Source organism: Ipomoea nil, unplaced genomic scaffold (assembly GCF_001879475.1).
Source record: "Ipomoea nil cultivar Tokyo-kokei standard unplaced genomic scaffold, Asagao_1.1 scaffold0317, whole genome shotgun sequence".
Lineage (NCBI taxonomy): Eukaryota > Viridiplantae > Streptophyta > Magnoliopsida > Solanales > Convolvulaceae > Ipomoea > Ipomoea nil.
In genome coordinates, this window is record NW_017616745.1 from 5,998,063 (window position 1) to 6,068,544 (window position 70,482).

Sequence of the window (70,482 nt, forward strand, 5' to 3'; positions counted from 1 at the left end):
TGTGGACTATACTATCAAATAAATATTTTTAGTATATTAAAAATGTACATTGTATTCAAAAAAAGTACATTATTTTGTATAATGTACATCCAATACACGAATAATGTATTTTTAATATATTAAAAATGTAGTTTTTGTTATGGTCCATACGAGACTGTGGACCAAATAATTTGCCTGCAAACAACTCCCAGCCCCTACATGGCTACATAACAAAACGTATAATAAATAAGGTAGCTAGGTTAACTAGGTTGGACCATTATATTGATTGAGTTTTAGTATCCTTATCCTCCTCAGCTCTAACAAATTAAAACCTACCAAGACCAGCTAAGGAACTGCATGCACCTGTCAAACAGCAACTACTTGCCCTACAACATTTATTATTTTTAGCTCCAAATGGGCTATAGTACAAGGGGCAGTTATATTCTTGCATGCTCCACTGTTTTTTTTTTTTTTTTTTTTAAAAAAAAAAAAAAAATTAAGATGTGAGGTTAATTTTGTTGATACTGTAGATAGTGATCTCTCGATATACAATATTCGCATGCACCAAACTCCAACTAATCTAAAGTTAAGATACTATTGGACAATTAGACCACCCCACAAGAAGTGATTGAGTGGATGAAACATTACTCTTGTATCTAAAAGTTAAGAGTTTGATTTTTGCCAATATCTCCTAAATAGCTGTTAGGTGATTGGGTGCATTAGCTGATTGTAGAAAGATGTTTCTTTTTGAATTTTAGCGTTTTGGAGCAATAAACTATTACAAAAATCTAATTAATCAAACAATTATATTGGCTCTTTACCCAAATCAAACAGTTAATAGTGATCAAATAAGCCAAAATTGATTGATAAGCTAACTAGGTTACTAAACAAGGCCATAATTATTTACGTGAGTATTATTGATCATCAAATTTTTCATAAGGTGGATATTGTTGGACGGTTGGACCTATTTAGTCACTCAATTATTTACACGAGTATTATTGATAATCAAGTTAAATTCTTAGGAAATTTCTTTTAAGGAAAAATAATCACTCGATTATTTAGGTCAATATTATTGATCATCAATTTTTTTTTAAGGCGATGGTTTTGGTGTCTCATCAACAAAGACTCTTAAGCATGTCACATTAGTAATTCTAAACCGTTAAAGTCTTGTTAATAGGTTAAATAATCGATCAAAACCGTCAAACTGTTATTTCGTGATAAAATTAATAACCAAAACCTCATCCGATCCTCATAAACTTTTGAACGGTCCATAAAATATGCTCACGTCAATAATCGAGAAATTAAAATCGTTATTTTTTTCAAAGACATATCAATTAACTTTCTTGATCCTATCGCCTAGATATGCCATTTCTTCTAAGAGTGGTTAACCTACTCTTTTTGTAATGTACACCAATCAAACCATCCACCCCAACCCCCACACCTGAGCTTCCATAAATAAATATAGTGACAATATAATGTGCCATCCACACCTCTGCTACATTATATGGACAGTTAGTGTGTCAACCTCTAAGCCCTATATTAAGTATACCAATTAAGTTTTGTTTTAAATGATTTACTTTTTTTTTCAATGAATATCACATCAATTACCCATAACTTTTGACTTCATTTATAACTACCTACTATATATTTGAAAAAGGACTTCATCTCCTTAATGAATCATAAATGTTACAACTATTTATATTAATTATTCATAGTACTTATGTTCTCCAATTATTGACGTGAACATTTAGTAACCCTATGATTTTCCATAGATGGCACGTTTGGCCCCTTATTAACGGAGATGGTTAACCTCTGTCGTGTGTAGAGACTGTTAGTTAATATCAGAATAAAATTGTAACTTGCAATCATTAAAGTAACTATTAACAAGTTGAAGAATTCAAAATCGTCAAAATTACCACCTCAGGCCATCCACATCTTTGGATAATGCACAATTTTTAAGAAAAAAAGAGTCATGTTGGCGGAGAGAGAGGCAAGAGAGAAGATTGAGGTTTATCTGCAAGAGAAGGGATTATTGCAGAAAAGTGGGTCCCACTGAGAAAATATGCCAATGCGCCCAGCGGGCGCTCTAGCTAGGCGCGTCAGACACGCTGACAATGACCTTATTTTTTTTTTTAATCAGTTTTGTTTTTTTTTTCTCCCTCTCCCATATTCTCTTTGCTAATCACACTTACAAAAACTCTTCAAAAACCACAAAACATATCCACTATTATGGATGATCTCATAAAAAGAGGGACCAAAACTGTCACCTTGTAAAAATCAAATGGTCAATAATTGTGATACTTAAATTGTTATTTTGAATAAATACAAGGATCAAAAATACTATTTTTTAAAAATATGGATTCAAAATATTTAGTATTATAAATTGCAATATCCAATAAATTAGATATATGTGGATGGAGGACATTGTGGCAAAATTAACCAGTCTTCCATTCCCTCCAAAAAAAAAAAAAAAAAAAAAAGACAGAAAGATGAAAAAGAAAAAGAAACAAGTTTTGAACACTTTATTTTACAAAAGAAAATTGTAAAGCAAAGAAGAATATGGGGGTTGGGGGGCCACAAAGAATTTGATAATTGTCTTTCTCAATGTCCCCCTTTGGTGTCAATATTTTGGTAGAGTTGGGTCCCAAGAAAACAACACACTTGTCAATCTGTGAGCCAACAAGAACATTGTAGTAAATGCACATATATACATGCCCCAAAAATGTGTGTTCGAGTGAGTAAAGCATATATGATTCTTATTTTAGAAGGTTACGAGTTTGATTTTTGACAATATCCTTTCGCTCAAATCTATTGTATAAGATCTGAGTCTTTTAATATAGTTTATTATGTGGTTTCGATCTATTATATAAACAAGAACGATGTTTACCTAGTGTCCACTCTTAGAGTAAAAAAAATGTTATTGGATAATAAAAACAAATAGAGTAAAGAGTGAAAAATAAGTATAATGGCAATCCTAAGTTTTTATACTACTATATACACAAAATCAATATTTCACTTTTTGGTAGGTGTCTTTAAATTTATTTGATAAAGTAATAAAGCATCATAATTAGACACACTACTTTAGCAAGCACAATCTTTAATTTGGTAGATTAAAGTAAGGAATTCAAAAATATGCAAACTTAAAATAAAGAGAACATTTAGAATTACCCAAGCAAGCAATGAAAGAATTGTAAATTGAAAAATTCTTAAGGTATGTACTAATAATTAACACTGTGTTGATATATATATCCAATGAACAATTTGTCGGCCGAGGTCGAATCCCCAACCCTAAGGGTCCCTATACCTCGATCCGACAGAACATTTGGAAGGAGGTTGAATTTCCAACCCTAAGGGCCGGCCCTCTACACTTCGACCTGACAGAGCATTTGGAATTATGTAAATCACGGTGACTTGTCGGTGCACACGGGTGATTTGTCTATTTTGAGCATAATCCTCAATCCTCATACTGCCACCCCCGATATTCAAACATTGGTCTCTTCTCCCAAATACGGCCTACTGAACGATTGAGCTAAATTCATGTCATAATTATAATTATTCTCACTGTACAAGTGGATTTAATAATTATGGATATATTAGTACTAAACATGTTTTGTAACATCATCTGTCGAGTTTAATATATAGATTTGGTCTAGACCAGTTGACACAAAACCATAGTTTCATGGTCTCATTCACACACAATATAACTATAGAGACAGGAGATAATTAATAACCTATGAACAAATCTATAGCTTAATCATCATCAACATATTCACCCCTAAACAACCATAATTTAACACACAATCAAACACCCAGTCGTGTGTTTAATTTGCAGATTTTGGGACTCCGTCACATGATCATCTTTTAACTTTGTAGAAAAAAAAAAAATTGTTAAGGAATCTCAGGGAAGGTCTTCTTGGTCCTGGAACTCCTCCATATTCTGGTAGTTGTTCTCCATGAATCCATTGTTGTTGTTGTTGTTGTTGTCGAATCCTCCATTGTTGTTGAACTGGTTTCTTGAATTCTCGTATGGATGTCTGGCGTACTTCTCTGTGTTGACATCATAGTAATACCTCCCATTTTCCATGAATCTTGTGTCGCTCATCCCTTGCTGCTCAAACCTGTTTGCAGCGCCGCCGTTGTTGTAGTTGTAGCGGTTGCCGCCGCCGCCGCCGGTGGTGGTGGTGGGGAAGGTTTCTTCTCGGTTGTTGGTGTAGTAGTAGTTGTTGTTGTTGTCAGTGTTGAAGCCACTCTGCGTGAATTTATCTTCGGGAAAGTTTGATTCTTGGTGGTTGTTGTTGTAGTAGTTGTTGCCGGCGCCGCCGTTGTAACGGCGGTTGTCGGTGGTGAACTCGTTTTCCGTGAATCTTGTGTCGTCGGGGATGGTTGATTCTCTTGATCTGCCGCCGCCGTTGTGATAGTAGTACTGGCGGGTATCGGCGGCCATGAATCTTGTGTCGTCGGGCATTCTTGATTCTCCGGCGCCGTTGTAAAAACCCCGGCGGTTATCGGCGGCGGAGGTGGTGAACTCCTTGTCGTCCATGAACCTGGTGTCCTCGGGCATTCTCGATTCCCCGCCGCCGTTGTAGTACTCACCTCCGCCTCCGCCGGCGCCGGCGAACTCCTTGCCGCCGTTGTAGAACCGGCGGTTGTCGTTGTCGGCGGCGGCGGCCATGAACTTAGCGTCATCATTATTGTTGTCCTCCGGGACAGTTACATAGGCAACGGGGTTATAGTTCTTGGGAAGGTATTTCTTGTAAGGAACTTCCTCCGCCTCTGCATGGTTGTTGACGGCGGTGGCGGACGGAGGAAGCTGGCCGGATTCATGGCCGTAGAGGCCATAGCCGCTGGTTTCATTCTCCGGGATGAAATTTGGTTCTTTCTGCAGAGGAACCACAGTTGCAGATTGCTCTTTGCTGCTGCTATTGTTGTTGTTGTTGCTAGGGATTTTGTTGAAGAATTGGCTGTCTCTTGCTTGAAGAATTTGCAGGGAGGATAAGAGAGTGAGGAGGAAGAAGATGAAGATTTGGTTGGGGGAAGCCATGGAAGGAGGAGGAGAGAGAGAGAGGTTGTTGTATAGTGAAGTGTTGTGAAGTAATAAATCTTTCCACCTTTATATAGAGCTATACATATACTACTATAGTCTCTCTCTCTCTATATATATTTTTTTGTATTTGTGTTGCTTTAGGTGTGGGTGAAATTAAGAGACTATATTTAGTGGTCTATTACTTATAAAGTAATTGTACATTACTATATGGTTATTTCTTTAAAAAAGAATTAATTATTATTGTAGTGTGTAACATCAAATTGTACCTTACCAAATTTTTTGTTAATAATTTTGGGAAGACTACATGAAAAAGGAGAGTATTAAGAACGGTATATTGTAAACTAAGTTATCATATTTCTATCTTTATGTTCTTTGTTTATGTTTATGTTGCGCAAATTATGTTGTGGACTCGTGTCCACAATGCATTATGCACACAAGTCCAAAACGACGTCGTTTTTAGGAAAAATGCGGCATTTTAGTTTTTAAAAAAATTGACTTTTTCTCGTCGTTAACGGCGTTATTTGTTTGTGGAGTTATGAATGTATAGTTATGAAATTATGAATGTACCGTTATGGAATTATGAATGTAAGTTATGAAATTATGAACACAGAGCTCTGACATTATGAACTTACAATTATGAACATACTGTGATAAAAATATGAACATAGAGCTCTAAAATTGTGAACATAGAGCTTCGAAAATTATGAATGTACAGTTATAGAATTATGAATGTACAGTTATGGAATTATGAGCACAGGGCTCTGACATTATAAACTTACAATATAAACATATAGTGATAAAATTATGAACATAGAGCTCTAAAAATGTGAACATAGAGCTTCGAAAATTATGAATTTATAGTTATTGAATTATGAATGTATAGTTACGGAATTATGAATGTACAATTATGGAAGTATGAATGTACAGTTATGGAATTATGAGCACAGAGCTTTGACATTATGAACTTACAATTATGAACATATAGTGATAAAATTATGAACATATACTCCTATAACGAAGCGGTCTGAAATTATTTTTTAAAAAAAAAAAAAAGGGGGGGGGGGGGGGGGGGGGGAGGGGGGGAAGATAACGGTGCCACTAACGGCACCGTTACCGTGTCCACAATACATGCTGGACACGGGTCCATAGCATAACGATTGTTTATGTTGGGCGTCGGCCGGGTTGGTTGAGTTCATGCCTCTGCTCGATTTAAGATGATTCGAGACGTAGCGTTGTAATTTACCAGAGAGGGATGTGGTTAAATGGTTAATGTTCACATACTTATCACCAATTGATTTTAAGTAGGATATGACAGCCAGATAGCCCAAAAACTACGTGGTTAAGTGTACTTGACTTACAATAGTCACAGGATGAGGCGAAGGCTAAGGACCGAGTCAACTGAGCTTGGTTTTTAAAAGTTGTGACAGCAGGTGCTGAAGGATTGTTGGGCGTCGACCGAGTTTGCTAAATTTAGGCTCTACTCGATTCGAGACGTAGCGGTGTTGTGACTTACTATGGGGGAATATACTAATTAAATAGTTAATGTTCATCTATTTATCACTTATTGATTTTAATTTAATTAGGATATGACAACCAAATAGTTAAAGAACTCTGTACTTAAGCGTGGATGGCTAATATCCATCAATTTATGTGTTATTATATGACTGAAAACTAAAATGATGTCTTACAATTAAGAATGCGCATTTGAAAGGATGGCGAAGTGTGTTTAGAGTGATATGTCTGCTCTAATTATAGTTTTAATTTTCCCCCATCTAGCAAAATAGTGTTGGAGCAATCCAATGCCCTACCGAAGTTTTGGGGTCTAATGAGAGCTATTTCAACTTCATTCGTTACTATTCAAACCACTCTAATTTTTTTTTACCATTCTCCAAACAATAGTTTAAAATGAATATAGAATAAGAAATTTCTATAGTGTCAATTGATTGAAGTAGTGGACCCTTAAAGAAAAAAGGCTTAATGAATTTCAAACGGCTACGCTAGCTAGGTCGCTAGCTATACCTCATTAAGATCATATTGACATACGGGAAAAAATGAGAGCAGATCCCATTGAAAACAAGAGTGAGGTACAATAAGGCTATGCCATTTACGTTTTTTGCACTTCTCATGGAGCCATACGTGAAGATTACCGTTCATATAAGCAAGTATCATCAACACGGAATAACTCCAGTATAATTGGTTTGACAATCAAATTTTCTTGTAAAAAGTAACATGATATCACGGGACTATCTAATTCACGTTAGGAAATGATCAAAGAAGTTTCCCAAGGGATCGGATATGATATCAATTCCAAGCAAAGGGAATGAAAGGCTCTTGTGTTGGAAGGATGTTTCCTAGGCACTTGAACATCACTTGTCTTTTCCTCAATCTCTTCATAATTTCTTAATGCCTAGGGCTAGGAGAAGGCCATCCCCAACATTTGAGGTCCATCATAGAAAAAGAACAACATTATACGGCTTTAATTATACTTTGTCCTTAAGTTTGGTCATCCACTTTCCTGCCATATACCAATAATCTCTCTATTTTTCTATTAGTGCAGCAGTAGATTGTGGAGATGCCTATGAGATCAAGTGGGGTGTGGGGTACTCCAAATTATGACATTTGTTGAGTGCTCTCATTGCATGCCTCCAAAAAAAAAAAAAAAAAAAAAAAAAAAAAAAAAAAACTCTAATTTTAGAGCTACAAGCAAAAACCCCCTTTTTTTTCCCCACTTCTTGTATTGTTGTATCACAATCTTGCCATAGACAAAATCAATGCTTCAATTATGATATATACAATTCACATGCATCAAACTTTTTAAAAAAATGGGAATCAAAACTATTTTTGATGTTATAGGAAAGACAATGGGTTAGGTAATATCGAGGACTTGACCTTCCTTTTATTCGGGTGGACAAAATAATTTATGTCACTAATTTGGATAGTAATGATGGGAAGTCTAATAGCTGATATATATAGTTTAAACTTTAAAGTATATTAAGCAAGTTTAGGGTATCTTGCGGTGATATCAAACTGGCTTGGAACATGTCTGAGTAATATTTATTTAGGTTGGGTAATTCTAAATGAATTTGAATTTGGATTCAAGAATGGCTAAACGAGTGTAACCTTATCCATTGTCATCCCTATATATGAGGGTTCATTGTGCAATTCGCTAACAAATTATACCTCTTTATCGGTTGTAGACTTAGATTCGAATCTTATCACTCTCATTCTCAAACATATATATTGAAGAAAAAAAACAATTAAATAACAATAATAATGAATTTTAAATAGGATAGCCCCACATGTATCAATTGTGTATAAACTATGATTTACATTGATATCATTATATATTATTCCTTTGAAATAACAATAGTTGAATGTTGGTGGAATTCTCTTCATCAAAACTCTGCATGCCTATTTTGATGACCCCACAAACCTCATAATTGATTTTATTCCAATCCACCCAAAGTTTAATCTTCTCTTGATTATATTGGCTATAATATGAAATACTTACTTTTTTGTTGATTGGTACGTGGAGAATAACAAATCTTCTATTGTCAATAGTCAATACTTGAACTCTTGCCTGCAAAACTTAAGGCAAAATTCATGACCACACGCGTTAAAAACTTATTAATGGTAAAAAATTATGATGGTGTAAAAGAATGGGATGTGTTTAAAAAAAAAAAAAAACATAGAAAATTGTATTACGCCCACCTAAGAATACTTACAAGATATTTTTTTTTTATCACTTTTTTTACATTTACTCCCCTTTTTACCCCAACTTTCCAAAAACTAAGAGCAAGATTATTGGTTTGAGATTTTTGTCCAAATATGATAGAAGAGAGAAAAATAATAATTAAAAAAAAAATAAGCAAAAAAACAGGCGTTTGCCGTGCACGCACCCGCTGGATAGCGTTGATGCCCGTAACACACAACAAAACCATTATTTTTTTTTTTAAGTTTCCCAAAAAATCCCAATAAAAAACTCAATTAGCAATAAAATTCCCATCTCTCCTCTCCTTTGCCTTAGACCTAAGAAAAAACCCAACAAAAGTTAAACCAATGGTGATGCTCTATGGGCAAATGACAGTTAGTTGAATTGGCTTTAAGAATACATATATACACCACAACCCCATTTAATTAGTTTCCTCTTTTTATATATATACTGTAATATTTTCAGCTTTATCTACCCAACAACTTGTATTATTCAATTCATGGATGTTTACTATATATATATTATAATGTATTGATAGGTGCCACACAAACACTTGATCACACACACTCTGAATTTATGATAAGAGCTATATAGATGTGCTCCAGAGTCCAGGCCACCATTTCTCTGTGCTGCATCATAAATAATCTGTCTGGGCAATATAATGTACTATACACAACTTAGTTGAGAAGTAGGTGAAGCACATTAAATGGCCTGGATAATGGTGTAGTGTATGTGTAATTGTTGAGAGATAGATTTTGGTAGTAAGAAGCTAGTAAATGGTTCAAATGTGGCAAAAAGTGGAATTATACAGTGAATTATTGAAGCCATTATTTCTTCCATGATCTAATTTTGTATGGGAACCCCCACCATGCATGTTGCTATCCATAAGATTATTAAAGATCAAAAAACTAACTTAAAAAGTAAAAATATATGGTTTGACTGATGGTTGGGTTGAAGAAGAGATGGGTGCAGAGGTAGGGGCTCACTTTTGGTGAAACAAGCCATGTCTAGCTTGAAGGCTTAAATTAGTCCACCTACTTTTATTTACTAGTTAAAGCTCAAACTTCATGAATATAATGGCTTTTGAGGTGGGGTGGCCAGGTATGTAGAAATTGGACATAATATAAATTTTTCATCAATAGGAGGGTAGAAATTAAATTCAACAAAACGCGTCTCTTCTCATCATAGAAACCTTAGAAATTAATGACATCCACTAAAATATTCAAAGTTCACTTAGCAATGAATCAACACACATTCAGCCCTAGCTTGGTCATGATCAAATGAGATATGATATTAGCAAGATAATTTCCTTCCTAACTCAATAGTTCCTTGCATGCATCTGAGAGATTTCACAATGACTCCTCTAGGAGGCATGGGATAAATTTTAAGTAATGCTGATGGGATATATTGGAAATGGATTCAGAGCAAACCGACCAGGTGAAGCAGAGCAAGATGGGTCCGTTTGGACCCGAGGCCTCGGGGTGGAGTCTCACGTTTATTTGACCCTAGGCTGCCTAGGCAGAGTCCGTGCTCGACCCAGAAGGCCTCTGCCGTTGGTTCCAGATGGGGGCCTGGCCACGAGGTTGTGCGTGGTCCAAGTAGTTGCAACCAATCCCTCCTTTATAGGGGAGCGGTTAGGAGGCTCGGTAGTATAAATATCCATGTAGTTGTCTTGTTAAGACATCATCATCATTATCATCTAATCCCTTTTCTCTGATCTTGTAATAGCATTACAAAAACACTAATACAACATTTGTCTATGTGACATACATTTCTTGTCTTTATCACTTGCCATTTACCGTATTATCCTTGTTCTTTAATTAATTGGGTTATTTGGTACTGGCCACCCGAATCAATATAATCCATCAAATGCAACTTACATTAAAAAAAAAAAAAAATTATACAATTTGTTGCTATCCATTTCATATATTTGACGAGTAGAAAATGAATATATATTAGTCATACCACACATATCATAAGTCAGACAAAAATTTGGTAACAACACATTGTTCACCTGATTAATAGAAATAGTATATGCCTTCAAAGCACAACTCAATTGACAACCAATCCAAAGTAAAGAGGTTAATAGTCTTCTTTAATTTCTTGAGTGTCAGTTGCAATATACGAGTTTGAATTTTACCAATAAAGTGATATGAATTTGTCATGTTACACACTTGTATACAATTGCTTTGGAGAACCTTAGGCCATAAATATATAATGTTGCAAACCTTTTAATTGAAGTTAGCGGAGAGATTATGGCCAAAATCTCTGGGGACAAAAAGCAGAAAGTAGGATAGTTGCTTCACTAAAGTCGTGGCATAGAGTTCTACTACATAGACTCCCAAAATTCCACTCCTTCATTTATATTCTCTGAGGTGGCAAATCATGATTGGTTATTTTCATCATGTGGGCCCACAGAAAAGTGTCAACATCAAGAGCATGTGAGAGGGAGTACAATTTGGGAGTTTAAAATGGAAGTACACCAAGTATTTTCCGGGTAGCATATGTATGCATTTGTCAACCATAGTGCCATGTCTGTTTGACTAGTCAAAACTTTACAAACTTCTCCCAAAAGGTTGAATACTTCCAACTCGACAGAGCATTTGAGAGAATGTAAATCACGGTGACTCAAATGCTGATGCGCACAAGAGATTTGTCCGCTTTGGGCATAATCCCCACATTGCCAAGGTTCGAACTTTGGTCACTTCTTCCAAATATTGTCTACTGAACCAGTGAGTTAAGCCCGTGTGGACAAAAAAAAATTAATAATAATTGTCACTAGGGTGCGTTTGCTTAAAGATTTCGTGGTAAAAATTAAATTCATGACTTTTATATACAAGAGTTCTCCAACTATTCACTGGGAATATATTTTGTGGCTCAAATAATTTGTTCTAAATTTGTCAATTTATCTAGTATTTTATTTTTGGATAGATTAGACATATGATCGGATTAACTAATCACCAAATCACACTTGATTTCGGTCATTTTGTTGGGAGAATTGTCCCTTAATGGGGACACGGGGTCCGACCAGGGCTAAATTGGACGTATTGTCCCTTGATGATGTATAATCAATACTTAACTCGATGTTTTGCTCCTTGATAGAGTCCAATTGAGACTTGATTGAACACTTGAATTAGTCTCATCATCTTGCACTCAACCAAGACTTGAATGACCATCTAGATTAATTTCACCTAGAGGTGTAAACGAGCCGAGCTTAGTTCAAGCTCGGGTTGGCTCGAACTCAAGCTCGATAAATAATAGGTAGGTTCGAACTCAAAAAAATTAAAGCTAGAGTTCGACTCGCTTATGAAACGAGCCGGCTCGAGCTCAAAATTGACTAAACCTGAGTTGAGCTTTGACCTACAAGCCGCTCGGCTATAATTGTGTGTGTGTGTGTGTGTATATATATATATATATATATATATATATATCTTGCGAGCGGCTCGACGAACCATGAGTCTATAACATTTGAACTCGAACTCGGCTCAATTACAAAACGAGTCGATTCGAACTCGATCCGAGTTTTGACCGAGCGACTCGCAAGCCGCTCAACTCATTTACATCTCTAGTTTCACCTCACATCCAACTAAAACTCAATTGAATGTCTTAATTAGTCTCATCTTGCACCACACCCTCAAAAAAAAACCTTAATTGACCGCTTGAATTAATCTCCCCTTGCAAATATATACTAAACAAAACTATTCCAAATGAGATGAATAAGTATCACAAACCACCCTTCACATTCATTGACTACTCATACTCATAATTAATCAACTAATTATGAATTAATTATTTTTTATTTTTTGAATATTACTGGTTCTATTACAATGCAGTATCTAGCCAATATCGCTTCCACTGAATCTCAATCTCACAACCTCCCATTTAAGAGAGTTAACTTGGTGCTATTGGACTACGGGTTTATAAAACCTAGTTAATCAACTAAATAAATTATAAAAAGGCAAACAATAACAAAAGATAAAGGAATATAGGTAGGGTTGGGACATTGGATGAAGTTAAACAAAAGCAAAAAGACAATTAAAGGTTTCCAAACTCACATATGTATAGAAAATGTATAATTAACTTGATTTTAATCACATTATTAAAAGTATGAAATTCTCACAATTCCAGTTATGAACAGAGTGAAATCAAATTAGTTCAAGGGTCATCTGGATAAGGATTCCACAAGAAAACCGACAAAAGCAGAAGATTAGGAACGAGGATTGGGATGAGAGGATGAACGTTACTCACAAGCGGTTTTCTCCGCAGGCGTCGCCGCACGTAGAGTCTCTTCTCTTCGTCGCCCCACTCGGCTTCCGGCACGCCCTTGGCGAGGACCACCGCCGGCGGCTGATGGTACGGGCATTTGGACCTCCAGGAAGTCTCCGGCAGGCCGAATCTGGACAGGCGTTTCAGGAAGAGAGAGATCGCCCATTTGTGGAGGAGGGGTTTGGGGCAGAGGAGCGGTGGATAGTGCCAGTTGAGGTAGCAGGGGATTTGGGTGGAGATTAAGAACTGTGAGTGGAGTGGGGGTGTGGGTTCAGGGTTTGTTAGGATGTGGGTTAGGGCATGGAGTCTTTGCTGCCATGTTGCCTCTTCCATGTTTGTTGTTTTGTCGCTGAGAGAACAGAAAGAGAGTGGTAAACAAAGCTCCTCAAAGTTATTTGAGAAACTAAATCTAATCGAGACTCAGTTAAATTAGTCTTATCTGGCAATAAACTTGGACTATGTATGAAATTAGGTTCAAATTCATGTATATAACATTCTTGATAGAGTTGTTTCGAAGAGAATCTTGATCTGAGACTCGATTGAATTAGTCTTATCTTGACACTCGATCTACCTAGATTAAGAACAAGGTTGGGTTCGAATTCATGTATAGATAATAGTAACACTCTTAAGAGAGCTACTTCGAACAAAATATTGATCGAGACTTAATTTGATTAATCGTATCTGACACTCTACTAGGATTAAGAACAAAGTTGGGTTCAAATTCATGTATACGTAATAATAACATTATTGAGAGTGTTGTTTCAAACAGAATTTTGATCGAGACTCAATTGAATTAGTCTTATCTAACACTCAATCTATCTAGATTAAGAACAAAGTTGACTTCAAATTCATCTAACACTCTTGAGAGAGCTATCTCGAACAAAATATTGATCGAAACTCAATTTGATTAGTCTTATCTAACACTCTACCTGGATTAAGAACAAAATTGGGTTCGAATTCATGCATACATAGTAACATTATGGGTTCAAAGAAAAAGCCCCCAAATCCTTGAAAGAACCATTTAAGAAAAGATCAAACCCTTTGCAACAATATGTGAAGTTGAGGTTGCAGAACATGTGCATATCCAACTAACTACATATACACCTAAACCTATGAACTAAAATGCTAATCATTCTTCTATGAAACAGATTTGATGAAGTACTGCCACATATAACTACTCTATAGATCCAACAATAGTGCCATTTTGCAGCTTACTAACTTCCCTTATTCTACTGGCTCAGCTTCTTCAAGACTCAACAATGGGGGAATCCCATGAAAAATTCTTCTACTAGCTCAGCACAACTTCTTCAACACTGAACCCGGTAGCATCCCATAAAGGGTAACCCACCTGCTTCCCCGATGAAACGATATGCTGAGGGGTCTGGTGTGCAGCTGAATTGGGGCAAACGAATCCACCCAATCCATGCCAAGAACCAAATCGCACATACACCCGTTCAACTCCAATAGCATCACGTCTTTCTCGAACGTTTCTTCTTGGACAGTCCATTTGAAGTTAGGGCAGATTTGACGACATTTCAACTCAGCTCCACTAGCCACTGCCACTTGAAATGGGGAAGTCGGGGCGCATTGGAGTCCCATATCCAGCGCGAATTTAGGCCTCAGAAAGCTGTGTGTGCTCCCGGTGTCTATTAGAATAAGTAAGGGTTTGTGGTTTACCTTTCCCAGCAATTTCAGGGTATTAATGCCTATACCCTCAAGCTTTTCATCCAAAGATGATTCTTCCCTGGTTTCAGAGTATTTGTCGCCCTCTTCTCCTTCGATTTCAGAGTGTTTGTCGCTCTCTTCTTCCACAGATGTTCTTGGCAGGCTAAATATTCTGCAGATATCATCAGAGAATTCATCCCAAGAAACCCAGTCATCATGATCACACATATACCCTATAAACCAATCTAAAATCTTGTCATCCATATTTAATGTCACGTAATCCATCTTTAAATTTTCCGGGATCTTGTGCATCTGGAAGTACTCGTTGCAGCTCCTAACCCAGTCACTTGGGTTACCTTCATCAAAATCAGGAAATTCCTCTTCAGAATTGCAGATTATAGGATCATTCACAGCAGGAATTACCTCATTTCTTCGGGCGATGGAACTCTGATTATCTTGCTCCAACTCAATTGCAGAACTCTGATTATCTTGTATCAACTGAATTGCAGAATGTTGAGAATTCTGATTATCTTGTTCCAACTGAATTGCAGATTGTTGAGAATTCTGATTATCTTGTTCCAACTGAATTGCAGAATGTTGAGAACTCTGATTATCTTGTTCCAATTCAATTGCAGATTGTTGCTGATTTTCCATGTGGGATCTGGGTGAAGCAGTCATCTCCTCCTTCTTTTTCTTGAGCAGAGAGCCCATCTTGCAGCCCATTGAATGAAGGAGGAAGACCCAGAAGGACTGCAGAGATCAGAGGAGAGAGTTGAATTGGGCGGGAAGATCAGAGAATATTTAATTATTTCTTTATGTCTCTAAACTGCCCAACCGACTTGGGGGCATTCTTGTAATTAGATGGAAATTGTTCCAACTGCCATAACTGCTCTTCAGATTCAACGCCGCGCTTTCGCCGCGTACCGATTGACTTCCTTACGTTATGCTAAATGCAACGTACAAACCCACTCCAGCATATGCTTCTTGCTTGAGTACAACCTTTAGAGCTTGTGGATGTAACAAATACCCAAATACAATCAATTTTTTTAAAAAAAATTTGCATTAAAAATGTTTTAGTGTCACAATTCTTTGACATCCAAGAGCATTGATTAACAGATAACTTTAAGACTGTATTTAAAAATTCGAAAAATAATTTTTGGGGTTTCTAGTGTTTGGCAGAAGTGGGAATGATGATTAACCATTGCTCTTTTTAAATTTTTTTTTTTTATAAATAATATTAATTGTTTTAATATAATTCTGCCCATTTTTTGAAAAATGATCTAAACACACTAAGACAGTTTTTTGAAATGCAACTAAACACCGAAAATAAAAATATTTTATGTAAAGTTACTCATTTTCCGAAAAACATTTTCCATAAGTTATTTTTCAGATTTTCAAACACACCCTAAGAGTGCTTATTAAGATCATAAAACAAGTTTCACTCAAAACGTACCTTCAATGTGAGCTTTCCCATAACTCAAAGATGACTTTATGAGCTATTGAGCGTTGATTGAATTAGCTATTACCCTACTCCTAAGAGGAAGTTTTAGGGTTTGTTGAGCAAAGCAAAGCATTTGGCCACCATGGAAGATGGTGGAAGAGCTCAAGAGCATAGCTCACCACTTTGCGGAGGCCATCTTTTAGAACTCTGCGAGCAATCATCATTTAATTTGTAATTCTAAACAATTAAAGTCTTTCTTTACAAGGTCAATGATCCAAAATCATCAAAATTGTTACATTGTGAGAAGAGAGACCAAACTGCCACCTTATGACAAATAAGAGGGTCAATAATATGTCAACAATGGAAGGACTGAAAGCACAATTTTATATAAATACACAAATGAAAAATGCTATTATCCCTTCTAGTTATTATAGGAATACAGGGATTTAGTACTTGTCATTGGGTCGGGTTCGGTTAACGAGACTTGACTGGGGTTATTTATAATTTAATATTTCATAATATTAAGTTTAGAATTAGTATGTAAACTTTATATATTTAGAAACTACATTAAAAGTACTATTAAACACAAAAAATTATAAGTAAATGCTAATAGAAACAAGCAAAGAAGAAAAAGTTGGTTTGATCAATGAATAGTAAGTAGGACATATAAAATGAGACAGATGGAGTATATTGTAATGATTCCTAGTCGAACAAAATACTATACTGTAACATCATAGTGAGAAGAAAAAGAATATAAGCAATAGGCAAGAAGCTAGAAGAGTTGGGCATTGTTTAATCGAACCAAACCTTTATGTTCAACTTCAGCTTTGCAGGGATCATATAACCAGTGGCACCATCTGCTGATTCAATCCACAATGCACTTGTCTTCAAATGCTTTGCAGTTTGGTATACCCTCGACGACCATCAAAGCTTCGTTCGTTAAGCATTCAAATGGGAATACCAGTACACTGCATCTTCGCCTCGGGAAAATTTGCCAATGTGCAGCTAGTTCAAGTGTGATATGAGAAAGGTCAAAGCGCCTAATACTGGAAACACTACTAGAGCTGAAGCCTGCAGATTGCAGATGAATTGGGTAAGAGGACACTAGTACATCAAAGATCTGAAATGAGTTCATTTCACTTTGTCCCGTGAAGTGACAATATCTATTTCAGTTCTAACTTTAGTTTTTATATGCCGGGAGCAAAATAAATAACTAGTTAGATTATGGCTATTTGTGGATTTTATTTATTTATTTGAAGGCACACTGGGGCAAGGTGAAACTAACCAGCCTGAAATTGATCAAATAACTTACCACCAAGAATACTAATTCATCATTAGCAAGCACTGTCGGGAAATCATACTGTTCCACAGCCTGCTTCAGAAAGCCTTGCAACTGCAATAGAAAATGACGAAACATTAAATGCATCCCTGGGCTGACTTTGCCTCTAAGTTCTAAATGTTCAAATTGGAAACCTCTTCCCAAAAGGTTCAATTGAAAATCTAAAATAAAATTTAAGCTCATAAAAAAGTAAGCCTAATTTCTTGACATAGAGATGAATAGATGATATATTAGTCCAGGATTTTGTCAATTAATATGCTTTGAAGGGACAATTGGTTACCTGATGATGATGAAGTTTTATGGCTGCAAAGGTTTTTTCGAACTGATGCAAAGCTTTTGACATGTAGGAATTCTGGTCAGACGTACTGTTGGACCTCAGAAGACCCTTCAACATCTCAATATGGTGGCTGGAAAGATTTTTGATAGACTATAAAGCATACAAAGTGTTACTACTGCTATGGTTGAAGAACAATGTTTAAGAAATATATGCAGTAACCTTAGGAATTTCTACTCAATCATTCAAAATGGTTTGTACAAGCAATGTCAGAGAGCAGTTGCACAGGCATATTTGGACTACCTTCACAAATGGACATCTGCCATATCTTAGTTGTGATTTCACCTTCAATACTCTAATCTGAAATGCAAAATTCATTCGGGACCTTCTGCAATGTTAGTTTAGTTTCTAATTGGTAAATATGAAGCAAAAGTACTACACAAGAACATACCTCTGCCAATTGAGCAGCCTGCTCAAGTTGCTGTACTTGAATCCACTGTTCATTTACAATTGCAGCTGCCTGTAAACACGAGTGAGTAGTGTCAGAATATTGAAGATGTTATATGCTGATAAGATGAACCAATATTCCATTCCTTCAAATCCATTACTGGCAATGGCACAATTAACATAACAGGGAAAAAAAAAAACACCTTCCACCCAAATCTCAGTACTTTTATTTTTTTTCATGGGCAGATCCAGCCTTCATAACACAAAATTTTTTATATATAATGAAGAGATGAATTCCTTTCTTTGCAGATGAAATTGTCCCTTCACCATGAATGCTTCATCACCCCCTATGTCCAATCTATTACTACGTACTTGTGTCAAGTAGAAGATCTACTATTCAAATTGAAAATCAAACTGACACTAGTTTACATGCAAATTTATAAATATATTAATTTGTGGGACCTATTTTAGTGACAATAAAAAACATAAATTTACAATTGTAACAGTAGATACTCCATTTTTCTAATGAATCCAAGCAAAATTATAATAATTTCCTTAAAAGATGTTTGTTTACTCATGATAGCACAAAATCAACCTTCTCAACTTTGGAAGCAACATCTTTTAACCTTTCCTCAGATTCTTGTGCATCGAGTGTTAGTTTATGAATTTCAAAGTTGTTCTCTCTTGATGTAGCCCAGAGCAATTGAACCTACACAATCCCAAAACTCCCTGAGCAAAAATTGGAATTTTTACTTTTTGAAAAAAGCAAGCACAGTTAAAGCAACCACACCTCCTCTTCTAGAAGAGTAAGCCTTTGATTCTCATTTGATTCTTGGTCCTGTCAAGTCAGAATGGATTTTGCATAATCTAACTTCTAGCATGTTACATTGATATGAAAGACAAATGAAATAAATGAATTAAACACATGATTTCTATGTCAAATCACGGCTATCTACATTCAGTATTGTAAAAGAAATATAATGATAACAAGATCATGACATGGAAACATGAATGTATATTACAGATTGAAAAAATCCAGCTTCTACACAAATGAAGCTCAAAAGTATATACCTCCCAGAAAAATGTGCATCCAAGCCTCAAAGATAGAACACTACCTTAAAGCTTGACAAAGCAGTTTTTAGGCGGTCGATGTCAAAGCTAATTTCTTCAAGTTTCTTCTCGATTCCCTCTATGTATTGGCATTTAGCATTTAAACTGTCGTCGTATTCCTCCAATGTGGATTCTAAATTCACAATGGCACAAAACAATTATCAAACAAAGCAGAAATACAAATTATTCTTTCTCCATAAACACACAACACATCTAATCTATTTCACACATTTTTCCTAAAAATAACAGCTCTTTTTTTTATTTTTTGGTATAGCCCATGTTTCCACTGTCCGACACAGACTAATCCCCTCGCTGAATTGTAGGCACCTCTATTGGGTGGGACAGGTGACATGGACCTGGAGATTTAAGGCTTCTCTATACCCAAAGCCAATGATCGAACCACTGACCTTTGGTTAAGAATGGATGAGTCAGTTCCACTCAATCACAAACTAGGTTTAAAAATAACAGCTCTAGATTGCATTTAAATTATTAAATCCAAGCATAAAATGCGATCTTCTCATTTTTACCAGCTATAGTATAATTAAACTACACCTAATAATAATAATAATTCAGCAGATAGTACTACAAGCAAAAGTTTCCAGTTTAACGAGATAGAAAAAATTATAATTTCATTACGGATTAGCATTTAGAGTTAGATTTTAAAATGATGATTTGGTGAGTGCGAATGGAGGAAGTAAGAAAAATGACCTAAACGGGAGAGTTTGAGCTTGGCATCTTGCAGTTGGGTACGGAGAGAGATGTGGATCGGCGTCTGAGAGTCTCCGAGGACAGCGTTGGAGTGGAGGGCGCAGAAGAGAGCTGTAAAAATGGTGGGAACCAAAATTAACGAGATTGCCATTTCCAAGCCTTTCTTCTCTCAACCCTTCAGCACTGGACTTCCATTTTCACTTTTCAGCTGCCCTTCCACTTTCAAATTGCATTTGCATTTATTTGTTAGATTTGGTCTAAATTTTTGCAATTTTTCTAGTTTGTTAAAACTTAAACCGGACAATTTGGAGAGTTAGGGTGTATTTAGGAAAATGAAATTATTTTTTAGGTTTTTAATGTTTGAATGTATTTAAAAATTCAGTCAACGGAAAACATTCGGAACATTTATAAATTTGGTTTCTGGCGGAAACTGAGTAGAGCACTGCTTTGTTCTGGTTTTCGCCGAAAATCAGGGGGTGAGTTTCTTTTAAAAAAATTAACAAATAATATTATTTTTAATTTTTAATATTATTATAAATATTTTTATATTTTAAATAAAATACTTAAAATGTTTAATTATACAATTTTACTTATTTTTCAAAAAAAAAAAAAAAAAAAAAAAAAAAAAAAAAAAAAAAAAACCAAACATATCAAGACAATTTTTCATAATGCAAACATACACTATAAAGGAAAATGTTTTCTGGAAAATGACTCGAAAACATTTTTTCGAATTCATTTTCATGCTTTCTAAATGGACCCCTTATTAGTAAATTTATGTGTTTTTTTAATAAGGTATTCGATATTTTTAATACTATAAATTTTAATTAGAGTGTGTTTAGTTCGCACAAGGGAAATAGGGAACCATAAATCAAAATGAGAATCAAATACTACCTTTCAAAATTCCCTAAATTCATTAAATCAAGCGCAAGATGTTATAGATTTCATTTGATTCTCTTCGGTAACACTTGGCTATTTTTCATTGTTGTTTGGTTAGATGGAAAAAGCAATTTTTTAAAGTAGAGTAAAACAAATTCTTAACAAGAGGATGATATTTGTTTTTCATATGACATAGAAAATAAAAATAACATGATCGAACAATTATACCCTCATACAAGTTTCTTAAGTACAAGTATTTATGCTTAATTTATTATCATCATTATTATTATTAGGAGCATATTGGTCATTATTATTTAGTATTTCACATTCGCTCCATATGAACAAAAGAGTTTTTGCTACCACTTCTAAGTCTGAGTCTAATTCCATAATGTCGAACTTAGTCGTATCCTATTGTTGCCAAATTAAACAGCACAGAAGGATTTCCTATGAATTAATTAACTTTGCATTTCACAATAATTGTATTCCTGCAATAAAATTATTAAAGAAAATATATTGTATCTAATAATTTTATTACATCAGGAAAGTAGGTGCAACAGGATGATTTACTTATTTACTCAATAAAGTGGCATTCTCTGTACTGTTTTCTCATCTCTCCATAGATGAGAAGACTTTATTGTTGTTGCAGTCTCTACTCTGGTTGTTCCATCTCTCTCCCTGTGCCCTGTTATGTACAGCACTTGAGAGAAGTTTATTCCTTGTTTTCTGCAAAAAAATAAATCATTAAAATGGGCATTTGCAAGGTTTGATTCCCCATGTCTGCTCTGCATATTCTCTTATGTTTATATCACTGCTGAATTTGCCAGATCCAGCAGTGCTCAGAATGCTCATTCTTGTCCACCTCTCCTCGTCGACAAACGCGCTGTCAGCTGCAGCCTGATAGCCATACACTCTGGTTAGTTTACAGCTCCTTTGACTTTTGTGGCATTTCCATAGTCCTCAACTATCATCATATTTTTCACTATTAATCCCTTTATACTTTGAATTTCATAGCACTTTTAATCGTTTCACGAGTTTTCCGGCCAAAGAATTAACTGTTTTCTGGTTAATTTTCAAATGATGTTTGGCTGGAAAACTTGCCAGAAGAACTAAAAGTGGTAAGAAATTCAAAGTCGAATGGCTAATAGTAGAGAACTTATGAAAATGTCACAAAAGTTGAGTGATCAAAAGTGAAAAAAAAAAAAAAAAACTCCTTTACAGCTTCAACTATTTCATCACTGTAGTTGTGCACATAGTTAGCCATATAGGATGTTACCTGTGCTTCTAAATAGCTGGAGAAATCATAACCATGAAGATAATGATCTCTCTCCAATGTGTCACATAATGACTTCAAGTAGTCCTTATAGCCAAAATAACCATCTCGAACCATCCTACACATATTGGAATGAATTTATGAACAGATTGCAGTTGTTACTCGGAGGTTAGAGTGCCAATATAGCAGAATGTATTGACAGGAAGTTAGCATGGGGCAGGTCGTTAACAGACTAGAAGGTGCATTTGGGTTATGCATACCTTACAACCCGTGCAAATTGAAGTGGTGCTTTGAGGGTAGCTCCTTTTTCTCGCAATGCTGCGACCTCGTCTGCTTTTGCACCAAATAGAAACTGACCACCGACAAAGAAGAAAGATAAGTGTGTACTTTATTTCTAGTAAATGGCATGGAGATGAAGGAAGAATTCCACACAGAAACTTTTTTTTGAGTACTACTGACTCTGTTACACTGTAGTAAATGTTCATAACTACTTTCTCAACCTACTGAAGCACATAGAGTCAATACCGCCCCCAGTGGGGATCGAACCCATGACCTCCCATTTGGGAGAGCTACTTCGTGCCACACAGAAAATATAAACATGGAACAAACCTAAAAATTTGTGTTTTGGCACTGCTATGGCAAATGTAAGAATATTGATTTAATAGTGTATATTGTTCTTCCTACACATAAATGGATGCATTCTATGCCACATTTTAGAAGATTTACAAGAATGTGCATTAGTGCCATACTAACCATGCTATTAACGGAAATTGGAGGCATGCATACATCATTAGACTCGAGAAAAACAGATGAAAAATGGTATTTCTATAATAGTTACCATGTTATCTGCTCCTATTTCTTGGGCAATTTCGATTGTTGAGCCATCTGCAGTAGCTAACAATAAACATCCGTTCATTAAAAATTTCATACTGCCAGTTCCAGATGCCTCATGTCCAGCAGTGCTGCACAAGATTCATGTTTTTAGACATGAGCAATTACCAGTGGAAGAAAGAAACTTGTATGGTATAATGAATGTAAGAGTCCATGTAAATTCCAAACATCTAGGTAGCCATTTATATCAATTGCAACTTGCAGTAGTGGAAAAAAGAAATAAAACAAGAAGATAAAAAGCCACTTAGATATTTGACAATTGAACAATAAAAATATACAAAATCTAACTTATTTCTCAGAAGGTCTGAGGCCTTATGGGCTGAAAAATGAAATAAATGAGAAGAAATAGATCCCAGGCTGGTTTTCAACTTGTGTACATGAAACACCAACCTTATGTGCTGTGAAAGGTCACTGCCAGGAATTATCAACTCAGCAACACTAACATTGTAATCAGGGATAAAAACCTATAACAATAGAATATATGTCAAACAACATCTAGGCATAGAGAGATGTTTAGAACACCAAAACAATCCTTACCAGTTTCAGGAGGTCTCCAACATCATAGTCATTGTTAATTATATCTGCCACTGCATGACAAAGTTTGATAATCTTCTTAGCAATTTCATAACCAGGGGCAGCTTTCCCTCCAATTATGCATACACGAGGTACAACTCTTCGTCTCTCACTCTTATCCATATTCTTCAAATAGTAAAGTCAGAAAGAAATAAATCAAGAACCAACCATGAAATGTAATTGAAAGTATACTTATACTTATTTGGGGGATGGAATTAGGATGCCTAGGGAGGAGGGTAAACTAAAATAAGGGTTCACTTTGATAAAATGTGACAAAAAGGGATTTGATACCTTAATACAGTCATATCTGTGTATGATGCCTAGTATATTCATCAGTTGTCTCTTGTATTCATGTATTCGTTTTATCTGAACGTCAAACATTGCCTCTAAACTGACCTGCAACACGTAAACAGATTGAAGAGTTAAAAGGAAGATACCACAAGACTGACGCACAAAATTCATGAGTATTTACAGAGTAAAAGTTAAGAGATAGAGTAAGTTTCCAGACCTTCACTCCACTAATTGTTTCAATGTATTCAGCAAGCCTCATCTTGTTAACCTTCTTCATCTACAAATCAACGACAAGTACTTAACCTAGATTATAAGGATAGCAATAAGTAATAACTGCTCTGGAGACACAAACATAAAGCAGCATTTTCTTGTACCATCTTCCATTCTTTATGCAGAGCAGGATCTGAAACATAATCTCGTAAGCCTGAGATGAGGTCAATATTACGGATCCAAGCTTCTGTTCCAAGCCATTTTGAAATAATTGAAGACAAACTTGGATTGCTCACTACAATCCAGCGGCGCTGACAAATAACAACTTACAAGTGTGATTTTTTTATTTTGGTTTAAATAAGTGTAATAAGATTCCAAACATATTAATTAAATCTTTGACTACATCCAACAAACTTCAAGGAATCAAAGAAACAATTTATGTTAAATAGAGTAAACAAAAGAACTTAGAAACCAGAAAATTGAAATATAAGCAAACATGTGCATTCTACAGCACAACATTAATCAAGATATTGTAAACAGTAAATACTAGCTTGAAAAATACTAAAAGAACTGCCAACTCCAAAACCAGGGACAGCAGAAACTTTATATGTTTTTTGTTTTTTTTTAAATTCACAGCGTAGAAACTGAAATTTTGAAAAGAACATGAGTATTCTACTATTCTCAAAAACTCCTAAGAAAGGTTTGTTTGCTTTCAAAAATCCAATCTCTTAAATATTACTTCAGTAAGCACTCTTGTTCTTAGGTATGTAAATTTTGAAGTCAATAAACTCAGCAATCAAATAACATGAACATTCACCTGAGTAACTCCATTTGTCTTGTATTGAAATTTTTTAGGCCACAACTCATAGAAGTCCTGTTGGAGAAACCATATATTAATAAAAGGTGCCTTGATTAGGATTTAGGAAAATTCACTTTCTAAGCAAACAAAGTGTTATACTCACTATATATATATATATATATATATATATATATATATATATATATATATATATATATAAGAACAGACAAACAGTAAACAGAACACAGAATAATAAATAAATAAATAAATAAATACATAATACCAAGAAGATGGAAATGAAACATCATTAGTGTAGGCTGATGCACACTTTGATGCCTTACTGGGTTTACTGTTAGTATTTCACAAAGCTAGTTGAGGGGAGCTAATATTTAAAAACTTTTAAATTCAATTCTAATTTTAAATAAAATGTTCATATAAATTTATGCTTCTTACTTTGGAGCCTGGTTTAAAATGGCGTGTCTGAGGCTCGCCTCAGAGTGAGGCGCTGCTGTTGGGTTCTGAGGCTTACGCCTCATAGGCTGAATTAGAGGTGTACACCTCATATGCGCCTCAATACGTTTCTGAGGCGTATCAAGCTTAGCCCAAGTTTTTTTAGATAATTTAGGCCCAAATTATATTTCTATAGCCCAATAGGAGATGACCCAACCCTAATTAGACTAGAATTAGGAGAAAATATTTGACTTGAGACTTTGTGGTGTGTTTGCTTGAGACTTTTAGCTTATGAAACTTTTATCTTGGATTGTGGTGTATTTTATGAATAATGTTTATAGTTTATTAATATTTTGTATAAAAATTGAGGCTTACGCCTCCGCCTTTTTAAACTTTGCTTTGGAGCACCACTCTTCCTGGTATCTGAATTCTGGAATCATCATTTTCCATATGCCCAGGAAAAAGCAGGGAAATAGGACAGAAGGATTCCGCCACTTTCAAATATTTATATATATCAAGAGAAACGAAGGCCATTTTGATATGGCAGTCATCTAAAGATGTCTAGTGAAGGCCATTTTTTGCACATAAGAGTACAAGACTTCAAATTATACAAACATAAAAAGTGTTGTCAGATTAGAGAAAAAATGAGGGAAATTTTTCAAAAGTCAAAACTGTCACTAAATTACCTTGAACACTCTTGTTTTTAGAGTCTCCAAATGCTCTCTGGAAACTCCATTCACAGTGTGGCAACAAACAACTGACAAGTTTGCCATCCTTATATTCTGTCAAGTTGAAACAGAATCTCAAGATTAGCTATTGCAGGACTGAAAGAAAAAGCACAACTGAAAACTATATAGGAAATGAGGGACCTTAAATCTGAAGCCAAATTTTAAAGTAATAGAAAAATTGTATAGACCAACTAATAAACCTTGAACCACCAAAGCTACAGAAATTTGTGCAGTGTCACAGTAATCCATTTAAAATACGAAAGTTAACTCTGGAAAAAAAAAATTGAACTAATTTGTTTTCCTTATTTCTCTTCATGCGCTTCTACCTTTTCAATGTCTCTATTTAGTGACAAAATATTCTTTCCATACATCAGAATTCTTTATTTATTTACTTCTGGGGGTAGATGGGGTGATATGACAATTCTTCTGTTTAAGGGGTAATGGAGTAATTCTTAAACACATTAGAGTCTTCCTATTAGGAATATACTTTGTGAAACATATCAAAAAACAAAAAGAAAACAAAATAAATATAATTCATGAAATCAAATTTCACAAATAATGGGGGAGTTAACTCTAGTCTTCTGATCCTAACTATAGGCATTAAAGTTTCTTAAATTCTAGTCTCTGTTTCTTTATGAAGTATTATGGAAGAGCCCTTTTGACCCACAGTAGCAAATTCTGATATACCAGGGCATTTATGGGAGCAAAGAGAAATAAAGGATCATTTATCTTCACTAATAAATGAAAGGAAAAAAAAAAGTGAGTGGGTGTGTATCTTGGAGTTTTCTTCAGTACCTGCACAGCACCATCCTCAACAATGGACATGAGAGAAAGTCGAATGTAATCCTGACCAAACCGGTTTTTCAACTCTTCCATGAATCTGTAGTTTATCTCATATATAATCTGGTAGACAAGGTATTTTATAAAATCAGAAAGTTTGAATTATTTGCTATCAAGTTGTCATTGTTCCAACTTCCAAAATTGAGTGTATGTGGAACAGTTGCAAATAATCAAGCAGGGACTTATGACAAGTAATTCAAATGAATGCTTAGTAAATAAGATAAGAAACCTTTAACCTTCCTTTTTTTCTTTTTGGTGGTGGGTGGGTGGGTGGGTGTATGTATGTGTGTGGGGTGGGGGTTTCAGTGCAGCCTCGTGAGTAACATTAAAGTATACCAAATGAAGTATTGCAAATGAACTAAAAGCTACATCCAAAATCTTCTCATATTAGTCATGCCTAAAATACTGCAATTCAAAGATACACCTGTAGATGACGTGGAAGAACACTGCCTAGCAGATCAACAGGAATTCTCTCAAGTCCTTCAGGCTGTACTGCATGAATAGTGATGGAGAATGTTTTGCAAACAATATCCCATGCTTTACTCCAAGGCAAGTGCTCTTTATCAACAAGCACTCTCATTACCTCAACAATGCTAAGAGATGGATGAGTATCATTTATCTGAAGAGCGACCTGAAAACAGAATTTGGAAAAATAGATCAAGCACAGTGCATCTCCAACTTCAATCTTTAGCTTTTACTTTTTATTATGGGGTGCACAGCGAGGGAGTTAAGAGCAGCATTTGGGAAATCATATTGCAGATAAACATTTTGAGACTCAAATGTTTTGAACAAATAGCAAGAATCTATGCCTCTATGGCATCAAAAGTGTAACAACCTTTTCTGGAAACTCTTCAAAGTTAGAATTAAGATCTTTAAACCTCCTAATGATGTCTTGGCATGATGCTGAAACAAAGAAATATTGTTGCTTCAGACGCAGTTCCTTGCCCTGCAAATTAGATAGACAAGAAACAGAATAAAGGATGTTTAGAAGGAAGAAATATTAAATGCAATTACACAAGAAGCATTTAGAGAATCTGAGTTACATGGCCCATGCATGAATTCCCTAACAAACCCCGGCACCCTTTATCAATGATCTCTATTACCCTTGTATACAGTCATACCACATTATCCTGAAATCCACGTCACCAGAATTTTGCTATTTCCAGCCACTAGTGCACAGAATCAAATGCCAAAAGAAATCTTAGAATCTAAGTCATCAAGAAGCTACCTCAAACCCCAAATGTTTTTACCTCAATAACTGTTCTTCTGGTGCATGCCATCAGGACATCCACCAAAGTAAGGCGGCAAAATAAACTATGTACTTCTCTAAAAATTACTCAAAAAATTATAATGAGAGATACCTGGTAAGAACGGTCATCAGGGTACAAAACATTGCTAATAGTCTCAGCTTTCTGTCTGTTAACAACTGCATTGATATAGTCTCCAGTGTTAAAAGACTCCTGCAAACCACAAAGTGAGAACATGTAAGTGTTGGTATTTTCTTTTGAAAGAACTTAAAAACAACTCTAAGTCAATAGACTTTTAAGATTCATACAACTTGTCATGCGAGCAACAGCATTAAGCATCTATTAGGTGAACATTCAGGTTTGCTTAAATAAGAAAGTCAATTAACAGCCTATGTATCAGCATACTAATTTGACAGGCAATAATATTATAAGTTCTTCAACAACGCAACATGCAATAAAATAAATAAATAAAACCAATTGAAGAATACAAAGAACCCCTGGTCAATGCGATACTTTACTTTTGGTGCAATATGCAAATGGTTTTCTTCAAATGGAATGCCATGTCACAATTGCATATTAGAAAATTTAAATAATTATGCAAATTTTGTTACCATGTCATATTGGTTGCTTGGTTTCGCTGCCCATAGTCGAAGGTTAATGGCATTCCGTGTTCCATAACCAGGTAAAGGGTTGTCATAAGCAACTGCCTCAACCTAACAGCCAATAAATTTAAGAGGTGAGGAGGGGGAGGGATAATCAGAAACCTTGGGGTTTATTTCCAATGAAATTACACTATCTAAACTTTTTTTTAAATGATATTGCTGCTAAAAATGTGAAATTACAATACTCACTGTTTCTCCAGGTATCCAAACTTCAAATTTTTCTCCATTTGAAACTTTCTCTTCAATGGTCCCATAAAACTTTCAGGAAAGAGGAAAAGAGAAGCTAGTGTCAGAGGGGTGGAAGGTAAGTTCAAGGGAAAATTCTATTTTAGAAATAATGGAGATGGATTGGATCAATACTTTCAAACCTTCACAGGGTATGATACATGAACACGCTCTATTTCCCAGGGGTTCCCAAAGTTTAACCAATAATCAGGTTGTTCATGTTGAAATCCATCCATTATGATTTGACGGAATAGCCCATATTGATAGCGTAGCCCATAACTGAAAAGAAGGGAATTTTTTTTATCCAAATTCAGTGGAGTTTCATTTTGCTTATTGTATTAACACCTTGCTATATGGACATTTGACTGTTTATATGTTTTAGCCTTTTAGGTGAGTATGACATGTTTTTACAAAAAATATTGACACGTAATGATCTTAACATTACATCAAGCCAATTGAATGTGGCAATTGCAATAGGGTGGATCACCATTTACCATACACATGAAACCTTCACACATCATAATTACATGTATTCAAGAATTAATCATGCTTCCTGACTGAAGGGTAAAGAGCTTCAAACAATCAAACCTTCAATGCAACAACTCTTTGACATCTAGAAAGTCAATAATGTTTCAATTTCTTGGTCTGGGATGGAAGAGGCAACAGTGTTGCTTAAAAAATCAAAAAGATAATACAGCCAAATAGGTTGCCATAAAACTTACTGAATCATGAAGAGGTAACTGTAAAATTTTGAGCAACATGTAAATAGAAAGTGAAAAGTTGATAGAACTAGAAAACAAAGAGATGTCCGAGACATTCATCAATTATATGGGCATATGGCATCAAATACTGTAGCCAAGTCAAGGTGATAAATTGATGATTGTTTTCCCTCCTTTTGTTTAGAAGAGAATTGCAAAGACAATGCTGAGGAGGAAGATAAGATTCAAATCATAGATGTTTAAGAGTGAAGACAAAAGCAAACTTAAAACATACCCCCAAGCAGGGTAGTCCAGTGTTGCCAGAGAATCCATCTGGCAAGCTGCTAGCCGAGCTAGACCACCATTACCAAGTGCAGCATCTCCTTCCTTGAAAAGTAATGAAGAAGAAATTAACATTTTATAATAATTATATAGATGAAAAGCAAATTTTTTACAACAACAAAAAAAAAAAAAGGACAGTGGGAAATATTTAATTCTAAATGCAATAATAAAGCTTGGTAAACAAGTATTCTAGTGGTTGTATGCTCTTTTCGGGTAAGTCCTTGCTATGTTGGCATTTATTTAATAAACTATATTTAAGATAAGATTACAGAATGTTATATACTGACACACCAATGATGAAAGTCAATGATTACTAATTGAATTCAAAAGGGTAGGTTCAGTAATAAAGTTTGATACAGATGCTGTACCTTAAAAAGTTGGACAATAATACCAAAAAGTTTCAAATGCGGAATGATCAAGTTGTAAATAAATTCAAAATAATCATTTTATGCAGTGATATATTAACACAACTGGATACCATAAAATCAGTCAAGCAATGTATTAACCTGTTCTGCTAAGACTTCAAACTCAAATCCAAGCTGAGTTAAAGCATCAGCATACTGATCCTGGATGCCAAGGTTTATGACACTATTTGACAGAGAACGACCTATGGATCCAGAAAAGTCATAAGAAATATAAATGACACTACAAAGAAGGAACTAAATTTAAAACAAAAGTAATAATAAATAAATAAACAAACAAATCCAAATAGTATTTTAAAAAATTTAATTAAAAAAAAAAATTAAAAGGGTGATTCTGGCTAAATATTACTATCCAGATCATATTCCAAAACAGACATGAAGACTGTATCCTTGCCAAAATAACTTGGGAATAGTAAATACCCATGAGAAACTCAAGCGAAAGGAAGTATACACGCTTGGGATCTTTCTTCTTAAAATATTGGTGTGTATCATGCCACCGCTCAATTAGCCGATCTCTTACACTGTGCGACAATGCCTGCTTACACAATCAAAAAGCCAATCAATGAATTTTCAGTCATCTAAATCAAATATATTATATATGCTCATATAGGTTGGAGCCAGGTGTAATTCAAACTTTTAGAACAGTAGCATAATAAATCCATAAGCTTACAAATGATGTTTACGGCAACAGAAACAATCACATTACCTGATAAGCTTCAAAGTCGTCAAAGTTAAACCTGGATCGTGCAACAGTGTACTCAACGTGATCGAGAATATCCTTTTGCAGACTAATAGGATCATTCTTCAAAAACCCGTCCATCAACCCAAACATCCTCTCGGCCTTCCCCGACTGCAAGCCTAACCCAGCTTTCCTGACCGCCACCCCTCTCCCACTAGCCGCCACCGCCGGCGCCGCGGCTCCATCATCACCGCCATCAACAGCGTGCATCAACGCCTTCCGAATCCTATCCAATTCCTCATCATTCTCGATTTTCCCACCGTGCGAGTCAGTCACGAAAAACCTCTTGACATAGAATTCGCCCTCGAATTCCACCACCGCCCTGTCGATTTTCAAGCCGAGGACACCGAACACCCGGGTGACGACCTGGAGCAGCCCGATCCGGTTCCGGGCGCGGATTTCGACAACGGTGGTGTCCAATGCGCCGTCGTTCTGGAACGCGATCGCGGCGGAGGATTCAGGCTCCGTCGCCACCTGACCACCTCCGTCCGAGGCGCGCAATCGCGAAGCCTTCAACGCAACGGAGGTCGTTGGAGGCGGAAAGAGGGTGAACGAGGCTGACAATGGACGGCCGAGAGTGACGGCGGAAGGATGATGGAGCTTCGCATGAGGCGATCCGACGGTTAAGAGAGATGCGGAAAACGCGGACATGGCGGAGAGTGAATATGAAGTGAGGTAAGATGTAGTGATTGGAAATGGAAATGGAAATGGTGGCGAGTAGCGACAGAGTATTCATAGTAGTTTGTAAAGTTTAGACCGGACCGGTTCGTTAACATAACCGAATCGGTTCCCGCGGACCGGGGATTATATGTTTCAGTGAAGTCCGAAGATGACGGAAAGCAACAAGATATTCATGTGAATCTTTTGAGAAGGTTCCAACGGAGTAATTATTTTTTTAATCCACCCAATGAACATTAATGTGATCATGGAGTGTCAGGGAAGATCTTTTAAGACATTAATTAAATAATTAATAACATGCTTACCACATCGTTTTCAACAAGTAGATTAATTAAATTATCCATGAAAATTTGTTCAAAAGATTATTTATTTTTACTTTCTTTCTTTTTAATATATTTTTCATTTTTCATATTGACTTCAGTTATAGAAGAGAGAGTGATTTAAGTGAGATACAATAAGATAATGTTTGGTAAAATAGCTAGCCTATCAATCATATATATTTAAAATAGTTGCTTAAAAGTTTTCAAAAAAAAAAATAGTTACTTAAAATAATTTTTTCGATCAATATTTAGAAACTACATAAAAAAGGCAAATCTAAACCGGCCCTGTATGGTAAAATAGTTAGTCTATCAGTCAATTTTGGCTTATTTGATCACTATGAAATTGTTTGACTTGATTAAAAAATCAAAATAAGTGTTTGAACAATAAATAAAATGGTAAAATGAGATAGAGAGCATAAATAAAAAACATAATATATGTTGTGGAATAAGAATTTGTTATCATAATTGTTACAATTATCATAAGTTCTAAGGTTATCACAAATGACTGTCTAATACTTCTATTGCCAACACTCACTGAGATTCTAATTTGTTGTATTGTATATGAATATGATGCTACACTCTTACTCTACACCTTACAATTCTATACATACAGAATTAGCCACCTTTCAGACTGACATCCTTAAAGAATACAAAATTCCAGGAAAAAAAAAAAAACAAACAAACTATAGAACTTTGTGTTTCATTCTAAAAACATTAGAACTTGAACTCAATCACTGTAATCTCCAGAGGCATCAGACTCTGAACCTTGGTCATCATCCCCATTTCTATCCAACTCATCCTCACCATTGTCCTCCATGTCTAGATCGCCCCCGCTTTCGAGATTTCGGCCGTCTTCGTCCCTGTATCCATCGTCGTCGTCTTCTTCTTCTTCTTCGTCGTTGCTGGTATTGTCGGCGTCCTCGTCCGACATTTCCATCAGCTCGTTGCTTCGGTTCGAAGCGTTGAAGTGCGGGTCCCACTTCCCAAACTCGTACGGGTTTTCTTGGGCGCTGTCGTCGGATTCCATGGCTTCCCCGCTGTTGCTGTTGTTGTCGTTCCCGGCCGGGGTTCTTTCCATGTTTATGTCCATGAGGTCGTCTCGGCCACGAGGCGATTCGGGGGATTCCGCGACGCTTCTGTGGTTGTTTTCGTCGCCCAGATAGTCATGGTGTATATCGTCAATGACTAGGTTCGTTTCTCTCCTTCGCCTAACGGTTCTGCGACCCCGCATATGTTTCTGTACTTGTGTTTCTCCCTGCTGCATTAAAGCTTGAGTCAACATCTCGCCACGCCTTGGAACGGGCGTTGTAGATTCTGATGCTGATCTGGCGCTTCCTTTCGGTAATCTTCCGCGTGGGCGACCGCCTCCTCTCCCACGAGCCATTTGCTTACCTCTGGAGCTGCCTGGCGTCGTGCCCAAGTAATTCCAGTTTTCCTCTTTCCTATGTACACCTCGGTCCAGTGCTGTCGATTCGCCTTTCTGAATGTCGTTTATGGAAGCATACCCCATAGGCGACTTCTGTGATAGAAACGGAGGTTAACAAGCATTCAGAGAGTGAAATTTCCGAAGTAAATATGTTTTGCTTTTCGTTTGTTAGAATCTAAGATCAAACCACACTAAAAGATTGAATCCAATCAATTAATCAGTCTAACACGCCATCAAAGTGGACCAAACAAGCAAGTGCTTGGACGCCACCAATACCACAGGTAGACAACCGGATGAACACAAAGTGGACCGTACCATGTTAGAATCTAATATTGGGCCAATGCCACTCAATTGGGCTATAATGCACATTGGCCAAACCACGCTAAAAGATGGAATCCAATCAATTAGCTAGTTTAACCCATGGCCTTATAAACCCATATGTTCTCTCTTTTATTTTCAATGTGGGGCTCTTAACATGTTTTCTCTATAGAAAATAAGCATTGTAACGCATAAACCACACTTTCAAATTCCCGAGAACCTAAAGCAAAAATTATGTTCAAATGAGTCATAAAAAAGGGGGCGAGAACTCAACTGGAAAGCTTTCAACTTTCAGGCCATTGCAAGGCTCAGCTTTCGGCTCTGGATCATAGGACACTGAGGCATCAAATTCAAAAAGTCTGAGCGCCACAGCAGCAGTGGTTAGCGGTATCCAAGGGAGCTGGGAAACGTATTGACAAGCAGGGGCTCGTGATGATGCCGCATAGTGACGCAGTAACTCCTTCGTCGTCTCAAAATTTGACGACAAATAATCTTGTTTTACAAATCCTTCCAACTGAGTCAGAATCTGCAACAATTTTGTCAACCATTTAGAAGCAGTTCTTTTCATTTTACTTTGCTTTTATTTTACTAAGTTCCCATCCAGATAAAGTAAATTTCGGGGGAAAGGGAACCTCATTTCAGAACAAGTTTATTTACAACATAACAAACTAACATTTCTCATCGCCAATAAGAAACCAGAAATCCAAGTACTAAATTTTATCGCAGACAAAGAAGAGTGCTAATGAGAAAAGTGTTTCCATGTTTGCTAGAATAGCGGTTTATGCAGCTGACGGTCATTACCAACAAGAAAAAAGTCGGGTACATATTTAATTGATCACAGTGCATATCAAGTCATATTTCAGAATGCGAAAATCTAGAGAGCATGCACTGAGTTCACGCAACAAAAACTAAGCATGGAAATAAAATGGCACGTTGGTTGATAGATCGCATAAAAATCCCACAATAAACAAATGTGAAATCGTATGAAAACCTGTAGAAGATCCTCGGTGGATGATGAGTTGTGCAAATTTAGACCCCATATCCTCCTAGTGTCTTCCGTCCAAGAAGATTGGAGTGCTTCACGTGGAATAGAAACCTGTTGATTGAGAAAAGTTAAAATTCATCCAATAGCATGTATGATGTATATATAAACATTTTAAAATCAGGGATAGCAAATTAGCAATTCCGTCCAAAAAAATTGTAGAAATGGTAGCATGGAAACCGAACCTCAAGCATAGATAACAAGGCCTTGATTAATAAGATTCTTAGAGGACAAGAAGTACTAGAGATAACCACATTCTCTGAGTCAAATTGTATTATGTCCCCATAACCGATTTCCGACTCCAAAAGTTTTACAACAAAGTCAACATTGGCAAATGTCCTGTGGCAAGAGCTGCAGAAGTCTTCTTCGAAAAGAAATGTGTCGAGACAGCGATCGCAGACTCCCAACAATGGTAAGCACCTTTTTTGTCCATGTGCCAATGCACATAGGACTGATGAACCAAAGTGTTCTTTCCACATCCAAATCTGGAAGTCTTGGTATCGCCTCAACGCATTCCTCTTCCCCTCCTCGTTTTTTCCAAGTTCAATTTTGAAAGATGGTTCCCATCTATCAGAACTTGTACTACACACCATACTGCTAGGACTATCACCACCAGAACTTGCTTCAGCCGCTTCATTTCGACTTGCATTCCCGCATTGGACCACTGAACCATTCTGTAAGGTGTTCCTCCGAACACGCTCCCTGAAAGGAATCTCAATCTTTTTCATCATTATATGTAAATGAGATTCCCTAAGCCCACGAGTATCCAAAGAAGTCAATAGAGCATCAAATGCCTGCAAGTCAATAATACAAATATACAATGATTAAAAGATATTTGAAACGGGTATGGTCAAAGAAAATTTGAGCCCTTTTGCCTTCTCTCTAGATAACGATAATGGTCTCCATGTTACAGCAGACTGATTCAAGGACACATCATAGACAAAAAATCATGTGTTTACCTCTTCAGTGTCGATCAGTCTCCAAAATCCAGCAGGTGATTCAACAAAGATCCTGCCAGAACCAGGATCATGACTAGAACCAGAGGCAACAAATAGCCAATAACGATTACGCCTTCGATCTTGACCCAGTGGCAAAGACCTATACACATACATCTCTTCTGCTTTATGGCCAATGAAAGATTTCAACTGCATTCTTGACCTTTCTGCTGTATATCCACTTGGTTGAATAGAGGAAATAAATGAACTCGTGGAAAAATCCTGCGGTGCCAAGCTCTTTTCAGCAGGCAAAAGCTCAAGCTGGTTCTGAGCATTGTCCAATCCAACTGAAGCATCATTTACCACTGCAGCTTGTGCTGGCTCGTGAACTTTGTTGTCGGGAAGGGTAAATGGACTATGACTGCCCTCTGCTGCAGCACCGAATGAAGAATCATGAAACTTAATTATATTCTCTTCCTTCATACGCCTTCTGTCCAACTGTGCTTCAGCCCACATCTGTTTCTTAAGAGCAGTAGCAGCATCAAGTCGATCCTGAAAACTATTCGTGTTAGATAACGGTGATTAATATCCTTCAAAAGGAGACAGCATTAGAAGTTAACCTCAAGAATTGCACGAATAGTGTTGCCTTCATTTGCGATGCCAATTACTGCAACAAGAGCATTCAGACGCTCCTCCACACACAGATTGGAATATTCACCTTCAGTGAGTCCTTGAACCCATGGTTCACCTGATTGGCTTTCATCAATCTCCCCGCCTTCTTGGCCGGGGTTACTTCCTCCAATACCTTTAAGAGCAAACCAAATAACAAATCATTAACAAAAAATTATTGCCCATCCCCATAGCCATATAACAAGCAAGAAAAAACTGCAATATGTATAAAGCAAATATAATGTCCTTACCAACAGTATCAAATCCGTTTTTCTTATCAACTTCTACAGAAGGGTTATCTTTTCCATTCACCGAGCAAGTGCCAACGTCATTTTGTAGGTCAGTATTTTTAATCACATCAGATGGAGTACCTATATCATCAATCTCCTGACCATCAGCAGCATCACACTCAGAATCATCATCTCTCTCCTCATCATCAGCATTCTGACCAGCTAAAAATCCATTTACATATCTCTGAATCTTTTCTCTCGCTACTGAAATTATTTCTTCAGCATTTGCTGGATCCTTCCTGAAAGCAGGCCGGACACAGTATGTTGAAGGAGCTATTCTTTCAAAAAGCACGGGATCCCTTGACAAAGCAACAGAAATAGAAGCTTCCGGTGTCTTGCTTGTTGTAAGGTCTCGGAGCCCAGATTTCTACAAGTAAATTCAATTAAACCAAAGAAAGAGAAACAATAAAAATAGCATGAATGTCAGGGGAGGTAGAATATAACTAGTTACCTGAATCTTCTCGGCAAGCTCTATAACATTCAAGCCTTTCTCTCCTTCAAGTGCAAGAAGATGATAAGCAGCAAACTTCACAGTTCCTGGAGTTAACCGATGCCTGGACTTACGCTGAAGCATAAATCCCTTTTCATGCATAATTGCAACTGCATTTTCAGCAGCACTACCACTTCTTAGGGTTGATACAATATCTTCACAACCTTTAGTCTGCATGAACAGCAACAATTAGCATGACTGTATCAAGTATAGTATCCAGGTATTTGAATATATTAGCACTCTTGACATTAGAAATTTTGGAAGAACAGGAGCAAGCAAAGACCCACTCTTGTTTTCATTTATATCTTTCATGGTTCTATAAGGTGGGTGTAAAGGGAGGGGGATTTGGAAAATCCACAGCAAAGCAAAGGTAGTCCATATATCAATGTATTCCCATGGGCCATGAGCCCATCAAAAAAAATTCCAGACAATAAAATGTAGATTGTAGAAGATACATAACCTTAATCTGAGGAAGAAAAACTCAGTAAATGAGATAGGGAGAGAGAGAGAGAGAAAGCAGAAGCACCTCATCATTATCATTCAAGCCACCCTGTTCTTTACTCTTTTTCTTCAACTGGGGACCAAATCCAGCTGAAAGTGCAAATTGCCTCAGTACTTCAGGCCATGTCAATGGATTTAAGTGTTTTTGCCAGTTGCATATATCAAAACCCCAGACATAGGCCTGTCACAGAAAACAAACATCAAATTGACCTTTGCAACCTACATAGTATTCTATGTGAAATTATAAGCAAGTAAAAAATATTTGAAGTGTTATTTAATGTGATTACCCCTTCAACTATTTGAGGATGTCCACCTTCTGGGTTGACAGCATTATATTGGTTTGTACCCGGCCCACCAGAAGGTGTTCTCACAACATCTTCAATATCTTTTATGATCAGTTTCAAAAGTGCAATATGTATCTCACTCAGCAATCTTGAATCCTGATAAGAAGATACAATTTAGATACTTGCCACCACCTTCCAAAAGAGAAGTGAACAGATAGAAAGACAAAAGGAAAAAAATGTGGACCGAGAAAGGCTAAAAGGGGATTGATAAAGGAGCAGCTAAAATCAAATTTCATGGCAAGAGGCCTCCCAAGAAACTCACATAGTCATGGAAAGCCTGAACAAATTCATCAAGTGTAAAAGGCCAAAGCCCAAGAACATCAGCAAAATTTATGCAGAATCTCCAAGCCTGTAAAGCAAAGCAAAATAGAGTCATTAAGGAAAATTGATTATTAAAAAAAAAAAGGGAGAAAAAATCAAATACAAAGCTCAAGATAACTAATACTGCATTCATACTTTCCCTTTTTATGCAACCAGCAAGATGTGCTCCAGATAGTCTAACTACGATGTAAGCCAAGGCCCAAGACACAGTTTTTTAACAAGTATTTTTTTTAAAATGTACATTCAACCATTCTAAATACATTATTGTTTACATCTGACATCAATGTACTTTTAAAACTAAACAATTGAACTTGTTCGGGTTCTCATTACAATGCAATAAAAATAGTTTGCACAGTTTGGATCATATCCCTTTTAGGAATAGTATTCTTGAACTTGATTGGATTTTGAGAATTTTGCAATTCATTTTCCACTTCTTTAATGAATCATATATTCTAAACTCAATTAATGTTTTATTTGAAAATTTGAAGTGTTCCCATATAATTAATTAATAATTAATTCATTAAGTCAGAGTAAAATAAAATTTACAAAAATGGTATGTTATTCTTCAAAAAAAAAACGCAAAAAACATTAAGTAATTGAATTACTTTGTATTAACTCACCCACACAATTCGTCAGAGAGTTGTATAATTTATTCTCTCCTCTTTTTAAGATTTATTTTCCTAAACTAAAAACAGTTTTTTAATTGGTTATGAACTTCTTTCATTAATAGGAATCATATTCCAAAACTTAACAAGAAGCTGTATGAACAGAGTCTTGAAATAATTAATATGGAGTAATTAATTAATAAAATCAAATGGTAAAATATAATTTAAGTGTATACTAGCCTTCACACACACAAAAACCAGAAAACAAGGCAGCGTTAACATATTATAGAGTATAAATAGATTTAAAAGATTAAACAATTCTGAAGATGAACAACTTCCTCAATACAGTGAAAAAAAATAGTCGCAGTAGCATACCATGAGAAGATTCCCAATGTTCTCCTGTGAATCAATCCATGGTTGGATGGAGAAGGGCCTTTTCATTTCGATAGACTTTGGAGGGAATTCACACAGAAATTCTGGAACAAAGAACAAACAAAATTAGCATCACGATGATAATAATCAAACGGAAAACTAATGGAACAGTCCTTTTTTCAGTATCCAGAATAAATCAATTATATTATTGGGGTTATAAGCTTATAATATTTATATCAATAGTGCATCACAAAGTCATCACAAATTTCATGCTTCTTGCAGTTTTCTGAACATGAATTTAGCAGGAGACAGGTCTTGCAATGGCAGTTGCAAATGGTATACATTTGTAAGTTGAAAACCACTCACACTTGAAAAGTCCAGTATGTCAAGCTACACTTACCTCGATATAATTCAAGGTTTTGCAATGTGTCATAATCAAGGGAAGCAATGGATGATAAGCCTTTGTTAGAAGCAGCCAATTCCATTAGTTCCAACCGTTCATCCTCAATTAACTCCATGGCTTCTTTAGCAAATTTCCGTGCTGCTGCCCTCTCCATAGCAGCCTTCTGTTTTGCTGCTTCCCTCTCTTTGCGAAGCTCTTCTTTCTGTCTTTTCCTCTCAGCCTGGACTCAATATACAAGCAATATGGTAGCTATCAGCCACTGAATATAGCAGAAGTTTAAGGAGAGAAACTAAAATAAAAACGCCCTCAAGCATACCCTCAAAAGCTCTCTCTGCAAAAATTTCTCTCGTCTTTCCATTTCACGCTTTTCCTCACGTTGAAACCTCTCTTCCTTCCTCTGTTGTTCACGCATTAGCCTCTGTTCTTCTTTCCTTCTCTCACGATCCAGTCTTTCCATTTCCTTTTTCACTTGTTCTTCCCTCTTAAGTGAGAAAAGAAAATTGTTTCAGATTTCAAAAGTAAAATTGCAGAAAGTAGTTGCAAAATAATAATAATAATAATAATAATAATAATAAAATCCAAAGGTTTCAAGGAACATAAAAATATACCTTTCTCCTTAAAAGATCCTGTTTCTCAAGTTCTTTTCGAATCCTTTTTTCATGAGCTAGTGCTTCCCTTCCTATTCTAGCTTCATCGTTCTACAAGAGTTAATGCGCTACTAAGAAAATCGAAATAGGAAAATTGAGAATTCCTAGCTCCAGATATATTGAAGAATCCTAATACTTCAGTACCTTGCGTTCATGATCCATCTGCAAAGTGCCTTCATTAGGAGTAATAAACTCACTTTCCCTGGGAGGAGATGGAAATTGTCCCTGAAAGCCATGTTGAGGCAATACATTGACAGTTGAGGCTTGACTTTCAACAGTATACTCTCTAGAGAAATGCCCATTGGCTTTCATGACCGACAATGGTTTTGTAGGACCTCTAGCAGGTGAACCATAGAGGTAAGATGGGGCAATTTGGTCATATCCATCAGATCTTATCTTTGGCTCAGCAGGTTCGTGGAGACCACTTGGTAAAGCCTGAAAATGAAGTGCATATAAAAATTTAGCAATCATCAAGCACACACTAAATTGAGTTTAAAGTTAACACACACAGAGATAACCAAGAACCAACATTATATTGTTTAGGTTCATATCCCCCGAACAGCTTGGTGTCATAGGAATGCCTGTAATGATCCCGACGCTCTGTTGGCACTGCTCCACATGTAAAAATAAAAGTCAGCAAAACACTCGAGAATATAAATCTCAATCAAAAGTCATAAGCCTCTTGAGAAACAGAAATAGATTTGCAGTTTGAGCATAAAGGCAAAACAAGTTAAGGAACAAACTTCTGATTAAAATTACTATTTACTAAGGTGCAGCTGAGATGAGTTATTCATGCAGCAATATATATTGTAAAATACTCTATCTCATTCTGCATTTCCACTGTTATACCATAGTGTTAGAAATGATATTCGTAATTTTAATATATTGATCAAAAACATTTCATAACAGTTCCATTGGCACAAGTGAACAACATATGAAAATGAACTTTTTCCTTTACAATCAAAATAAATAATACACACACACATAAACAGAAGCTCTAAGACAATCAAGTCCAGCTTGAGTTATTAACAGAAACTAGAGATACCTTTCCTGACACCGAAAAGGGAGTTTCAAGTCATTTTGGCATGTCCCATAATTATGCCAAATGTTGAAATACAACAATAATCTTTTAAATTGGAGGTATCAAAACTTCATTTCTTGGGATTGGTCATTCAATTACTTGAGTCAATTATTGATGCAAACATATTCATTACAAGTTAAGCCAAGGAGATGGCTGGAAACAGAGAATATAAAGGATCTAAGATTTTTTTTTCCCTTTCAGTCTTTAACTTTTATTTTTAAACATTAAAAGGTCAATATTTACCTGGCAGCATGCATTAGAAAATAAGCAATATACAAAAGAGATCTAAAAAATGTGAAATTTAAATATACCTATAGGAGCCCCAAATGCACCAGGCGGCAGTTCATCAAACTCCACACCAAGAATAGGAGCATCACTCCGTAGAGGCTCTCCCAACTGCGACTCAATGCAAGCAATAATTTTACGCTCCTTTGCCGTCCTCGGTGACTCATAATACCGTACTGGCATTGTTGGCATGTCATCCCCATTATCAAACTGGCTTGACCCGGAGCCAGAACCGGAACCAGATCCAGAACCAGACCTATGATCACTACCAGGCTCAGGTATTGTGACTTCATCTCTGGTTAACTCCGAGAAACTCCTCTTCCCACATGCACCACCATTAGGTCCAACACGTGGCTTCATTGCTGCTACACCTGCTGCTTCCTTCTTATCCTTTAACCTCCTGTGACAAAACCACATCTGCAACTGCCGGTCAGTCAACCCTAACTTCTCTGACAGCTCTCCTCGAATTGCTTCAGATGGGTAAGTTTCCACTGCAAGTCACAAAAGCAACAGAAAATCCATAACAATGAATCAGACGGGTGGCAATCTATGCACAATATTGCACCTCGCATAACCACATCAAAAGCATCAACAAATATTTAAACCTTTGAAAAGTTAACAACTACGATTGAACCTAATGCAAATAAAGATTGCACACTAAGCAGGTATATTTTATATATACAGCATTTCAATTTTCAACACAATGGATCCATCTACCATTGAACACTACATTGTCCATTAAGCAGGTCCTTGTACATCTCAACACAATGGATCATCAAAAGATTCGAATTCCCCTGCTCAGTGTTAATACCCATTTGAACACAAGGAAGTGCAGAATCCAAAAAATTCAAAGCTTTCATCATTCATGGGCACAAACCATTATCTAGTAGAACTCAGCACCTAAGATGCATAACACAGAATTATGCATACATACAGGTAGATCAGCCAACATCAAAACAAAAATATATATATAACATAAAAAGTATTAAAAAGTAAAGGCCAACAAACACATTTGAAACCCAGCATATACACACTAGCAGGAGCAGAAACATGAAATCACCATCTCAGAGGTCCCATCTTTGACACAAAACACACCCATACACAACAAAAGAAAAAAAAATTGCAGAAACAAACATACTGGCATAGACTTTTTCTAGGGTTTCCAATTGGAAAGGAGTCTTCATCTGGCGCTTAGGCTTCTTGGTCTGGCCATCGGAAGGGCTGTGTTGAGCGTTCTTGTTGCTCTCTCCTTCAGAACCACCCTCCATTACAGATCAATTGAAGCTGCAAACCCTTGATTTCTCCAGCCAAAAAAAAAAACAATCGAATCTAGGGCCAATCAACCCACCCAACCCTCTTTATATCCCTAAAGATCACCCGATCGCGACAGCCAAGAACACAAACACGCAAGGAGAGAAAAACTGGGGCGAGAAAACATATTAAATACACACGAAGATAAACGATAGAGAGAGAAAGGGGAATTGGGCAGAAGAAGAATATAAAAGAAGAATTATTACTACTATTATAAGGAGAAGGAACAAGAAATAGAAACAGTAGAAGAACAACTCCGCCTAGAAATTCCATGTTTTTAACTACAATACTTTTTAGTATATTAATAATTATTAATTTTCCCCTCGATTTTTTGTTTTCGGGTGTCTTTAATAACCGATTGACTTGAAGTTTTTCAGTCTTTTTTATAAAGAAACATTGAAATCGATGAATTTCGTATGGAAATTCGTTTTCTTTTTTTCCAAATTTTTTTTTTAAGGCTGAAATTCAATCCCATCCATTCCTCCATCATCATGTGACGCCTTTTGGAAATTTCTTTCGCATTTTTTAAGGTGGACTCCAAACATTGGCTGCAGCCGAGCCTTGCTGGGTTCTTTGGTGCCTTTGGGTCACATGACTTGTAGTAATCTTTTGTGTTTCAGTGCTTCCATTCTTCTTCTCTTTCTTGTCTCAATCTGATTCCCAGGCTGACAACGTTGTTTCTGGGCCTCCTATTATTGGGCCAAATTTATCGTTATATAAAATAGTTTTCTACAAGATGGGCCTCAGCTCTACCTTCCATCTGGGCAAATTATATCGTCGCAAATTATGTCGCGCAACCGTGTGTACCATGCATTGTGTCCTTTTAACGTCTGACTTTTAAAATATATATATATATATATATATATATATATATATATATATATATTTTTTTTTTTTGATTGCCGTTAACGGCGTTATGCTATGCATAATTTGAACTATATATCCAGAATTAATAAATTATATATCCAAAATTAATGAACTATATATCTAGAATTAGTGAACTATATATCCACACCGGTTACTGATACTCTACTTTGGCTTATAGCAGTTCGCTGCGTCTGTGTATTCAAAATGATGAACTATATATTCAAAATTAATGAACTATAAATTCAGAATTAGTGAACTATATATCCAGAATTAATGAACTATATATCCAGAATTAGTGTACTATTATCCAGAATTAATGAACTATATATCCAGAATTAGTGAACTATATATCCACACCGAAAATGGTGGAAATCCCGTCAATTGGAGTTAAAAAAAAAAAAAAAAAAAAAAAAAAAAAAAAAAAGGTCAAATAGGCCACGAACTGCACACGATAATATAATTAGGCCACTGAACTCAAAAAAATTACAATTAAGTCCCTAAACTAACCTATTCCAAACAATTTGTCCAATTTGTAAGTTTTCTCCATTTCTAACATGTTACCCAATTTTGAAATAATTTTAAATAATATACTCCGTAATTATTTTTTTTAAAAAAAAAAAGTTAGTCTCCGCCGCCCTCCGCCACCACCACACCATTCCTCCTCTCATCACCATCTTGCCAAAAGCCTTTCTCCTTCGCAATCTCAATCCAAACACGATCAATTTGTGGTTTAAGAAAATCAATTTCAACTCTAGCTCTTGCAATGCTAGGTCTCGTTCGACGAACCGTAGTTGCATTTAACGCTAGAAGTCTTCCAATTGAGCACATATCCGGCCAATCATCCTCGCATCAAACAGGTGATAAGGCAATTTATGAAGGAGAATCCGCACTGACGTCGACGGCTTATCCTTCCTCGCCTTACACACCGGCGACCAGCGCTCAAATCGGACCAATTTATCTCCAATTCTGGCTTGGTTTCTCGCTAATACTCTATTGCAATCCTCCTCATTCGAAAATTTAATCAAAACATTCATCGCATTCAGTAATCCAACATGTTCTTGGCCACGCACTGTATCTGAAAAAGAGCGTGTGAGAGTCGCAGGTAATCTCCTTCCATTATTTTGCTTGATTGCGTCCTGCTCTGGATTTTTTGAATTTTTCGAAGAATTTCCTTGATTATTTTAAACAGTTGGAACATATTCGTTGTTTTCTGGAACCGGCAATGCATCTCCTTGTTTATCCTGATCAATCGGAGTAGATGGAGGTGTTTTCTAGAGAGTTTGATCGTTCGGAGCAGACGATGTTTTCTGGAGAAATTTCAGCTTCCGGCGACCGTCTCTTCATCTCTGCCGGAGACGAAGTTTTTTTTTTTTTTTTTTTTTAACAATTCTTTTATTTAATATTAGTTTTAAAAAATATTTTAAAATATGGTGACTTGTTTGAAACTTGGAAAACTGGAAAATTAGACCAATTGCAAGAAATGTATTAGTTTAGGGATTCAATTGTAGGTTTTTTAGGTTTAGTGGCCTAATTGCATTATCATATGCAGTTCGGTGGTCTATTTGAGCCTTATTTCAAAAAAAAATTGATTAGTGGAGTAAAACGGTGCCACTAACAGCGTCGTTCGCAACCACAGCATAACAATTGTTATATCGTGCACCAGGGCGCACAATGTATTGTACGTCCTAGTCCAAAACGACGTCATTTTGTATATTTTTTATTTTTTTTTGAAAATTATGTTTCTTGTGTCTGCTGTTAATTTCTTAAAAAAAAAACTCATGTTTCAAATGTACATAATTGTATAATAGAATGTACATAATTGAAAAACAGAATACACATAACCTTTTTTGAAAGGATAACACACATAAAGTAACATAATACAAAATACACATAAACTTTTAACATAATACACTTAAACTCTTAACTCTAAAAAAAATCTCATATTTCGAATGTACATAATTGTATAACAGAATACACATAAACTCCGTCGCGTCAACTCCCCAAACAACTTAACAAAACGACGTCGTTTTGGGTAGGGCGGGTTGCACAATGCATTGTGCGCCATGGTGTACGATATAACGATTGTTATTGTTTGGACCATAACAAAAAGTACATTTTTAATATACGACAAGTACATTATGTGTGTATCGAATATACATTATACAAAATAATGTACTTTTAATACTCAAATAATATATTTTCTCTTAATACAATATACATTTTTAATATATTAAAAATACATTATTTGTGTACTAGATGTTCATTATTTAAAAGTATGATCTATACAATTGTGTGGATTATGATTCACAGAATAATGACTGTTCTATCAGTCATTGCAATTTCAAATGTAAATTATGTCATGGACCACGGTCCACCTTAAATTGAAGACCCTTGTCTAAAATGACATTCAAACTATATGCATGCAGTTAATCTATTATGTGCCTACAGTTAATAAATAGATTATGTGTAAGACACATAATATGTTAACTGCATGCACATAATATGTTAAGTGCATATACATAATATTTTAATTGTAGTATGCACATAATATATTAACTATAATGTAAGATGGACTATGGTTAGGGCTGTGCAAAACCCGTCCAACCCGAACAACCCGTCCGACCCGCCCCACTGCTTGGCTATCGGAGTGGATACCCGTACCCGAATCTCCTTACCCGATCCGCCATTCAATACGGCGTCGGTTTAGAAGGTTCGGATGGGGTGTACATTTTTGCCAACCGACCCGTCCGACCACCCGAACTATCCTAGGGTTCCCTAAGGCCTTGTATAATACGGCGTCGTTCCATCAATGTATATATACATGCCTTCCACCACTTGGTCTTCATTTTCTCATCCGCGCAGCTGACCTAGGGTTTGAGATCTGAGAACTGAGATCGCATCTCTCATTCTCTCGACTCTCAACTCTCTGTCTCTCTCACTCTCTCAGTCTCTCACTCTCTAAGAGTCTCAGACTCTCACTCAGTCACTCTCTTAGACTCTCAACTCTCTCAGAGTCTCACTCTCTCAGACTCTCAGTCTCTCAGAGTCTCAGTTCTCTCAAGAGTCAAGAACTCAAGACTCAGCACGCATCAGTCATCTCTGATTCTGTAAATCCGTAAGGTAAATCTCTAATCTCTTAATCTCTATTTCTCTAAGCTCTAATCTCTTACAGTCTTACTCTGTAATCTGTAATCTGTAATCTCTAAATCTCTAATCTCTTAATCTCTATTGTATAATCTCAGGGTTCTTAGAATCGAAGTGTTGCAATCTCTAATCTCTTACTCTCTGTCTCTGAGAGTCTAAGTGGTGGAAGCCGTGGTGATTACTGGTGAACTGGTGATTAGAAGCCCTTGTTCTCCCGGGATTATTTGGGAGAAATCAAGTAAGTCGTAAACCCTAGTTTTATAATTTATATATCTTCATTTACAATGAGTATGTGATGAATATTTGGTGATATATTCATATATTATGCTATTTGTTGGTGGAAGCCTTTTACAAACTGATTTCTAAATGTTGATTTTGTGAAATCTGGATTTTATGCCATGCAAATTTGTAATCTAACAATCCGAGTTAAAGGCTAAAATGTGAAATCTCCAGTGTGGAAATTTCCATTTATTGGTGGAAGCCCTTAACTCAAATCCAGATAATGATGATCTGGACTGAGTTCCTGAATCTGGATTTGTTTGTATAATTGTATATGTTATTATGTCTATCAGTTTATGGATGTATGACCCTTAATTGGTAATTGTTAAATCTGGAAAAATGATGACACAAACTACTATGTCCATGTGTCTGATTCTGGATATCTTTGTATGTTTAATTGTTTATTATGTAATTTATGTGGTCTCAGTTCTCTCAGTTCTCTGTGACTATCTGAATATCTGATTTTGTTCAATATGTGGAAGTGTAATATGTAATACTTCTATGTATGATTGTATGGTGGAAGCTTTAATATGATTGTACGATTTGTAATCTCCCTAAAATGTGGATACTGATGCCCATCTTTATAGATGGAAAGCATCAGTGCAACTGGCCACCCTCCAACCTCAACTGATGAGGAGCATGGAGTAGAAGCTCAAGGTACTGAGAGAAATCCTCAGACAAATCCTATGCCTTCTCCTCCTGTTGTTCCTACAAAGAAGAGGAAAGAGGTGGAGTCTAGATCTATAGTATGGGATCATTTTGAAAAGATCCGTGCTCCACCTGCTGAAGGTGAAACTGAGGGACTAGTAGTTGAGGGCAAATGCCTTTATTGTGCCAAAATTTATAAATGTGAAAGTAAAAAGCATGGCACTTCCTCTTTGAAAAACCATATGAAGGCCTGCCTAAAAAATCCTCATTGTAAGGACACAAGGCAGTCTCTTCTCACCTTTAATGCCTCTGGAACAGAAGCTTCTGAGGGGGTTTTGGGGACTTGGGTTTTCAACCAAGAGGCTATTAGGAGGGCATTGTGTGAGATGATCATTGTTGATGAACTTCCCTTTAGGATTGTTGAGGGAAATGGCTTTAGGAAATTCATTTTAGTTGCTTGTCCTAGGTTTCAAATCCCTTCTAGGTGGACCATTTCTAGAGACATTTATCAGATTTACCTAGATGAGAGAATAACCCTAAAAAAGTTGTTTAAGGTGAGCACCCAAAGGGTCAGCTTGACCACTGATACATGGACCTCTGTCCAAAGGATCAATTACATGTGCATTACTGCACATTTCATTGATGATCAGTGGAAGCTAAACAAAAAGATCATTTCCTTTGTCCCAATTTCTTCTCATAAGGGAGAGTACATAGCCAAAGCCCTTGAGAGTTGTCTTCTTGATTGGGGGATTAAAAATGTCTTCACTGTTACTGTTGATAATGCCTCTTCAAATGACACAGCTTTGGGGTTTTTCAAGAACAAACTTCTGTCTTGGGGTGGGTCTTCTGTTAGGGTTCAATATATGCACATGAGGTGCATAGCCCATGTGTTGAACTTAGTGGTCCAGGATGGGTTGAGATATGCAGGTCCTTCTGTTAAGAAAGTTAGAGATGTTGTGAGATGGGTGAGGAGTTCTCCTGCCAGACTTAAGAAGTTTAGAGAGATTGCTGTGCTTAATGGGGTGGAAGCCAAATGTGCATTACAACTTGATGTTCCAACAAGATGGAACAGCACATACATGATGTTTAACACTGCCCTTCAATACCAGAGGGCCTTTGAAGCTTATGAGAATGATGCCTCATTGAATGCTGACTTATCTGATTCTATTCCAAATTTTATGGATTGGCTTTCTGTGCAAAGCTTAGTCCATTTCCTGAAAGGCTTCTATGAGATGACTGTGAGAATATCTGGTTCTCTCTATGTCACTTCAAATACTTTCTTTTCTGAGATTTCTGACTTAGGTTGCATGCTGGATGACATGGTTAACTCTGTTTCAACCTCTGAAAAGGTAAACACTAAACTGTTAACATTTTTCTGAATGTGTTTGTATGCATCTGTTAATTTTTTCTGTGTTATGTCTGTTTTATAGGAAATGGGGTCCCATATGAAACAAAAATTTGAAAAATATTGGGGAGATCCTGAAAAAATGAACTTCTTGATATTCTATGCCAATATTTTGGATCCTAGGGATAAGATTGAGTACATGCCTGCCCAATTTGCCCAGTTGTATGGTGATGAAAAAGGAAAATCATGCTTTGAAAAGGTTCAATCTTCTATGGTTCTGCTGTTTAATGATTATACAGCCACCTACCATGTGCAGTCTGCATCCCCTACTGTGCAACCTACCCAATCTGAACCTGTCCATTCTCAAACTTCAGTTGGAAAACCTCAGGCTAGAATGAAAAGCCAGCTTAAAAAACAGAGAATGGAGACTGGTGGAAGCAGTAAAGAAACTGAACTCCAGATTTATCTAAGTGAAAAATTAGTGGAAGATGAAGAAAATGTGGACTTTGATGTCCTAAGATGGTGGAAGGTTAACAGTGATAGATTTCATATACTCTCTAGAATGGCAAGGGATGTGCTGGCTGTTCCCATTTCAACTGTTGCCTCTGAGAGTGCATTCAGTACTAGTGGTAGGGTATTAGATCCCTTTAGGAGTTCCTTAACTCCTAAAATTGTTGAAGCCCTAGTATGTGCACAAGATTGGTTGAGGGCACCCAATCATCCAATCTCTGTTGAGGAAAACTTGAATGATGTTGAAAGACTAGAGAAGGGTACCTTTTCTAACTTTTTAGGTTTCAACTTTAGAAATTGTTAATTGTTACCTTTATTCTAAACTATTTTTTGTTTATCCTTTTTGTGCAGAATTGTCCACTGGAGCTGCTGGTTCTTTACCAAGTGCTGTTGGAACACTCCCAACAATTGCTGTAATACTTTTATATAACATTGCTTTCTGACTTTCTGTTTAGTTTGATTGATAAATGTGTGGACTCTTTGAGGCAACTCAGGTAAGATTCCAGAACTGCTAATTGCTAAGTAGCTTGGTAACTTTTTTATAAATGTTGCTGCCCTTAGGCCTTAGCCCTTTACTCAGTTACATCTCTGGAATTCTGGTATATCACTTCCCTTCCTCTCATATTCTTCTTTCTGTTTAGTTATTATGGCTATGATGATGCTTCCACCATTTGTCTGAATTAAAAGGACTTTGGGTGTTTGGTATGTTGCTCTGAGACAAAACTCATGAAGCAATTTCCCCCCAACTCTAAAATGATATGAAAAAAAGTAATCTGAGCCTATCTTATTAATTATTATTAGTTCTCTACTTCTCTTTGTCTTTATTGGCTTTAAAGTTTAAATCGTTTAATGGTTTTATAATTGAGCAGGAAGATGAGGAATGGATGAATGCTGAATGCTGACTGCTGAGTACTTTAGTAATTAGTATTTAGTACTTAGTAGTTTAGTGTTGTTGATTTTCTCATTTTGTGAACTTCATTTTTGCTTTTTGAACTGCAATATGTAATTATGTAATTATGTATGTAAATGCCTACATAACTTTGGTAATTTAGTTTAGGGTTATTACAATATTACTTATTAAGTTTCAACATTTTTAAAGTTTTTTTTTTATTCTGGTATGTTTTATAATCCGACTGCAAACCGAAATCCGAACCCCAACCCGACCGTATCCGAACAGGTGAAATCCGAGAGGATTTCCCTCTTAATTCGAACGGATTGGGGTAGTTTTCCCCAATCCGAAATCCGATCGGATGGACGGATTGGCCATCCGATCCGTCCGAACCCGACCGATGCTCAGACCTAACTATGGTCCATGGTATAACAATTGAATTTCAAACAATAAATATTCGAGCTTATAGGATCAACGTCTATCTTGCATTATAGATAACGTGATGGAGACAAAGACGAATTCTCTCTCGGACCAAGCTCCGCCGGAAGCGACCGATCGGTCGCCAGAGGACCAAGACTTGCTGGAACGGAGCACTAGAAAGACTAAGAGACTAAGAGAAAACCCAACCCCAGCTAACTCTGCTCGAATTGAAGACACAACCATGAAAAGTAACCCCTCGGCGGAGATTTCCACACCGGACTCAAGCCGGTGGACAACCCCAGCGGTGACCCCCAGCCAGGCTTGGACTGAGAGAAGGGAGAGTGCTGCAAAGGGAACGGCGATCGATTCTGATGATGATAAAATGACTGAGGAATGTCTACGTTCTGAGTACCCGGTGATTCTGGTTTCGAAAGAAGAAAAGGAAAGACTGCGTAGGCCCTGGAGAAGGTCGCTCATCATCAAGCTTTTGGGTAGAACAGTGGGTTATAATTTCTTGCTACAAAGACTTCAGCGGATGTGGAGAACTGATGCATCCTTCGATCTAATCTCTCTGGACCAAGATTATTTTCTGGTAAGATTTGAAAACCTAAAAGACTATGAATCTGTGAAATTTGGAGGTCCATATATGGTGTTTGGTCATTATCTTGTCTCTCAGGAATGGGTACCAAATTTTGTCCCAAAGAACAACAAAGTGCGCAAGATGCTAGTCTGGATTAGATTCCCAGCCCTACCCATTGAATACTTCGATGATATATTCTTGAAGAGGATTGGAACGCAAATCGGACGGCCTATTAAAGTTGATACTACCACCAGCTTGGCCTCCAAAGGCAGATTCGCAAGGGTATGCGTTGAAGTAGACATCACAAAGCCACTCGTCTCTAAATTTGTCTTGGACTTTCAAGAATGACCAATTGAGTATGAAGGCTTCCATATGGTTTGTTTCGAATGCGGTTTATACGGCCATCGCCAAGATCATTGTAGCAAGGAAGGTCCCAGTACCGCAACTGTCCAGACGACAAGCGATAAGGAAACAGGTTCGCAGAACAGCCCGGCGATAATTAAACAAGGACCTCCTGGCAAATATGGAGCATGGATGTTGGTGACGAGGAAAGATCGTAGGAATTTCAACAGGAACAAGAACTTTGCAGCCCCAGGAGACCAAAGAAATGATCAACAACCCGCAACCAAGGGTAAAGAGCCAGTTGTGGAAGACATTGTCACTCAATCCAGATTCTCGTCTCTTGCGGATTTAGAGGAAAACCACCAGACCGTACCAACTGTTCAGCCCGCGATACAGACATCGTACTCCCATCCTCAAACCTCACCAAGGATCAGAAGGAACGATCCATCATCCCGTAACTTGACGGATCGCACTCAGCCTATTGAACAAGATTCTCAACATCCCTTCCAGTTTCATTCTCTGCCCAGAATTAGGACAACGGCCAGACTGGTGTCTAATGAGACTGACCAGATAGGCATGCCATCACAGCAGAGACCAAGAGCCCTAACATCAACACCTCGGTACCCAAGGCAAGGAACTCGTGGGGGATTCAGGGGTCGAGGTGGCAGAGGTGCCACTCCCAATCAAGCGGCAGCAGAAAGAGAACACACGGTGGTCCATGGAACGTATGAAGGGAGAAGCATTTCAACAACAACTGTTTACCATGATGAAGGAACCTCCTCAACAGTGGCAGAACTTGAAAACAACTTCAAACAAAATCCCCCAGACACGGATCCGTTACTGTCTACCTCCAGAGAGCCTCCTGATATATCCATGAGTGATATGGACCGTGTTGCTGGCCAAGATGGCCATTCTGATATAATGCGTTCTTAAACGCTCCCTTCTTTTTGTTTGTTTTTATGATTAGTGTCATATGGAATTGCCAGGGTGCAGCTTCAAGGAAGTTCATTCGCACCCTAAAACAGTTTATTAGGGATCATAATCCCAATTTAATATGTCTACTAGAGACCAAAGTTTCTGGTTCTCATGCAAACAAAATATGTTTTAATCTAGGCTTCGATGAGTGGTTTCGAATCGAAGCAGTAGGCTTTTCTGGAAGAATTTGGGTTCTTTGGAAGAACTCCCTCTCAATTGAGATCTTATATACTCACCCTCAATTTGCTCTTTTACAGGTTAAAGAAACATCTACCCAAATATGGACACTTGCGGTGGTTTATGGAAGTCCAAACCACACTCTACGCAGAAGACTTTTTGCTGATCTCACAGCTGAAGCATTAGAACTTAGAGGACCTTGGCTCGCTGCTGGAGATTTTAACTCAGTGACATACTATGAGGAAACCACCAATCCTGCTAGTTACTCCCAAGCTAGGTGTTCAGATTTCAATAAGTGGATCTTTCAAGAAGGCCTGATTGACCTAGGTTTTGAAGGCCCCCAATATACATGGATGAGAGGAAATAGCCCAGAAACATTCAGGGCAGCTCGCCTCGATAGAGCATTAAGTAACATTGATTGGAAGCTGGATTTTCCGAACGCTACAGAGAAGCATCTACCAATAATCGGTTCAGATCATGCCCCTCTCCTCATCAACACAGACAAAGTTGCGCAAGTATTTAGAACTAAGACCTTCAGGTTCAATATGGCATGGACAACACACAATGACTTCAATAAACTAGTTGCACAAAACTGGAATAATGATCTAGATTTATCCACCGACAACCAGAATATGGCAGAAGCACTATATAAGTGGAATAGGGAGTCCTTTGGCAATATCCACCAAAGGAAAAAACGCCTCTTAGCTAGAATTGAAGGAGTACAACGAAATCTGGCCAGACATAATCGGGCTGATTTACTACGATTGGAGAAGAATTTACGCGGAGAATTAGATGAGGTGCTATATCAAGAAGAGCTACTTTGGTTTCAGAGATCAAGAGAATAATGGATTACATCTGGGGACAGAAATACGAAGTACTATCACGCAGCTACTACAGTCAAAACAGGCACAACGAGAATCAAGGCTTTAAAGGATGATAACGATCTTTGGATTACAGATATGCAGCTACTTTTAAATCATGTAAAGAGCTACTTTATGGACCTTTTCACAGCTGATAACCAGGCTCAAGCTCTTACATTGACCCAAGGTCTGTTCCCAACATTATCACCATCTGAGTGGCATGAAATAAACGAACCCTTTCAAATTGAGGAAATAAGATCAGCACTCTTCGATATGGCCCCAAGCAAAGCACCAGGTCCTGATGGATTTAGCGCAAATTTCTACCAAAAGTCATGGAATACAGTCGGGGAGAGCCTGAATGCCCATTGCCAAAAGTTCTTCGACTCCGGCAAGCTACCAATCGGATGTAATGACACCCTGATCTCACTTATACCAAAGATTACCAACCCGGAAACAGTCAAGCAGTTGCGGCCTATTGGACTATGCAATGTCACATACAAGCTGCTGACAAAAGTGATGGCACAAAGACTGAAATCAGTTGCATCAAAACTGATCGGACAGCATCAATCTAGCTTCATTCCAGGACGTGATATTATCGACAATATCCTTGTATACCAAGAGGCATTGAATTCAATGAAAGCTAAGAAAGGACGAATTGGATGGATGATGATCAAGATAGACCTTGAAAAAGCTTATGATAGACTCTCATGGCCATTCATTGAGGACACTCTTAAAGATATTGGTTTTAACCATGATTGGACAAGGAACATTTGTGAATGTGTGACGACCTCAAGACTAGCGGTGCTGTGGAATGGTCACAAATCAGAATGGTTCAAGCCGTCCCGAGGAATCAGACAAGGAGACCCCATATCTCCCCTCTTATTTGCACTATGTATTGAAAGACTCAGTCACATAATTGTGGAATCAGAAGCATCCGGCAAATGGAAAGGTATTAAACTATCTAGAAACGCTCCTAACATTTCCCATCTTTTCTTTGCAGATGACTTAGTCTTATTCGGGGAAGCCACAGTAGAACAAGGGCTGGAAATGAAAAGATGCCTTGACCTCTTCTGCGCAAATTCTGGACAGAAAGTAAACCCACAGAAGTCAACGATCTATTTTTCAAAAAATACGATGCCTGCACAGCAAAAAGCCATTGCTCAATCAATTGGTTTTCAAGGAGTGTTGGACCTTGGTAGATATCTTGGCATGCCATCCTTCCATGGCCGAGTAAGCAGCGAGACATTCACCGATTTAATCGAACGCATCCGAAAAAGACTCACGGGATGGAGAGCCAAATCCTTATCTTTAGCCGGAAGGCAGGTCTTGGCACAATCAGTACTATCAGCAATTCCCTATTTTGCCATGCAGTCTTCGCTACTACCAATAGGGATCATCAAGACCATTGAAAAACTAATCAGAAACTTTCTGTGGGGTAGCAAAGATGGGGAGAAGAAAGCACATCTGGTGAAATGAGATACAATAACACAATCCAAAAGTCATGGAGGTTTGGGAATCCGGAAGTTGGAACAAATGAACCTCGCGTTCTTAGCTAAACTTGGATGGAGAATTTTAAATAATGAAGACCGGCTTTGGATCAAAATCTTTAAAGCAAAGTATGGACTATCTTCAAACGATTGTAGCTCATGGACTGCCAAAACAAATATGTCCAATGCCTACAAAGGAATCCTCCGAGCAGTCCCCATCCTTAAAAAGGGAGTCAGAATTTATGTGAGAAATGGCAAGAACACTGCTTTTTGGACCGATACCTGGCTCTGGGACAACCCCCTGATCGAGACTACCAATTGTGAAGTCCCGGAATATGAGCTGCAAAGGTCAGTTGCGAGTTATTGGTCACCAGCAAGAGGATGGAGATGGGAACAGGTAGCTAATTTTCTCCCTAATTCCGCAATCGACAGATTAGCAGGTTTTATAATCAATGAAGATCCTGAACTCAATGACTGCCCCGGTTGGTCCAAAGAAGCATCCGGAATATACTCAGTCAGCTCCGCCTATAATATTGCTATTGGCGAATCACTAATCGAGCAGGAAAAAATATGGGAGCGCATCTGGAAACTCAAAGTTCCAAACCGAATTCGCTTATTCATCTGGCTGCTTAAGCATGATAGGATCATGACCAATTCGAACAGAGCTAAAAGCGGACTCACGGATAGCGACAAATGTTGGCACTGCACCGAAATAATTGAAGACGTAGACCACGTAATCCGTAAATGCCCTGTTGCAGCGGAAGTATGGAATGCAATTGGCCTCCCTAGACTCCAGCCAGATAACCTTCCCTTCTCTACATGGCTCGATGATAGCATCTCTATGAAGCATGATGGCAGAAATCAATCAAGCGTCAACACCACTTGTGCAATAACTGCGTGGTGGATTTGGAAATGGAGAAATGATGCCATTTTTAACTCCGCCACAAAACCCTTGCAATTTAAGATAGCTTGGATAAAATCACAAGTTAAGGAAGTGGAATCTGCTTTTGCAAGAGCAGGCAAACCAGGCACCATGGAAAACTGCTATACATGGAGCAAACTTTGTTGGACTAAACCACAGGGAGGCTTTGTGAAGATCAACGTAAATGGATCTGTCAATCCCATCACATTGAAGGCAGGAAGTGGTGGAGTAATTCGGGATAACACCGGAGATTGGATATATGGTTATGTACACAACATCGGTTGCTGCTCACCACCGGAAGCAGAAGCATGGGCCCTTTTAAAAGGAATACAACTTGCAGCCTCCTTGGGATACAGAAAGGCTCTCTTTGAATGTGACGCTTCACTACTACCGGACTACATCAACAACAATTTCCTTCCCACTACGGCGATGCATAATGTCTTAGAAGCATGCAAGAAGGAACTCCGCTATTTCGAAGTTTGGCATGTAACATCAATAGCTCGGGAGCAGAACCAAGTGGCAGACTGCCTAGCAAAAATATCACACCGTTTCACCAGAGGTATACACCTGTTTAGTAGTCCACCCATAGAACTTCTTGGACTTTTAGAGGATGATACATTATCAGTCCCCATCTGGCGCAACGCTCGAAACATGTAATATGTGTACTATATTGGATATCCCTTCCTATCAATATAAAAAAATCTTGCATTATAGATATGGACCAGGACCAGAGTCATCTTACATTATAGACTAGGGATAAAATTGACAATAATCACGTACAAAGGGTAAACGAATAAAGTATTAGAATAAAGGGTGTTTTTTTATTTGTAATAAAATGATGTTAAGTAGGTCTCGAATACAAGCCCAACTAAGGAGATATTACAATTTCTAAACAAATTAGTATAGATGTCCAAATTAAAGAGAAATAATACAGGTGATTTAAGAAAGTCATGTGGTCTGTTTTTTTTTTTGGTACCCATGATTCTTATCGCTGAATACAGTGATTAATATTGTAAGTTCCTTTTTCTGAGTAAAAGAGCTGACCTGAAAATTTAAGGTTGCTTTATATCCAAAACTAAGGATTGAATCTATGACATTTGGTTAAGGATTCACCATTACACCTTGAAATGTTGAACTTTATGCATATCCATCTTTTGATCCATACTACTCTCTTCTTTACATTTTGACTCCAAACTTTCAACCTCTATGTTCAAGCCCATTCACCCAATTGAGCGACAAATTATGCAATGGACCTGGATTTACATTGCAAGGTGAACTCAAGTCAAAATACACAATTTATATACTGAATGTTCACAATTTACATACTGAATATTCACAATTCAAATTGTGATCGAATATTCAATATGTAAATTGTGAACATTTAATATATAAAAATTGTGAACATTCAGTATGTAAATTGTAAATATTCAGTATATAAATTATTTATTTTTTAACCTAAATTCACCTTGCAACATGGACCGGTCCAGATAATAATTTGCCCCCAATTGAGTGTTATGATTAGTTCAAGAATGTTATACAAGTCCAACTATGTTGCCCATAGAACATATGTTGATTTATTACTCTTACACACTTTAACATTCACTTCCATGCTCATGTTCTAAACCCAATTGTGTGATGTTAAAAAGGTTTCATACTTTCATGCCACTTTATTAACACAATTTCCTTCTCTGATCTACTTCTTGTCCAATATACATAATTTTTTATCATCAATATTTACTCAATTCTCTAATTTTTTCTTTTTCTATTTTTCAATTTTTTTGTCTCCATTGTCTATTTCTTAATATATATTTGAGAAAATGACACTTTTCCCCCCTGTGTTGTTTACTAATAGTACATTTTCCCCCTGTGTTGTTTATGTAACCACTTTATCCCCCTCAATTATTTTTGAAGTGGCTATTTTTCCCCCACTCCGTTAAGTAAGTGTTAAGGTTGTTAAATATGAGGGTGAAAATGACATTTCACTACTTATTATTATTATTATTATTATTATTATTATTATTATTATTATTATTATTATTATTATTATTATTATTATTATTATTATTATTATTATTATTATTATTATTATTAGGGTGAAGTGCCAAATAGCACCACGAACCAACAACGAAATGTCATCCCGCACCCTAATCTTACATAAGTGATTATTCGATTCACAAACTAAAAAAATTTGTTCACCTAGTATTTTTTACAGGTTTCCCTGTTGCCTTGGTGACATGGCTCCGGTAAAAATATGACGTGGAAGTGATTGTGTTTATTTATAACAGAGTCTTCTTATTCTTCTTCCTATCGGAAAGCTACAGAGCCGTATTCTTCTTCTTCCTATCGCAAAGCTCCAACAACGCATTCTTCTTCTTCCTATCGCAAAGCTCCAGTCGTCTTCTTCTTCTTCCTATCGAACCCACAGCTCTACAAGATGTCTTCTTCCTCAACTTCATCACGTGTTAGAGTAAATATGGAGTACGAGCCAAGTGTGTATTGTAATTGTGGGTTGAAAGCTCCAATTTGCACAAGTAGAGAATCGGGAAAGCAATTCTTTGGGAGTCAAAGATGGAAGGTACGTAGTTAGTGAAATTTTGTATGAATTTTGAGTTTTCAATTGTATTGCAATTTAAAACTAGGGTTTGTTCGTTGTTTGGGTATTTTATTTGGCTATTTGATTTTGGTAATTTGATAGCACTGCATATATGCAATTTGATAGCTTTGGTAATTAATTTGATTTTGGTAATTTGATAGCACTGCATATATGTAATTTGATAGCTTTGGTAATTAATTTGATTTTGGTAATTAAAGCTACGGTTTGTTCATTGTATAGGATGGCAATGGATGTGATTTTTTTCTTTAGAAGGATCACAGTGCACGAAGGGTTGAAGGTGAGGATGAAGACATAAAGAAGATGGTGGTGTCTTTGAGGTCTAAAATTACAGATTAGGGCTTAGGGCTTAAACTAGGCGATTGGGTTTGCGATTACGGATTTCGGTTTGCGATTAAGGATTTGGTTTCAAGTCGCGATTCGGGATTGCGATTATGAGGAAGAGAATCGAAGAAATTTTGTTGGACCATGTTCTTTTGTCGATTTGGGATTTGGATCGCCTAAATTATTACATTAATACACATTTTTTTATCGCCTGACTTGGGATTTGGGATTTGGATCGCCTGACTTAATATCCTAAATAATGGATGCCACATCAATACACATCTCTGCCACATCTACTAAATACGACACATCGCACCCAAGTCAGCGCCACGTCACCGACTTATAACCTTTAACTTGAGGGTAACCTATAAAAAATGCTAGGTGAATAATTTTTTTTGGTTTGTGAATCGAATAATCACTTATATAAGATTATGGTGCGGGATGACATTTCGTTGTTGGTTCATGGTGCTATTTGGCACTTGAGCCTTATTATTATTACTAGCATTTCGTACGCGCGATGCGCGAAAACTTATGCCCAATATTAAAATATTTGTAAGTAACAAAATTTAAAAAATTAGTTAAAATTATGTTTAGCAATTTCTTAAACTGATGATACTTTTGAATTATCATATATTTGAATAATATAGTGATCAAAACAAAAAAAAAAAAATTATACTTTTATATAATAATAATTTACAAATAATACTAAGCAACACTCACATATATGATATATTGATATGGATACACAAATAATATACATACATATTTTATATATATATATATATATATATATATATATATATATATATATATATATATATATATATAAAATTTAACATTCATATAAATATTTAATTAAAATATAATTTATAATTAAATTAATTGTTATATGATCATTTTAATAAAATTATAATTAAAAATAGGAAAAAGATATGATAGAGGTAGGTGTATGGTAAGATTGGTAGATACATTAAAAACTAACGGTATTATAACGGTGTAAGGGTAATTTTGTCCAATGCAAATGAATGTACAACAATTAAAGCACAATGTATACATTTATTAGCATATAAAAAGGGACAAAAATCAAGGACATAACTTGTATTGACACTTATTATGTTTTTAGATTATTATTAATGAACGACTCCACCCAACGCTCTAATATACTGCAGTTTGCAAACCAAATTCATTGCTAATAATAATAATAATAAGTCCCACCCAACGCCCTAATATATTGCAGTACTTCACGTCTAAAATGCACAGTTATATTGCAAACCAAATTCATTAATAATAATAATAATAATAATAATAATAATAATAATAATAATAATAATAATAATAATAATAATAATAATAATAATAAGTGAAATGCCATTTTTACCTTCATATTTAACATCTCTAACACTTATTTAACGGAGAGGGGGGAGAAAATAGCCACTTCAAAAACAATTGAGGGGATAAAGTGGTTACATAAACAACACAGGGGAAAAAAGTGCTATTAGTAAACAACACAGGGGAAAAAGTGTCATTTTCCCTATATATTTTTTTGAAGAACAGGGATTAATTCATTAAATCTGAGAAAAGAATCGGAACAAGATAATGGGGAGGACTGTCAAATCACTCCCCGCAACTGACACCGAAACGGCTTCCCGAGCTAGCGTATGGGCAGCACAATTCGCAGATCGCTTAACGAAATCAAAGTAAATGTATTTTTTTTCTATTTCTTTTAATAGATAATTTGGTTAATGCACTAATTTTACACAAAAACTTGTGTGAGACCGTCTCACGGATCTTTGTCAGTGAGACTGGTCGGGTCAATATGAAGTATAATGTTTAGTACTCCGTATTACATTTGCTATTATAAGTATTACATTTGCATATTAATTTGATCTATCTCACAAATAAAGATATGTGAGACGGTATCACAGAAGCGTTACTCCTAATTTTACACTTAGTGTGAGTACATATGGCCATATGGGTGCAAAATTTGTTGAATTTAAGATATGGAATCGGTCAACAAAAAGTTGAATGGGAAAGGGGTCAATAATATATTGGGTAGGTAATTGAGCTTCAACTGAATTTGGTATTCAGCATTTTACGTTTGAACTTTTGTGTGAGTGGTTGAAAGGAAACATGGTTGTTGTAACTATATTTTTTACATGGCAATATTAATGGTACATGTTTTTAATATTACAATTAAAAATTCGAATTTGGTCAAACATAATTTAATGTATATCATTAGTAGAAGGGAAGAAAAAACAATTTATTTATTTATTTTTATATAAATAAATGTATTTAAAAAAAAAAAAAAAAAAAAAAGTGTGCACATCAGCGCTCCACATCATATTTTATTGGTTTATACTTGGCTATTGGGTTAAATTGTACCGATTTGCAATCGTTATACCGTACACAGCTATGTGCGCCCCGCACCTTCTAAAACGAGGTTTTATATTCTGTTATAAAATGTTATACATTCGAACACAGGAGATTTTTATCCTTTTAAAAAAGATTATGTGTTTTCAAGTATAAAATTCTGTATTTTCTATTATATATAACTCTGTACATTCGAAACATGGAATTTTCAGTTATAAAATTTTGTGTTTTCAGGTATAAAATTCTGTGTTTTCTGTTATATAATGCTGTGTTTTCAGTTATGAAATTATGTGTTTTCTATTATAAAATTGTGTGTTTTTTTATAGAGAATATTTGTTTTTTTAAATGATTATTTTGTATGCATTCATTATCTATCAATCAAGAACTTGCAGTGTAATAATTGTTTAAAGAAATAATTATATTTATGCATGTATTTGGTGTCCATGCATGTTATTGTCTGTCTCTCAAGTTGTGTGCGAACTTCAACAATTTAATTTAAATTATAAGGAGACAACAGAACTGAATTTATGGGGAAATTATCGGTTTTAAACAATTATTAATATAATAATAATTTTAAAAACAGATAAAACAATATTCCCCCCACAACACGGCCTTCTTTGTCTCATTGATCAAGGTAAATGAATAAATAAATAGTGAAGTGTGTGTATATATATTTATACTTATGGGACAAGGAAGTCTAGGGCCATGCATGTGCAGTGAGAGTTAGTAGCCTATAATGGTCATGAGAATGTATGGATTAATATCATCCCTTCATTTCAAATGATCAAAAGATGCAAGATATTTTTATAATTGTAATATATATATATATATATATATATATATATATATATATATATATATATATATAAGAAACGGATTCTCAAGTAAAAGAAGAGGACTAATTTGATTTATCCATTTGAATATATTTTCGATTGAGGATTGCCGAAAAAATAAAGACAAAAGTGATGGGAGACCCAAATGGATGGATCATGTCGTAATTATAGAAATGTTATTGCCTTCTGCCTTTTGTCCATTTTAATTTTCTCTTTATTTTTCAGTAATTCTTAACCGTTGATATACCAAAATTGATGAATCATATCATATCAGTTCTCACTTCTTACATAGAATCGCACACACACAAATCTAATAAGAGTCAATAAATTATTATTTTTTTAATCAAAAGGGGGTGGAAACCCCAAGCTGAACAACCTACATAATTAAATAAGCACGCGGCATGTCACAAACGCACACATCCGGTCATCATCAACTAACAAGGTTCTTCAACCCCTCCGGAAGAGCCTCAAAGACGCACCAGTCCACCTCCTGCGAAGCGTCCATGCAAGCCAGTCGATCCGCCACCAAAATGGTTCGGAAGCTGATTCTCCTGAATTTCTCTTTTTACTCTTTTGATGAAATTAATGATTTGGTGAATGAGACCTCTCAAGAGCCATTTCTCTTGAATCTCGGCGGACAGTCACGTCCATGGTTGTATTAAAAAATAAAATAAAAAAGATACATGTCAACATCATATAAACTTAACCTACTAAACAAGTCAATTTAGACTTAATTAAACAATTTTACCTGTGTAGAAAACTTAAATGAAACATTTTTTACTTAGGGACCCAATTGTGCTATTCAGTTGACTTAATGGGTCAATTTGACCTTTATTCCATTTTTCAATAATCACTAAATTTATAAATTAAAGAAAGAAAAATTTTGCCTGCAAAAATCAGTAGACAACATTTGGGAGAAGAGACAAAGGTTTAAACCTCAGCACGTGTTAGTGTATGTCAAAAAAATTATTATTAATAGAAAATGGCAATCATTATCTTATTTAAAAACTAACGCTCTAATTTTCTACTTATAATAATAGCTCATATATATAATTCCTTGCGTCAATTTTCCATAATTCACATATATTAGCTGCCAACACGAAAACTAAAATTGCAAGTTTTCCGACTTTCTTTACCAACCCACAACAGTCCATTGTTTTATGAGTCGGCAAGAAATCAATTTTTCTTCTAACCCCATTCTTAGCCTCTTAGCTTAGCTTCAAAACAATACAACAAACAAAATTCTCCCAAGAAAAAAAAATTCTCTCTCACTGCACGCCGGCAAAAATGAAGCACGGCGAGGCTATAATTGTTGTGTACGATGTTGTGTTGGTTGTTCTTTCCATCACCCTCATAATTCTCGGCGTTCTTCTCTTCGTATGCTGCAAGAAGAAGAGGCCTGCGGTTGAGGATGATGATGATGAGGGGATTGGTTGCCATAAAGCGGCGAAGCTAAGTGCGGCGGCGTATACTTTGATGGAGATGGACGCCGCCACGGATGGGTTTAACCCGCGGAGGATCATCGGAAAAGGGCGGCTGGGGGTGGTGTATTCCGGGGTGCTGCAGCCGGAAGGGGAGCTGGTGGCGGTGAAAAGATTCCACCCGCGGTTGGTTTTGAGCAACGCCGCCGGGTTTGGGTTCTCGTCGGTTCTCCGGTGGCTGTCGTTGGCCGATCATCCCAACCTGGTCCCCATTCTGGGCTTCTCCGAGGCTCCCGGAGAAAGAATCGTGGTGATGGAGTACGGCGGGATGCTGAGCTTGGAGTTTTATCTCCACCAGAACCCCGACGCGGCGGCGCTCCTCCACTGGTCGCGGCGGCTGAGGGTGGCCGCCGGGGTGGCGCGTGGGTTGGAGTTTCTTCATGAAGGAATGGTACCGCATATAGTCCACGGATGCGTGAAGGCATCGAATGTTTTGATAGATGTGGAATTCTCTGCTAGATTATGTGACTATGGGCTATATTTCTTGGCATCAAATGAGAGACAAGAGGTTATAGGGTATGTTGATGAAGAGTATTGGGTGGAAGGGAGAGGGGGTTCAAAGGAGAGTGATGTGTATGGGTTTGGGGTGGTTTTGTTGGAGCTTTTGAGTGGAAGAAAGAGTCAAGAAGGGTTACTTGTGAAGTGGGCTTTGCCTTTGATTAAAGAAATGAGATTTGGTGAGGTTTTGGATCCTAGAATTGCAATTCCTTGTGACATTAACCCTCTTGTTAGGTTGGCTAAAGTGGCTTCAGCTTGTGTTGGAAACTCTAGGAAAAGTAGGCCTACTATTGTACAAGTGGCTGCAATTCTAAACAATTTAGAAACTGAATTGAATCTATGATTCAAATTGAGCATTAGTCTCGATAAGCATTTTATCATGTCAATCAATATCAGCAAATGTCATATGTGACTGTAAAACAAACATTAGTCTCAATTAGCATTTTAGAAAATTCAAATCTCTAGAGTTTGAATGAAATGAATGGATCAAGAAATTGGTGAAGAGTGGAATTGAATCTGGAAATTTGATGGTGTGATGTGCTGGAAACCCAAAACTATGGGATTTTGTATGGAGGAAAATCAGCAGATACTGCGAAAATGGTGAAACGCCAAAATGCAGAGTTTGGGCGGTGGATTTGTCTTCACTTCAATCAACTCTTTGTCTATATGTATATATAATTGAATGGGCTATTCTTGTTCGGTGGTAAATGGGGGACCTTTTGAATGATATTCGCTTTCCGTTTGTCATTTTATAACTTGTTAGAATACATTGTAAACAAATACTATAATATTTGTTCATAACTATTTTCTCAATTTACTAAAGCATAAAAATACAAAAAATTAATACCACCTCAAATCATACCTGAATATTTGATACGAAAAACTTGATACAAATCAACATCATGTAATTCAAAACAAGCTGCAATGAAGGAGCATAAACAGCAAATGCAGATTCAGTGAACGCACATTAAATTTATCTAATGAACAGTGCAAAAACATAATAACGCATTAGTCAGATCATCTGAGCAGATTCAAAGAGATGAAGACGGGAAGAAATTATAGAAAAACGTTAGCAATTTGCATAGAACAAAATCATATCCACGGAGAGAATTGAATCAATTAGTAATAGTATCAATCAATTCCAACGGATTTCATATGACAAACCACAGATTCGAGAAATTAGTAATAGTATCAGTCGATTTCCTTGAATCAATTAGTAAAATATGGAGCAGTGAGGTGTAGGAGAATTCACAGAAATCAGTAGTCATATTTCATAGATTTGATGTGACAAACCACAGATTCGAGAAATCAAAAGTCATATTTCATAGAAAGAGGTGAGATTAGATATAAGTGCTCTGAACTAAAACAATTTCCCGGCCTCTGCACATCTAGGTTTCGGCCGCTAGAATATCTACGATGTTGCATTTATGCTCTCTCTCCCCTGATTCTCCTCGCGAGCTGGATGTCTTTCGGCATGATTGTGACTCTCTTAGCGTGAATGGCGCAGAGATTGGTGTCCTCGAACAGTCCGACAAGGTAGGCCTCAGCAGCCTCCTGAAGCGCGGCCACGGCGGAGCTTTGGAAGCGGAGATCGGTCTTGAAGTCCTGAGCGATCTCACGAACCAGGCGCTGGAACGGGAGCTTACGGATCAGGAGCTCGGTGGACTTCTGGTACTTTCGGATCTCACGGAGAGCCACGGTTCCTGGCCTGAAACGATGAGGCTTCTTCACACCGCCGGTGGCCGGAGCCGACTTCCTAGCAGCCTTAGTGGCTAGCTGCTTCCTTGGCGCCTTGCCTCCGGTGGACTTGCGGGCGGTTTGCTTCGTACGAGCCATTGACAATCTAGGGTTTCTAAAGCTCAAAGGATCTAAACGACTGAAATCAGTGAACGAATTCGGACTTGATGAAATTTTCCGTGAATTTGGGTGCGATTTATAGGAGGGCGGTTTGAAAAGTGAAGCGGGAACCCGGGAAATAAATATGTAATTTATGAAATCGTGATCGTTGATTATCTGTGGTGATTGACGAATGAGATTAACTTTCTTAGGATCGATGACGTGGACATGAAGGAAAAGATGCGAGCCGCTAGTTTCAATAAGATTAGATTTTTAATCGACGGTAGTGCATGATGGTTCTGCGGATTGATGACATGGAAACTTTGCATTTTAATTGGCAAATTACCACCCTGGATTTTTTTTTTTTTTTTTAAGAAAAAAAACACTAAACAATATGTAAATGACTATTTAAATGATTGGTACCGATAGTTTCAACTAATTGGTAGGGGTACTAAGAGCATCTTTAATGGGGCTTCAAATTTTCAAATTTTAACCTCATATCATCATTTTTGCAACTCCAATGTGAGTCTGTAAAATTCCATAACACCAAAATGTTTGGCGTTAATGAACAGTGTAGAAAATGTATCATTTTGCCCTTGTTTTTTTTTTCTAATTACAATTGTATCCTTTATTTGTTTTATATGCAATTTTTTATTTTGCTAAATACTTATATTTAAAGTTTGTATAATTAAATAAAATTTATACCATTTTAAAGATCTCAGTGAGACGATCAAAACAAGACTAATATTGAATATATATTAATTAAAATTTCAAATACATCAAACATAGAACATAATAAAAGTTAAAATACATACAACATATGTAATTTAATATACTAGATGTTGTATGCTATATTATTATTGTGGAATAAATTAAATTTTTTAAAATATTGTTAAATTTGATTTTTAAAAATAATTAATGTTATAAAAATATTAATGTTAATAAAAATTATTATTTACATCACAAGTTATATTAAACTAATTAAATTCGAAATAATAATTGAAAAATCAAATTATTTTAGTGTAAAAATTTGGTATTTTGGTGTTTTTGTGTAAATGGGTTGGAGATTAATAAAATTTGGTGTGAGAATATGTTGAAAATATTCCTTCTGATGTGACATTTACTAAAAAAAAATTTGGTGTTTTGAAAATAGATGGGTTGGAGATGCTCTAAGAAAGGTAAGCTTGCCATTAGCATTTGTTGCAACCAATGCAAATTAACTAATTTCTTAATTACCACTTTTCAAACTAACCAAAACATCAAACTAGAAATAACGAATTCTTCAATTTATTCAATACTTTAAAAATTTTGAAATATATTTTTTATAACATAATGTTAAAAAATGACTCATTTTAAAAAAATTATTTAAATTTTCTAATGGTCGATTATATGTCATAAAACTATATTTTTATGTTTGGTTGTGAGTTACGTCATTTACATTTTTTCTATTCAGTTAATTTTTCTAAAAATGAACATATTATTTGTTATAATACTAATAATAATAATAATAATAATAATAATAACAACAACAACAACAATAATAATAATAATAATAATAATAATAAGTAGTAGTAGGGGTGTGCAAACTTGGGTGAAAGTTTGATTAATCGACCGAACTGAATAATTTCGATTAACCATTTTTTAACCGAAATACTTCAGTTCGATTAATTGTTAGAGGTTTTGTAAAAGTTTGGTTAATGGTTAATTTGATTTGAAAATATTGGTTAACTAAATTAACCGAACGATTAACTAATTTTTTGTTTAATGTAACATTCCGAAAATTACAATGAAATCCTATTGATTGTGGATGTTTGGACTTTAGCTTTTGGATTGAAGTTATGATTTATTATTATAGGTATTGAAGTTGTTGGATTTATTATTAAATGTATTATTTTAACTATTTAAAAATGTAGCTTAAAAAACTTTGGTTATTTAGTTAACTGATCGGCCGATTAAATGGTGAAAAAAATAAATTGATTCAGTTACTTTGATAATACAAAGTGCGGTTCGATTAACGGTTAAAACATTAAAAATTTTGGTTAAAACGATTTGGTTAACTGAATGCATACCCAAAGGCTAACCCCATCCCATAAATTTTACTCCTTTCTAAGTGACATGGAAGAGAGATAATACATTTTTTTTTATGCTGATGTGAAATGGGAGAGAGAGTTTGCTAAATTATAAATAAGAGAAATAAAGTTGCAAAAGTTGCTGAAAATGACAGTCTGCACAGCTTTTGATGTCTTTTTTATTTTTATTATTTCTTTTAATATTATTTTATTATATGTAAAATTGATGATGTGGAAGTGGGACCCATTTTAGAAAGTGCGAGAAATTTATGAGATGGGGTTAGCCTACGTGATGGTGGAGGCGGTGGTGATGATGTTGATGTTGGTAGTCATAATAATTCAAAAATTAGCTTGAAAATAGACCAGAGATAATATAAAGACAAAAACATAAATAATATGAAAAAAAATGTATTCCAACTACATATCATATGGATTCATTACGAGTGTTATTTGGGCCAATAACAAGATCCAAAGAATAATAAGCTAAGATAACTATTTATTGGACATGTGCAAGTGTTATGGAATTTAAATGGAAATCCAAGGCCAAACGAAGACCAAGAGTTTACATATTATTTTAATTGCATTTGTGCTGATTTTGAGTGAGCATAACACGTAAAGGTTAATAACACATTACATGATTGACTAACAGAAGTCAAGAAAAAAACACATTACATGATTGACTAACAGAAGTCAATAAAAAAAATATGATAATGGTACGAATTTAACATTACCCCCACCTCTTTTATAATACTCCAAGGGTTGCATGTGTTGGGATATATGCATCATATCACTTTGTCTTTCATAGCCATATGTGTCTCTTGCTATGTGCCAAGCTTTATCGCCAAACAATCATCCACACGTCGATGTATCATCAACCACCCCCCAAAAACTCACCACCAGTACGCCTCATGGTTTGAGTACACCGCCCATCCCTTCCACACTTCTAGGTTATGCTCCATTTTACGCTACCAAATGTTCCCCTATTTCGAAGAAAAATACTCACATCCACTTTCATAAACACAGACTCCCCCAAGCCAATCTCACTAACTTACTTTAATTATCCTTAGGGCGTGCCTCATGAGATCCATCAAATATCATTTTTATTATGTAGGGATACGTTAATCTATATAATTATTATTATTCAATCAAAATTTTAAACCCAACCAAATAATGAAATAAACTTTCTCTCGGTAGATATGTCGTAACTTAACGTCTCATTCCTTATACTCATCAATAAGTTGAACAATGAGCTAACTTCATCAAAAATTGCTAAATTATAATTCATATAATTAAAACTATTTTTACAATAACCATAATCAAATTTTGTCATTAATCATTATTCATATTCTTAAGTCTTACAAATAAATAATTATTAAAAGTGTTTGGGGCAATACCATACCATAGTGTCAATTGTAATTTTAATGAGTTTTGCCCCAAAGTTATAGCGTAACAAAATTTTTGAAGCATAGTGCCCAACCGAAACCCGATACCAAAATTTCGGGTCAACACTCTGCAACCCAACAATCAGTCGATCTGAATCGAGTCAAGACTTGGGATATAAATAACCAAAGATCATCAAATGACGGCTCGCTTATATGTATCTTCTTCGTTGTTGGCTGAGCGTATCCCACACGGATTTTGGCTTCTTTACCAAGAAATCCAACGCAGCCTGATTCAGTCAACCCCCTTTTTTCCATTACTCGTTTCCGCTCTGCCGCGTCGTTTAAAT

The 70,482-nt window shown here is 36.3% G+C and overlaps 9 protein-coding genes and 1 long non-coding RNA gene across 13 annotated transcripts in view; 4 read left to right on the top strand and 6 right to left on the bottom strand.

Moving 5' to 3' along the window:
• Positions 1–3,637: 3,637 nt before the first annotated feature.
• Positions 3,638–5,089, bottom strand: LOC109171048 (protein E6-like). 3 transcript variants are annotated; one of them, XM_019320191.1, is made up of 2 exons: positions 4,442–5,089; positions 3,638–4,357 (listed from the first exon to the last, which is right to left on the bottom strand). In XM_019320191.1, exons 1-2 carry the CDS (start codon positions 5,018–5,020, stop codon positions 3,878–3,880), a joined length of 1,059 nt encoding a protein of 352 aa, XP_019175736.1. In that variant the 5' UTR covers positions 5,021–5,089; the 3' UTR covers positions 3,638–3,877. The 3 variants fall into 3 exon arrangements, with proteins under 3 accessions (XP_019175736.1, XP_019175726.1, XP_019175728.1); XM_019320181.1 differs by having other exon boundaries at positions 3,638–4,420; positions 4,490–5,088; XM_019320183.1 differs by having other exon boundaries at positions 3,638–4,337; positions 4,422–5,088.
• Positions 5,090–16,828: 11,739 nt separating this feature from the next.
• On the bottom strand, positions 16,829–20,235 carry LOC109164679 (sporulation-specific protein 15). 2 transcript variants are annotated; one of them, XM_019313222.1, is made up of 9 exons: positions 19,986–20,235; positions 19,283–19,401; positions 18,958–19,005; positions 18,763–18,876; positions 18,172–18,240; positions 18,024–18,080; positions 17,727–17,873; positions 17,420–17,500; positions 16,829–17,178 (listed from the first exon to the last, which is right to left on the bottom strand). In XM_019313222.1, the coding sequence occupies exons 1-9, from the start codon at positions 20,134–20,136 to the stop codon at positions 17,113–17,115; spliced, it is 852 nt and encodes a 283-aa protein (XP_019168767.1). In that variant the 5' UTR covers positions 20,137–20,235; the 3' UTR covers positions 16,829–17,112. The 2 variants fall into 2 exon arrangements, with proteins under 2 accessions (XP_019168767.1, XP_019168758.1); XM_019313213.1 differs by having other exon boundaries at positions 19,283–19,410.
• Positions 20,236–21,308: 1,073 nt separating this feature from the next.
• On the bottom strand, positions 21,309–31,984 carry LOC109171399 (glycogen phosphorylase 1-like). Its single transcript, XM_019320489.1, has 22 exons — positions 31,216–31,984; positions 30,930–31,044; positions 30,594–30,694; positions 30,041–30,132; positions 29,191–29,326; positions 29,012–29,080; positions 28,772–28,873; positions 28,275–28,373; positions 27,749–27,859; positions 27,338–27,544; positions 26,869–26,976; positions 26,032–26,127; positions 24,914–24,970; positions 24,261–24,407; positions 24,104–24,163; positions 23,887–23,991; positions 23,560–23,721; positions 23,413–23,486; positions 22,970–23,093; positions 22,392–22,483; positions 22,135–22,249; positions 21,309–21,755 (listed from the first exon to the last, which is right to left on the bottom strand). The coding sequence occupies exons 1-22, from the start codon at positions 31,897–31,899 to the stop codon at positions 21,603–21,605; spliced, it is 3,009 nt and encodes a 1,002-aa protein (XP_019176034.1). The 5' UTR covers positions 31,900–31,984; the 3' UTR covers positions 21,309–21,602.
• Positions 31,985–32,657: 673 nt separating this feature from the next.
• Positions 32,658–43,779, bottom strand: LOC109171068 (homeobox-DDT domain protein RLT1). The gene is made up of 19 exons (XM_019320203.1): positions 43,114–43,779; positions 42,002–42,466; positions 41,139–41,218; positions 40,754–41,044; positions 40,571–40,660; positions 40,279–40,443; positions 39,960–40,182; positions 39,563–39,663; positions 38,524–38,610; positions 38,205–38,357; positions 37,943–38,098; positions 37,378–37,587; positions 36,888–37,293; positions 36,588–36,772; positions 35,992–36,519; positions 35,218–35,826; positions 34,982–35,086; positions 34,265–34,516; positions 32,658–33,765 (listed from the first exon to the last, which is right to left on the bottom strand). Exons 1-19 carry the CDS (start codon positions 43,241–43,243, stop codon positions 32,974–32,976), a joined length of 5,028 nt encoding a protein of 1,675 aa, XP_019175748.1. The 5' UTR covers positions 43,244–43,779; the 3' UTR covers positions 32,658–32,973.
• A 4,437-nt stretch (positions 43,780–48,216) lies between these two features.
• Positions 48,217–51,589, bottom strand: LOC109171078. Its single transcript, XR_002052531.1, has 3 exons — positions 51,580–51,589; positions 49,769–49,772; positions 48,217–48,350 (listed from the first exon to the last, which is right to left on the bottom strand). It is a non-coding gene; the product is annotated as an uncharacterized LOC109171078 (long non-coding RNA).
• Positions 51,590–51,629: 40 nt separating this feature from the next.
• Positions 51,630–52,316, top strand: LOC109166607. The gene has a single exon (XM_019315504.1). It carries the CDS (start codon positions 51,630–51,632, stop codon positions 52,314–52,316), a length of 687 nt encoding a protein of 228 aa, XP_019171049.1.
• A 24-nt stretch (positions 52,317–52,340) lies between these two features.
• LOC109166615 lies at positions 52,341–54,307 on the top strand. The gene is made up of 3 exons (XM_019315510.1): positions 52,341–53,235; positions 53,278–53,313; positions 53,424–54,307. The coding sequence occupies exons 1-3, from the start codon at positions 52,341–52,343 to the stop codon at positions 54,305–54,307; spliced, it is 1,815 nt and encodes a 604-aa protein (XP_019171055.1).
• A 9,613-nt stretch (positions 54,308–63,920) lies between these two features.
• Positions 63,921–65,538, top strand: LOC109165125 (proline-rich receptor-like protein kinase PERK15). The gene is made up of 2 exons (XM_019313764.1): positions 63,921–65,239; positions 65,274–65,538. The coding sequence occupies exon 1, from the start codon at positions 64,157–64,159 to the stop codon at positions 65,189–65,191; it is 1,035 nt and encodes a 344-aa protein (XP_019169309.1). The 5' UTR covers positions 63,921–64,156; the 3' UTR covers positions 65,192–65,239; positions 65,274–65,538.
• A 549-nt stretch (positions 65,539–66,087) lies between these two features.
• Positions 66,088–66,787, bottom strand: LOC109164802 (histone H3.2). Its single transcript, XM_019313353.1, has one exon. The coding sequence runs from the start codon at positions 66,682–66,684 to the stop codon at positions 66,274–66,276; it is 411 nt and encodes a 136-aa protein (XP_019168898.1). The 5' UTR covers positions 66,685–66,787; the 3' UTR covers positions 66,088–66,273.
• A 3,555-nt stretch (positions 66,788–70,342) lies between these two features.
• The window catches only part of LOC109171104 (OPA3-like protein), a 5,224-nt gene continuing 5,084 nt past the window's right edge, over positions 70,343–70,482 (top strand). Inside the window, exon 1 of the mRNA XM_019320236.1 lies at positions 70,343–70,482. This exon is cut by the window's right edge and continues 228 nt beyond it. The gene's annotated coding sequence lies outside the window, so the exon portion shown is untranslated.

Excerpts from the sequence above, each read along its gene's own strand:
- LOC109171048 (XM_019320181.1), bottom strand. The coding sequence starts at position 5,020 with ATGGCTTCCCCCAACCAAATCTTCATCTTCTTCCTCCTCACTCTCTTA. Across the intron at positions 4,421-4,489 it reads AGGAGTTCACCACCTCCGCC|GCCGCCGATACCCGCCAGTA; the intron begins GCCGATAACCGC and ends ACAAGATTCATG.
- LOC109164679 (XM_019313213.1), bottom strand. The coding sequence starts at position 20,136 with ATGGCAATCTCGTTAATTTTGGTTCCCACCATTTTTACAGCTCTCTTC. Across the intron at positions 18,877-18,957 it reads TTACTCTTCTAGAAGAGGAG|GTTCAATTGCTCTGGGCTAC; the intron begins GTGTGGTTGCTT and ends GGGATTGTGTAG. Across the intron at positions 18,081-18,171 it reads AGGCTGCTCAATTGGCAGAG|ATTAGAGTATTGAAGGTGAA; the intron begins GTATGTTCTTGT and ends TTTGCATTTCAG.
- LOC109171399 (XM_019320489.1), bottom strand. The coding sequence starts at position 31,899 with ATGTCCGCGTTTTCCGCATCTCTCTTAACCGTCGGATCGCCTCATGCG. Across the intron at positions 30,133-30,593 it reads TTGAAGTCTTAGCAGAACAG|GAAGGAGATGCTGCACTTGG; the intron begins GTTAATACATTG and ends TTACTTTTCAAG. Across the intron at positions 24,971-26,031 it reads TAAAAACAAGAGTGTTCAAG|GACTTCTATGAGTTGTGGCC; the intron begins GTAATTTAGTGA and ends TTTCTCCAACAG.
- LOC109171068 (XM_019320203.1), bottom strand. The coding sequence starts at position 43,243 with ATGGAGGGTGGTTCTGAAGGAGAGAGCAACAAGAACGCTCAACACAGC. Across the intron at positions 38,099-38,204 it reads ATCCTCAAATAGTTGAAGGG|GCCTATGTCTGGGGTTTTGA; the intron begins GTAATCACATTA and ends TTTCTGTGACAG. Across the intron at positions 35,827-35,991 it reads GACTGATCGACACTGAAGAG|GCATTTGATGCTCTATTGAC; the intron begins GTAAACACATGA and ends ATTGACTTGCAG.
- LOC109166607 (XM_019315504.1), top strand. The coding sequence starts at position 51,630 with ATGAAAAGTAACCCCTCGGCGGAGATTTCCACACCGGACTCAAGCCGG.
- LOC109166615 (XM_019315510.1), top strand. The coding sequence starts at position 52,341 with ATGGTTTGTTTCGAATGCGGTTTATACGGCCATCGCCAAGATCATTGT. Across the intron at positions 53,236-53,277 it reads TGGCCATTCTGATATAATGC|TGTCATATGGAATTGCCAGG; the intron begins GTTCTTAAACGC and ends TTTTATGATTAG. Across the intron at positions 53,314-53,423 it reads CAGGGTGCAGCTTCAAGGAA|GCTTCGATGAGTGGTTTCGA; the intron begins GTTCATTCGCAC and ends GTTTTAATCTAG.
- LOC109165125 (XM_019313764.1), top strand. The coding sequence starts at position 64,157 with ATGAAGCACGGCGAGGCTATAATTGTTGTGTACGATGTTGTGTTGGTT.
- LOC109164802 (XM_019313353.1), bottom strand. The coding sequence starts at position 66,684 with ATGGCTCGTACGAAGCAAACCGCCCGCAAGTCCACCGGAGGCAAGGCG.